Here is a 60948-nt window from a genome sequence, read left to right as displayed (position 1 = left end):
TTAAAAAGATCTCATTGAAATACATAATATCTTTTAAATTCAATGTACCAAATGCCCGATAAATACGAGATTTGAAGATTTTTTTAATCACCTTTTACTCACTATAGTTTTCCAGCACTCTAACTTCTACACAATGCTTCACTTATAATTCATAGTGTTTATTATGTTTATTTGATCAAATATATAATTTTGAAGTATCTTTTTCTTCTATCTATATTTTTGGTCATGCTAGAATTGACAAAAATTTTCGCGTTCAAGTAGTATAAATAAAAACAAAAGCTCAATCCATAGATATAGATTTGTGGTACGAAAACGTCCAGACAACCTTTTTAAGAATTGATTTGTGGGGCCACCATAGGGATTGGAAAATTAGCTCGATCCATCTGGCTCGACTTATCATCACGGGCCCACCTTGATACATCGAACTGGTGATAATATTTTGTGGATATCTCTTCCACAATTGTCTCTCATGTATCTCCTCAATGAAGCCGCTACACTAAATTTGTTAATATCAACTTAAACTTTAATGAAACTTGTAAGGCCAAATTATTCTTGCATATTAATCCTTTTAATTACAATTTTCAAGTTAGTTTAGTTTCTCAACAAAATAAACCAATTGGAAATTATATCTGATAATTAATAATTTTAAGTTTTGGCCCAAAAAATTTCTCATTCTATATAATTATCTCTGCTTTTAGTTTTCAGTCTTATGAAATAAGTGAAACTGCTTTTATAAGCGGTTGTGAAAAGGTGTAATTTACATACTAGCCCTCTCTCACGCATGTCATATGTGCGAGATGACTTTCAAATTATTATGAAAAATTAGTATTTATCCTATTAGCGTTTGATAGAAGTTAAATTTGATATTTTATTTTTTTAAAATTGGTCATTAAATGGAAATTGGATGGTTATTTTGTGAGGAGAGTGAAAGGCTTTTTAAAATAAAAAAATAAAAAAAAAATAAAACTAACCATATTTTTAGGAGATATTTTTTTACAATAACCTTGAGTATAGAAATTTCATGGGGTGCAGTTGAAAAACTGGAGAGATTCCCTTCAATAAAGTCATGTATGGTATGCTAAAATGAAATGGAATTGCTATGGAATAATATATAATAATATTGACACAAAAACGGGTTGGATCCGTTTAAACCGATTATCAAAAACGTCCAATCCAAACCCGTTTTACTATGCATCGCACGTTAATTGACTTTTAAGATTTACGTAAGTCACGACAGCTTTCACATCAGCATTTCATTGTGGTTCCCTCCATGAGACTAACGATAAGACAATTTTGTATAATGGAATAGGGGATGTTAGATAGATTTGATGGCAAAAGAAATATATGGAACTAAAATGGTGGCCCATAAATCATTCATGGACCGAATAGATGGTTTACTCTTTAAATTCAGATAACTGGTTGTTGATGCATTCAATTAGCCAAAAAGTAAAGAACAAGCAATATTAAATAAATAAATATTCCGAGTTTTGACCCTAAAAAAATGAAATTTGGACGAGTTACTGAATAGAAACTAGAGAAATTTGCAAATTGCACTCACTTCTTTAAAGTCAAACTCAGAATATTCAAATATGTGACCTTAAAATAAAATTTGAATACTATTAAATTGATTTAAAAAATTCATTCAATCAAAGTCTACATAGACCTCCATCGCAATTCTATGTCTGAACAAAAATTTATGTTGTTAATTAGCTATAAAATATTTAAATTCATCTAATTATTAAATATGTAAGTTAATTAGTTTTTTTAACCTAAAAATTTAATTGGTTAATATAATAATCTAAACTAGGCAATTTTTAAGATGTATCAACAGGTACCGCAACAAACAATATGTAATATATTCTTTATAAAATTGACAAAACTAGAACTTCAAAATTATCTAAATTATATCCAGTTAGAACTTGATTTTGATCATCTGTGTTGAGGAAATATTCATGAATGCTAAAGGCATCAGTTGCCAGACACCTTGGCTTGCGACGAGAAGGAGAAATAAAGGGACTACCAATAATCAGAGGGCAGCATGGTCATTATACAGCAAATATGCCATCCTCAACCAATTTATATACACATTATGCCTACAATAGCGTTCCTCAGCACGGGAAAGAGAGATTGCACCATAGAATCATTATCAAACCGAATCCAATCCTACGACTAGAGGAGGCAGTTCTTTCTCAAGGCCATCTTTCATAAATATATATCCTGCTAAGTTTCATATGCACTGCCACAGTGAGGTATTTCCCAAGCAATGTACTTCAAAATGGGAGGCGTGACCTCCACTCCTGTATGGCAGAACGCAATGTGTGGTTTGGTATTATGAAAGAATGGGGGAGCCTGCTTTTGGTCACAGGCGATACCTTGTGCCTTTCAAGCCACGCCTTTATCGCTCTGTGCTCATATGTGAAGCCATCAGCAGCAATGTACGGGTCCTCCATTACTTCCTGCATCGCCCAAAACATACATTGGGTAAAGTTCACTTTTAAAAGAACCATATATATAGAATCTTAAAACAAATCTCAACAATCAAAATGCCAGACTGGATTGGTCAGTTCAACCGATCCAATCAAGAAATGAACCGGCTCTTGCAGACAATTGGGTTTGCAATTGAACCCAATGACCTGGCTGAGTCTTGCAGAATCAGCCGCTTTCAGGTCAGTCCCGTCTTAGAATTGGCCAGTTTGTACTTTCAAATGTTTTCCCTTATATCTACGGTCTTTCATCTTATTTCTCTAAATGAGGTTGAATCCACTGAATCACCAGTTGGGATCCCGTTGAACCAGGAAACATAATTCGGCTGGTTCCATGCTCAGTCCGTTCCCAATAGTAAAAGAAAATAAAATTTCCGCATGCTTTTGCTAGAGATGGAAGTCTTCACCTGCAAGATCGGACAAAAGTAGTGACTTGGCACATTAGTCGTCCCAGATCTTTGACTAGAATTTGCAAAATCAGCAAGCCTCTTAAGAGTTGGTAGTACTTCACTTTCAAGATCAGGTCTATCCCTACAACGAAGCTTCAAACAACTAAGTGCAATTTGGGCCAACTCCTCGGTTTCAGGAACTGGCCAGTCTCTCACAGTGTTGTCAAGAATATCACCGAGAAAGCCTTTCGAGACGGCTTCTTCTACCATCAATAAGAGCCCCTTAGGGTGGCGACCCACAAGTAACTGAAGGATAATCATGCCAAATGCATAGAGATCTGATTTGGGTCTAACCGTGCCCGAATGTTGATATTCAGGATCCATATAATAGATTGTACCAGCTAACATGGAATCTCTGTACACTGTGATGCTGTCAGGAACTGCGTCGGACATGAGTTTTGCAAGCCCAACATCCCCAATTTTGCTTACATAGTTCCTATCTAATAGGATATTTCCAGGTTTTAGGTCCCGATGAATGATGGGTTCGGGTTTTGAGTTATGGAGGAATGCCAGTCCACAGGCAACTTCAAAGATTATGTGGAACCTAGCAGACCATGGAAGAGGCGGCCCTCCATTTTGGTGATATATGTACTCCTCCAAGCTTCCATTCTCCATGTACTCATAGATCAGGCAACCACTCTCTGGGCAAGTTCCAAGTAACAAAACCATATGCGGATGTCGTAGTTGGCTCAGAACTTCAACCTGTCAATAGGAAAAGATAATCATGGATAAAAATGTCTACTTTAATGTGACAGGGGAGATATAGAAACAATATCAGCAACAATTATATGGCCAGCCATAAAAAGCAAGCAGAAAGGGGAGATGGAATCAAAAGTCAATCAAATAATGCAATGAAGTTAGAGTGCCACATAATATTTCCAACTCACACCAACCCAATTTTGCTACCCAAAATGTTAGAAATAGCCAAGATATCCGATAACCTATATAGACAGATCAAAGTTAATTTTGTACGTGTTAGAGTAAACAAAAACAGAAAACAAAGGATCTGAATTGGTTTAAATGATACCTCTCTGAGAAATTCCTCTTTCTTTTCATTTGCATCAGGACGAAGAACCTTAACAGCTACAGGAGTATGATCCAGGTTGCATTTGTATACTTTTCCATATGATCCTTCACCAATCACTTTAGCTTTAGAAAAATTATCTGTTGCAATCTCTATTTCGTACTTGGTGTACCTCTTACACCTCCTATCACCTAATAGGAGTGCATTGACAATTTTCTGTTTCTCTGAGGATTCCCGGAGGGCATTCAATTCAGCAATCTGCCGTTTGTACTCCTCATTAGCGAACAAACACTTTCCCTTCACGACATCCTTCAAGGCTTGCAAATGTTTAGCTTTCTGTTCAGCTGCATTTTTCCTCAAAGTTTCTTCTCTTTCCATGGCAGCATTTACTCTTCGAGTTTCTTCAAGGCATTCCGAAGAAAGCAACTGGACCTGCAAGTAAGGCATGGTTGAAGCACCACAGAAGTGAGAGATCTATGTAAGTTAAGGTTCATCAGATCCATCTCCGTTCCAAGACTCGACAACTCTTTGTTAAGATATAAAGATCTGGAGGGAAAGAATTCAGAGACAGAATGCTCCTTCAAGTTTCTCAGGACATAGGAACTTTTTGCCCAAAACAATTATATCTTTTTATATTAGTAATCGAAAAAAGAAGAAAAAATATATTTTCATATCTTATTCAAGAAAGAGGGATTTCCAGAAATAACACTCTCTCTAACTACTTTCTCTCCAAATCCTCCACTTAAACAGAGTGATTTCACATATTTAAGAATGTCGCAATCAGTTGGGCATTCACACAGTAGAACCTGCTCACTGTCATAACTTTAAGCAAAGATTTGAAACTTCACGTCAAAATGGGAATAATTTCTTTCTCTCATATATTTGAAAGTAAAAGTACTATTTGCATGAATATACATCGCTTAGCATGTGCTGGAGCAGTTGCATTGAATTAATAGGTTCCCATAAAGACACAATTCAAGATTTTTAAAGAGGTAGGACTTTGCCAGCCTCACTGACCTTGTTTTGGGTGTGGACTAGCTCTTCACAAACGCGTTCATACATGGAAACAGTAGCTTGAAGCTCCAGCCTCAGCTGCTCTATTTCAGCTTGCACATCTGACTGCAAAGTGCAGTAGAAATTTTTCGGATGAAATTTTGCTTGGAGAAACTTATCCAAACACATTCACTTTTCTAGAAGATCCCAATGCACATCTGCGAAATAATTAACTAGATGTTCAAGTAACAGATACCTGCTCAGATCTCGAGGAAGACGTGGAATCACATGTAATTTGAAGATCTCCTTGCAGGTTACAACGGTTCCTGTTTTCATCTAAAGACTTCCGGTGTGGGTGATCTGTATGTGTGGATGCCCGAGAATTTACATAGCTGAGCTTTGCTAAAGCTGAGGCTTTAGAAGTATCATGTACATAAGACTCTCCAGAAGAAGAAGTCCTAGAAATTTGCTCATCAGACAAAGTAGCAAGGTTTTGAGAGGAAGCTCCATTCCTAGAGCCACCCACTGTAAGCCAAGTAAGACATTATGGCAACTCACTGAATAGACATTATGGCAACTCACTGAATGAAAATGAAATTAATTCTCATATCGTACCTGACTTATTGACAAGGTCATTTCCAGATATTACATACACATCACAAGTTTCTGGAGCGCATCTCAGAACAATTTCAGGTACAGTTGGCACCCTTTGCTTCCTAAAGAGATTTGGTAAAGCAAATAATTTAACACTAGTTGAAGCACATGATAAGTAATTTTGATCTTTACGAGGGGTGAATGCTTTCAAAGCACAATTAGGAAACCCAAACAGTAAAAACGCATATTTGGAAATGCGAATCATGCATATCCCAAGCAACTCATAACATATACTCCTATAAGAGCTACAATACGAACAATTACTCTATAAAAAAAAATTCCAAGAAAGAGCGGCAACCTTTATTTACATGTAAAGGGAGCGGTGTACCGTACCTCGCAAACAAATTCGCAGAGCAGGAGCCCAACACTAAACCTCTCAACCCAGCGTCAGATACATATCTGATTAGTGCACTAGCAGGCTCATCATCTACTAGCACCAGAGTTTCGACCTGCAAAAGTAATATTAACAACAACGTCCCCCTTTGATATTTCTGATGGGTGGCATCACCATCACTATACAACTCTCTTGCAATATTCTCCAACACCTTCTGTGTCATATCTCTATTTACCCTCATCTAAAAAACCATGAGTTGGAGTAAAGCATCATAATCCTAATTCAATTAATATTTACAAGCATTGAGGAGATCCGTTTAGCTTCATAATTTCAGATTTTGTGTCATCACTTTGATTTTGCTTTGAATTCCCAAATAATAAATCTACCATCCCCAAACAAAAAATCGAGATCATCATGTAAAAGTGCAGCCTTATATCACAAGCGACATTCCCACACAACGATTTTGGCCCATACCAAATTAGCACTCACTCATATTATCTCGAAATGAGAGTGTCGGAAAAAAAGATTCACCTTGCTCGATTTGCAGAGCTTCTTAAACGGAACGAACACTTCCTCGTACTTCAGTTTCATCTCTCCCACATACATGGCCACCATACTCTCATCCAATTCCTCCACTGGTATCCTGTCTCCAGCTGCCATGACCACAATTCCACATTATATCCTCCACCCGACTCAAAACCAACAGACAACCTCGTGATGGACGGAATTGCGAGGAAAATTGTATAACAAGAGAAACTGATCGGGATGGACTCAAAAGTAAAAACAACTATCTCGTATAATTCGACCGAAATTAGGAGAAAGCACGAACATGGTGTCGGGATTGATGTGATCTTAGGCATGACGTGGACTAAGACCAAGCGGTCGGCTGCAGGCAAGAGATTCTCGGCGGCCCACCGGACGGCTCGCCTGCTGGCCTTTCCGCCGGCGCTGAATCCGCCCAAGTCGCCCTTGACTGCCACCGCGATGGCGTTCAAAGGTGCCCGGGGAACGCCGACGCCTGAAGTGCTCATCGGGTCTACCGGGGAAGAAGGCGTGGACAGGATGAGAGGGAAGCAGGGATCGTCGAGTTGACTTTTTGACTGGTCAGGATTTTATAGAGTGGGAGACATTGGCGACTCTCGTTAATTACTAGCAGAACCGGATATGGCAGGCTAAGAAAATTCTATCCAGTCACAATAATTATATTATAATAATTATATAATTTAAAAAAAAAGCAAAATATACACCACATTGCACTATGTCAAATTTGGCACCAATTTTAAAAATCGCCTAAAAACACAATTTTTTATTTTCATGTCAAATATTACATGGCGCTAATTTTCCATTAATTTTTTTTATGGTTTGGCTCGCATGGTGTTGAAGTGTGTCTCGTATTCAACGGAGAACTTGGAGGCCCGAAGATCGGAAACTAGGACGAAGAATCGATCGAAGATAAGGAGAAGCGTCCAGCAGTTTGTGCTGCAGTATGGAATAGATTGTGCTATGGCACAAAGTACAGAGTTGAACAAGCAGCTTATTGCTGCATCATAAAAAATGATGCTGCCGCACTGGAGGTCGGGTGCGAGATTTACTCGCAATTCCGTTTTCATTTTGGTCCGATTTTATTGCAACTCAGAATCTATTTAAAAGAGAAATCTTCCTAGGCGGTTTAGGAATTTTAGATATATTCTTGAGGATATTTGGGGTCTTATATCTATAAATACGAGATGAGCCTTGTAAGTTAATAACGTAATTGACATTAGGAAATCATGCATTGAAAAGTTCTCGAGCTATTCTCTTGGAGTCTCTAAGGTTATTAGAGTGAAAGAGTGGTGATAATTGAGAGAACTGTGAGGTTCTTCTCAAGTTGGGTCTTATAACAAAGACTGAGAAACATGAGAGCGATCTTTAGTGTATAATCTCCGATTTATTGATATGGTGGAATCTCCCTACTTTGTTCGTTGATGTTTCCCTTGCGTTGAGGGTTTCACCATGTGTATCCCCGTGTTCATTATTCTTACCTTTCAATTACATTAATCTAATTTGGCATTCTCCATGACAACTGGTATTAAAGCACAGGTCTCGGAGTGGGGGAAGATGTCGAGAGTAAAGTTCGATGTGGAAAAGTTTGTCAGGACGAACGACTTCAAGCTATGGAAAATCAAGGGCTTTACTGGTGCAACACGACCTTAAGGGAGCATTAGAAGGAGAGAAGAAACTGCTCGCGACCCTATCACCAGAAGAGAATAAGGCGGTGATGTCGAAGGCTCTAAGCAACATCCAGTTAAGCCTATCAAATAAAGGCATGCGTATGTCATCAGGGGCATCGTAAGTGTCAGTGAAATTGGAATCATTTTATCAACAGAAGTTCCTAACGAACAGGTTGTACTTGAAGTAATGATTGTACTGGTTGAAAATGCGTCTAAGGACCTTCATAGGTGATCACGTAACATCTTTAATCAAATCATGATGGATTTCGCAAACTTGGGGGTCAGGGTTAAAGACGAGGATCATGCTCTATCAATGCTATGTTCTTTTTTGGAGGCATACGAGAGTTTTTTGAATGCCATGCTATATGGTAGGATGAGCATCACTTTGGAAAATGTCAAGGCATTGTTGAACTCGAACGAATTGTAGAAGAAGGTAATGGAGTACCATTAGGTAGCAAGGGGCATCGGGCGAGAAGGGATATCGTGATAGGAGCAAGTCAAGGAGTAGAAAATTGTTTTGCTAGAATTGCAATGAGGAAGGCCATCTCAAGAGGGACTATCCAATAAGAGACAAGCAAGGTGAGCTCTTGGGAACACGGTGGTAGCGGAAGGAAGTCACATGCATGAGATGTTTTGACAACAACAAGTGACGGGAATGCATGTCTCAAGATTCTCACTACATCTGGCATGTTAGGAATTACATGGATTCTTGGTTCGGAATGCACTTTCTATGTTTGCCATAATAGAGGATTATTTTCTACTTATTGGTCTATCGAAGGTTGAAAAGTTCACATGGCTGACAGTGACACTATGATATTGTTGGAATGGATGAAATGCATATCAAGCTATTTAATGGTGGTGAGATTTTGTTGGCTGATGTTAGGCATGTCCTGGCATTGAAAGAAAAATTGATCTCGTTAGGTACCCTTGATAGTCTTGGCTAGAAGTACAGGTACCAAGGTGGAGTCGTAATAATCTTGAAGGGCGCTCTCATGGTGATGAAGAGATTGTTTTAAAAGGACCTACAACGACAACATTGGAATGTTTAGCTCTTGAAGAAAAGCACTTGGAGTCACTTGAGGATGGCAGTGATTGACTCGGGACTAATAAGGTAGAAAAGCACAGATTGCACGCGTGGGGTACGACCTCAAAATTACTTACCAATACTGTGGCTTTAGATGTACATGTTTTGGTCAAGCGGATTGAGAGCACATGTCGAGGACAAGCAGAGAAGCTTCGGATGAAGGTGGAGCTCGGGCCAAAAGCTCCGGAAGCTCTGCCTGGCATTGAGATTATTCAGAGTCGATGTGAATGGAGGCTAAAAGCTCTATGGTGGAATAGCTTGCAAGCAGGAGACATACATAGTGAGCAGTTGAGATCATGGGAATGCAATGGGCTTGCAGAATTGGTGGTCTCATGTGATGCTGAAGTTGGGAATACGAGTTATCGAAAGGTTAGCTTTGGAGGATACACCATGGTGAAACTGAGGAAGCTAGACACCCGAAGGAGTCTAAGGGCGGCTCGGACTTGCGCATTCACACAGGATGAGGTGGAGCCCGTGAGGGGCTGTGATAAAGCAGGTTGATTCTAGATCGATGCGGACTTAGCAAAATACGAGCCAACATGGAGATTGTTTAAGTGTCTCGTATTCAACAAAGAATCCAAAGACTTGGAAATGTTGATGAATAACCAAAGGCAAGGGGAGCATTCAGCAGTCTGCGCTGCAGCATGGAACAAATTTTTCTACAGTACAAAGTATAGAGTTGAACAAGCAACTTCTTGTTACAACACAAAAAATGGAGCTGCTAGATCGGAGGGCCGAGTGCAAGATTTCCTCATGATTCCATTTCCTTTTTGGTTCAACTTCATTGCAACTCAAAATCTATTTAAAGGAAAAATCTTCATAGGTGATTTAGGGATGTTTTGGATATATTTTAGAAGATATCTAGGGGTCTTGTATCTATAAATACTGGGCCTTGTAAGTTAATAATGTGGGTGAGATAGGAGAATCACGCGTAATCATATTGGAACGTTCTCAAGTTATTCTTTTAGAGTCTCTAGGCTTATTAAAGTAAAAGAGTGGTGAAAATGACAGAATTGTGAGGCACTTCTTTGGTTGGATCTTGTAATGAGGGATGGGAAATACAATTGTCTTCTCGAGGGTGTAATTTTCGATTTATTGACATAGTGAAATCTCTCCGTTTGTCTATGGATGTTTTCCTCGTCTTGAGAGTTTTACCACGTACATCCCAATGCTCATTATTCTTACTTCTTTATTAAATTCCTCTAATCGGCGTAAGAAAAAGTGATGTAGAGAGAATATGATAGTTAATCATATCCATTTACAATTATGAGAACTTAAATGATTAGAACCTCATTTACGAATTTGCTACATTATAATTGATTCTTTTTCATACCACATGACGAAATAAGATTGTCGCAAGAATTCCTCTACAATAGCACTCTTAGTTTGGTGGTTGTCATTAATTAGAAATAATTATCCTTAATGTACTTTGAGAAATTGAAAGTTACACTATTGCAACTTTCTTTTTTATTTTTTTATTTTTTTTTGTCTTTTCCTTACCTAAGGAGTTTGGATTTCATCTTACTAATTCTCGGGCTCACTTTTGGCGGTACACAAAGTGAGTAATCACCCCATAGATGCTTTGGTGGCTCTAGGGATTTTCGAACTTGAGATCAGATGGACACATGGGTTCTTCCTTAATCATTAGGCTAAAACCCTTCGGATTTACTATAATTTTCTCTAACGTAGTAATGACAGATTTTGATTGGCATTAGAAGTAATTGAGCAAGTGCTTTCAAATACTAGTTTATATGAGAAATTATTAGGTGATCCAATCTCGCTGCGTGGCGTAAGGAAGTACCAATCAAATTACATGAAACTAGGGACTTGGTGCTAATTACTCGGATAATTACCATAATTATTATTTATTAAAGAATTTTTATCAATTTTTTCTCACCACGCTATTTGACATATGATCATCTAAAATTTGTCAGTTTATATCAAGTTTTTCCAAATCATGTAATTATCATCAATTCCTCCGCTGTTTTTTTACTGTTATTTGCGCAAACAAAAAAAGTCTACTTTTTAATCATCTGAATCTCGGAGGAGGTGGGTGGATTCTTATTTTTATTTATTTATTTTTAATTTTTTTATAATTTTTGAATTGGTGTTTTTATATATATATATATTTATTTATATTTACATTAGGCTTGATTTAAAATAAAAATGAAAAGTTTAGGCACTATTTACTTTGAGAAAATTTTTCACTTTTCTGGAAAAATTTCTTAAAAAATAGAAAACCATAAAAAACATGTTTACTTAACTAAACTAGAGAACACTTTTTTTAGGAAAAACTTTCCTAATTCTCCAAAACTAAAAGGGATTTGAAGAACCAATTTAAACGATTTTCCAAATAAAATCCCTCCTATTGCTCTTAATTGGAAAAGGCGGTCTTCCAATCATGCAATTTGTTTTTCCATTTTTATTTTTTCCACTTTTTTTTTACTCTTAACTGTATAGTCTGTATATGTATAATTATCTATATATACACCAATATACTGATTCATTCACCATTTCACAGTCTCCCGTAAGTATCAATTCTTTTTAATTGATTTTAATGTCTCTGTACCTTTACGTTAATCTATCATTTTGGTTTTTAATTTGTTTAATGATAGAGTACTATTTCCATATTATTATCATTACCTATGTTCTTTTACTTCAAGTATATACGTAATCCGTTAATGTCTTTTGTATTATGCAATTGTGCTTATACACAAGTGTAATTTTTTTAATTTACTCTGGAAGATCATTATAAATTGTATTGCTAGCCAAATGTGGAATGATTACCAAGCAACCATTCATGGAAGAAGTGTGTGAAAATTTATTATTTGGTAAAATACACTCCCCTTCCCTAAAGTTTTGCTCAATGGTACTCCACCACATTTTAAACCAAAATAGATACTCCACCTCATTAACTTTATTGACTTAAAAAGATAAACTTCTTTTGACTCTCAACCTTTATTTTCTTTTCACTTTCATTCTAACTCTTTGTTCTTTTGAATTATCATCATCTTCAACATTACATAGTTTATTCACTTTGGTTTTACTATTTGAATTTTTGATAAACTTATTAATGTGTAATAGTTTTAAAAATAAAAAATATTTTGAAATAAAAAAGAAAAGAGAAGAACTCGTCAACAACCATTGAAGCTCTCAACGCTCTAAAGCAAGGGTGTCCGACAGCTAAACATCCACTCTTCGAGATCGATATCGAGAACCACTACATTTGATATTGAGAGATCAAGCCCATACCGGATACTCGTGTTTTGCAGTAAATACTACCAACATTCCCACAAAGTTACGGACAACTATTTTTCACGGTATATAAACTTGGTCCAATAATGACACTTTAGATGTCCTAATTTAAGATGTCAATGTTTCAAGTAGAGGGCCAATGACAAATACTCCAACATAGGGTACTGAAAACCTTAATGATCACCAATGATCTCGACCAGAGCAGTTACCAACATTATTTTTCCTTTTTATGTATTTTCTTAGTTTCAAACTTTTTTCATCCACAAAAATTTGCATGTCCACAGATTTAATAATGATTTAAATTATACGACCAAACGTGGACTAACTGTGTCACCTTGAAACAATATTGAGAAACAATATGAATTAGGACAAAATTGAAAAATAAGCTAAAGATTAAGGACCAAAAAAGTTTTTTCAATTAGGTCAATATGGAAAACGGGGTGTAATATCAATTTTACTATTAAGAATGGGGATGGAGTGCTTATTTTGATCAAGATTGGGTTGGAATATCATTAGGCAAAATCTCAATGGAGGGGAGTGTATTTTACCCTTTATTATTTCATATTGGTTGGATGATTTATGAGCCTTTTGTTATTGATTCCCTATTAGACCTTAATTATCGATTTGAATATTAATATTTTAAATCTTTTTTATATGATCATTTTTGGTTCTATGATTGCAATAGATATTCAATTTCTATTGTAGTCTATCTAATTTTTGAAAATTGGCAAATTTTTACATGAATTAACATTTAATATATATGTATCATAAAAAAATAAAAATAATTTCACGTTTTCACTTAGTAAACAAGTTTTTCAAATTTCAAGCTCCACTTGAAAATACACAATTTTATATTTGTAAACATGTTTTCTAAAGTTTATGTGGAGAAATAAATTCAAATTTTGAGAAGAAAAATGGAGTTGAAAATTAGAGAAGACTTTTCTAAAAGTAAAATTGGGAAAATGATGTTGGCTTATATAGTGTAATTTCCCCTTTACGAACATTATCATTAGGTCATCTTCGACCTGCTTATCACATAGGTGTTTAGACATCTATCTCGGCATCTATCTCATATAGTATGAGACTCACTACTCTATCTTCATTAATATCACATACTAAAAATGGAAATAAACAGAGATGAGGCTTTTCCAAAATCATTAGTGGGAAAAATATATGTTATAACACAACCTTTTGCTTTGTGTCAATTTTATCACAACCTTTTGAAATTATACTATATAACATATAGTTTAGGGTGTAGTATCAATCATAACACAACATTTTACTTTTGTGTCAATTTTATCACAATCTTTTAAAATTATACTAAATAGCACATCGTTTAGGGTGTAGTGTCAATTATGTCATGACGTCAAATTTTTTGTAAAAATTAAACCGAAGGCTAATGTGGTGCATCCGTGAATGAATAGTGGGCCCAAACTCTTGTCACATGCAAAATAACCCATATTTCAACCCACCTAGTGCCCTTTTACTCACCCGAGTCCCTCACCATCAATGCACGAATCCCATTCCTGCCTGTTCACACATCTCCCACTTTACTGCAATCCCAAATTTCTCTTCAGCTCAGTACTTTGCCATTTGTCCACCCTTTTCACCCATGAGCTTGCCAGTCTCTCTATTCATATTTCTCACTCTTTTGTTTCCATAGAAGAAAACGAATTAAGATTTGCATTTCATTTGCAAGGTATTAGCTTCCTTTTTCATTCTATTGTTCGTGTATTTGTTTTTAAAAAGAGCAATTTTATATGTGAAGAGGCGGGAATGAGATTCGGGTATTGATGGTGAGAGAGTTGGGTGAGTAAAAGAGCACCTGGTGAGTCGAAATATGAGTTGTTCCACATATGGCAAAAGTCTAGGCTCACTATTCATCAATGTATGCCTCACATCGGCTTTCCGTTTAATTTTCATGGAAAATTAAAGTTATGCTATAATTGACACTACACCCTAAACATTATGTTATATAGTATAATTTTAAAATGTTGTGATAAAATTGACACAAAAACAAAAATTTTTGCTATGACCTATATTTTTCCCATAATAATGCCAAGCTAGGATTCTTATGATCATGAACTATTTTTAGAAACTTTTACTAGATGATTTCATCCCTAATATTCTCAACTCTTGGTAAGGCAGTATCCAACAAGCATCTTACGGACTTAATATAATAAAAATATACAAATGATGATAGAAAGATTAATAAACTGCCATTAACAGAAATTATGCATAATTAGTGAGTACAATATTTAGGTCTCTAGCATGTATGAATTAAGGGTTTTTTTTTTTATGTTTTCTTGTCTTGCCAACTTTCTTGTTCTTGAATTGCGAATATAAAAATGTATCTCCTTTGGAAAGAATTCCAATTACTAAACGCAAAACTAAAATGGGCAAAGCATGTGTGGAGAGCTACTGCTAATTCTATTGTTCGACCACAGTTGGTCTATCGATTGGCGGTTCTTTATATTAAGCATAGATTGTTGTTGAGAACTTTGCCATTTTAGCAACTATTACATAATGACTTAATTAGGTTAACTTGCATTAAATGGTGTTGCACTTAGATAATTTTCCACTGCTTTGATGATCTAAGAATTTGCGCTTTTCTTTTTCTGGGTGAATATAATTTGTGATTTTCTGATGATGTAATAGTTCTCGGTTTTTCGTTTGTCACCTCTCTATGAGCTTGTTCTTGAGGTTAAGTGTGATGGTATTACTAGAGGACAACTTTTTAACGTGCATACAATCTACTAATACGATACACTAAACATGACATAATCACAGCTAATGGTTTTTCAATTTGAATTTCAATGATTTAAACTAACATGCAGGAATTGGACATAAATAGCATAGCTGGCAAAGGTCGATATCATCAGAAGAAATGGTGATTGTGAGGACCTTGCACTCGCAGGTAATTTTTAGAGATTTTGTTTTTGCTAATTTTTGGGTAATAAGCTCCCTAATCCCAATCGTTCGGTTACATTATCGAGCCAGGCTGGGCCATGCAGGAACTCCTTTAGTGAGCATGTTACCAAGGGATATTTCCAAACCCCTCATCAACCTTGAGGATGCATCTCGAAGCAAAGCTGACATCAAGATGGCTCCTGAGGTAGGTGATTGTTTGTTTGGTTCATATTATGTTCTTCACTTCGAATCATTTCATTACTTTTGTTGTTCAGGCTAGAGATCCGCTCTTTTTTTTTTTGTTTCCTTTAATGTTAAGAATTTGAGAGTACCAAACCAAGAGTGTAATTACTTTTGTGAAGCCGCCGCCGACTGCAAAGCCTGCAGGTGCTGCGCCTTCGCTGTTTGTTGAAGCTCAATGCGATCTCACCATGTCTACTTATAGTGAACCCTAGTCTCTCCTTAAGTCTCTGATGGCCCTCCTTTTTTTGCCTCCGTTTTACCATGATCTCTAGTAGCTGCATTCTTCACGGACGGCGGCGTTAAGACCAGGGGATCTGACAGAGGTGTTGAGGTATCAGCTGAATCATGATAGGATTTTTATTATATAAATTTTATTCGAAATACACGGATAATTCTTTTTATCATAATATGCTACTTCTTATAGATCTAGTTTATGTATAAAACAATTTACCTCCCACAGTTTGCGTTAGATTCTTAACCAGGTAACCTTCTGGAACGATTTCGTAAGAATCAGATTTATGCGTGAGGTGCACAGGATGTGATATAAGTACAACAACTCGGATAATGCTTATTTGAACTGACACATATTTTACAAACGAAAATTGAAAACTGAATATGACGTCGACATATATAATTAAAGTGTTGCTGGATTACCAAGAAGAATCACCGTGTGCTAACGGGATAAGCAAGTTGTTTTTTTAGAGAAATTGCATAGAACACTGCGTGAAGCTATCGGTAAGATTTGATATATATGTACGTAATTAGAATTATAATAATAATTATAATTATACTATTTATTATGATAAAATCCTATTTTGTATTCTAATAAGCATTATTTTTATGATTCGTGACACGATTAATATCGTCAGTTGTATGGACATGCATCAATCATTTATTAAAAAATCTCAGATTTGTTTCTCAAAGTGGTGATAGCTACACAAGCTCTCATCCGATCACAATCGTTAGTATTTATTTCGCTTCTTATTTCCTTAAGAGAATATTTTTTAAATCTACTCAGTTATTTCTTGTAGGCACAATGATCATGTAGAAGGCCTATCCAAAGAAAATGAGGTGGTATTAAGTCTCTGGCATGTGACGAATCGATAGTTTTTGATGTTTTGTTGTTTAGCCAACTCTTGATAAATTTGTTCCTGAATTGCAAACATGCAAATGTATCTCCCTAACAAAGAACTTGAACTACCAAATGGAAAAGCAGAATGACCCGTTCATGCAGGGAGAGCCAATACAAATTATATTGTCAGATACCGGTGGTCCGGCGTTTCTTCATATTGAGTATGAATTGTTGTTGGGAATTCCGAAATTTGGGTAGTTATTACTTAAGGATTTAATTAGGCTTGCTTGCATTAAATGATGTTGCTACTTAAACAATTTTTCACTGCTTTAATAAATTAATAATTTGATACTTTTTCGATAATATAATCGTTCTCAATTATTTGTTTGCCACCTCATTATGAGCTTATTTGAAATAAATTTTTTTATTGATAATAAGCTACTTTTTGTGGGTCTAGCTTACTTATAAAACATTATATCTCCCGGCATCTGCATTTGGGATTAAATAATACTATTTCAAAGAAATTAAATCCTACTATATATTTACATGAATTAAATTACAAATAAAGAGTGACGCAATTATAAATATACTTACAATTAATTCAGATATACGCCCAAAAATAAAATAAATAAGTAAATTTATCCTCAAGATTAAATAATTGTATGAGAATTGATAAAATAAATATATTTTGATCTCTCATGAAAATAATTGAATCATTTTGGCTCAAATTAGACAAATTTCAGCTAACTTTATATTATATATATAAACAAACTTGACTGCAATTAATGGATCATAGTGTATATATGTCTTACAGTCAATATATCTCAGTAGAGAGATATTGTTTATATATATGTGCGTGGAGAAATAAATTACGACCAATAATTTTAATTTTAAATTTGATATTAAAAATATAAATTTCCACCTCTCACCTCTAATAAATCGGCTATAAAAAAATAAAGTCCACTGATTGTTTGCATTAAATGCTCTCTCAATAGTATTTTCACCATCAATGCCAATGCCTATTCAGATAAACTTTACCACTAATGTTGTATAATAAATGGAGTATATTAAATAATAGTTGTAAATATCAAAATGAAGAATACATTAATTTTAATCATTATTGTTATTTCAATAGTAAATTAATATACATAATCTTAGGAAAATAAAATAATTAATAATTATATAAATTTAAACTTTTATTGAATAATGCTTTAAAACTATTGCAAATCTTATAAATGCTCAATTAAGTAAATCCCTCGTGGAAATAATTTATTCATTTTAGCTAAAATGATTCAAATTCATGAAATTTAACATATGAGATTTGAGTCAGAATAACACAATAAATAGTGAAATTTATTTTTTAGAAAAATAAAAAATTATCCTCAAAACCTTTTTTTTTTCTCAATCTCTTCAAAAATCTCAATTAAGAGAATATTGTAGAGAGCACAACAAAGAGATCAAGATCTCAAGAGGTTACCCACGATAACAAAAGAAAATAAGAGAGTAAGTGCAATGAAAAAAAGTTATAGTTACCAATTTTTTATCGGAATGGAAAAGCTGATAATTTTGAAAACGTTCCGACTCTGTTTTTCTTCTACTTCTCCAATATATTTGTAATATATGAATTGATCAAAATTCCTAAAGATATTTGGATATAATTAATAGATATTATTATATACGAAAAAAAGGAATTTTTTATGAAAATTTTGAAATTTAATTAAAACAATTAAGTTTGAATTATGTATATAAAAATATATTTGTCGTAAAAGTCTCGTGCAACGTACGAGGAAAAAAACTTAGTAGTAATAATAATAATAATAATAATGTAAGTGGAAGGCATGAAAACATTAGGCATATGAAGAGTTGGTGAATGAGAAGTCTTCATTTTTAAGTTTTAGACAAATGGCGTACAATGTTGAACACTCCAGCAATTATATGTTATATATAGATTCCACTCATTCAGCTACATTCCATTCATTTATACCAAACGTGACATGGGGGATTCCGGGCAGACTCGAAATTGCATTTCATGCCAGAAAATGCACCCACATGAAGGAATAGCAAGTCCAACTGAATTGGGCCGCATTGCAATTTCTATTTGCCCAACTAAACGGGATGTTGGTGTTGGCAAAAGGAGATCCTAATCCTCATGACGGCTTCTTTGATCGTTTTGAGTTCACTTTTATGTTTCAGCGTCCCCCCATGCCATGGTGTTGAGATATATTGTCTCACATGAAAAAAAAATTAGAAAGAAACTACAAGCTTATATGAGATTTGAGTCCAGCAACCTATCAGCTTAAGTTTTTAGATTGTAAATAGGTTCAAGTCCTTGTAGATCCAAGTGGAAATTTTATATAGTATCGGAGCGGGTTACGCTTGTGGCGCAGGTGTGGACTCACACCAAGATAGATTTAGTTTCAAGGCAGTCAATAGTGTGCCTCATGTTAGTTAGGCCCGAGAGTAACCTAGTCCAGTTCCGAGGTGGTAAAAGTGCATCTCTAGTTAAGCTCGAGTGTGGATCTTTGAGGCTAGTTTGGTGTTTATCCCCTTCACCCAAGTACGGAAGAGGATGCTTGACTCGTGGTCAATTGTTGAGGGCGGATGTTTGTTTAAGGGCACGTGACACGTGCTAGATCACACGTTATCACGTAAAGGCGGGTGTTGAGATATGTTGTCTCACAAGAAAAATTGAGAAAGAAACCACAAGTTTATATGAGAATTGGATAAACTTATATGAAACTTGAGTTCAATAACCTATCAGCTTAAATTTTTGAGTTCAAATGGACTCAAGTCCGTGTAGAGACGGATGGATATTTTATAGTTATAATGAAAATGACTACCTATTAATCGATTAGCGGAGAACCAAGAAAAATTATGCAACTTGTGAGTCAACACAAGTCGATGACATGAAAACGATATTCTGCTTGTTCTTTTTTATATATATTATTTCTTCCTCTTTCTACTTTAACGCACACTCAACTACGTTACAGAAGATCACAATGATGATGCGGGTGAACTTTGGTTGGTTCCGCATAGGTATTCGTTCAGTCGGTAGTACGAACTGGAAGGTGAATCTGAACCAGAATGCTAACAATTGCCATGATATATATATTCCAGTCAATTGTCTGAAAAACGGTAATAATATTCCAACTGAAGCCCAAGGATCAAGCGCTCAGCTGCGCATCAGAGAAATTGGATGCCAAGAATTGGGACTGCTATCAGGCAGCCCACCCAGAACACAAATCTATATAATTCGATGCCGTGAACAGAAATGGTTTGATCCTCCCTAGGTTGTAAGCTAAGTCTCCAGATAGTTAATGCGGTCGATACAATAACAGACCACTTTCATAGAGATAACTACCAAAATAACCATCATCCACCCACAAAATCAAAGTGCTAAGTTCTCAATAGAATTTGAAATACAGGGCTCAAGTTGAAATGATACGGCTGTAGTTTGCAAATATATCATCAGCTTCCGACTTTGAAATAGACTTTAAGCTACGTCCAGCGCTCCTCCAAATGCATCGCAGGTGCCTGCTGCAGATAAATCCACCATGGAAATCAAACTCTGACTTATAGTGTAATCTGGAGTCATGTCGATTTTTTTATCCAGCACAAAGTGAGAAGAAAATAAGTACCTGTTCATAGTTTATTTGTCTTTGTTCTCCTGCAGAGTAGACTTGATGAATCTCAGGACGGCTGTCGCCAGCTCAGTTTGATGTGAGGAGTACCCGTGATTGGCTTCTTCAATAGTGTGGAGCTCATGATTTGGTATTATTTTCGAGAATTCTATTGCGTCTCCCACTGGGATGATCTCATCCTTGGTTCCGTGTACAGTCAACACCCTGTATATGAGATTTCAGTGATCAGATACTGGAAGTTACATATGTCAATCAGAGATGTGATCATGCGAGGCCCAGATTGAAATTTAAAGCAAGGAAATGAAAACACTGAGGGAAATGAAAACTTGACAATATAGAGATATTGCGGTCGCAACACAATGTTCAGACTGCATGGAATGCGACACCACATGTTGACAAGAAAACCTGTGTTTGATTTTTATTTCTTCGTTTAGAAACCCAGGAGACATTCTCTTATCACACTAATCAATGGGGCGACATATGGATGTAGAGAAAGCATTCGGCAATTCAGCAAAGCATACTTCGTAGCATTACCTTTAAAACGTGGAAAATAAACAAATATTAAACTGAGGTATGACCCATCTAAAAGAAAAATTACCTGCAATTCTTGTCAATCTGAAGGCATGCTTCATGCATATTTGTGTTCAAGCGATCCATCATGCTTTCCATTGTCACACGATAGAGCACAGTTCCTACAAAATAAAAAAGAGAAGATTTTGATATCATCTTTGGATGATGAGATAACTTAGAAAGGCCATCTGTCTCACTTATTTGTTATTTTTAGTATCACCTTTCTGCATAGATCACGTCGGATTTATTTGTTCCTTTTAACTTCACCGTTTTGCAAAGATATCATGGAACTAAACCCCCCCCCCCCCCAAAAGAAAAGTCACTATCCTTGATTCTTTACTCTTCTTATTCCAATGACTGAATATTTTAATATGGAGAGAAAGACAATCTGTCCCATTAAAAGGGAGAGAAAGGGTTAACATAGAGAGTGATAGACAAGCCACAAGGGTGATAGATCCATGCCTGATCAAGCAAATAATAAAAGAGGCAGAGGCAATTCTTCTTCTACCTCGAACTAAATAAGAGAAGAGAACGAAGGGAGATGAAAAGAACGAGATCTGTCCGTAAACCAAATGTGCACCCACCATCTTCAAGCTCCAATACTTTGATTCTAAATGGGGACAGTATCCAAGAAGAGCTCCAGCTCGATCACAACTAAGACTGCATTTGTTTCATAGAAAAAGCTCTTTTCATCACGTTCCTCCCTTCTCTCCTATATGAGTCCGCCAAACAAAAAGAGCTCAACAAACCTCTCTTTTTTGCTTCTGGATGGTTGTTTACAACCCTCTAAATCATGTGAGACAAAGTTGTCTACTCTCCATTTTTCCTTGGTCTAATCAATTATTCTTTTGAGAATTCTTCTTCTCCATTGAACAAGCAAAAGGAGAGAAAAGAGAGATGAGAAAAATGGAGATTTTTCCATCAATGAAGTGTACGCTGAACTACCTAGCATTAAAGCATTAAACCCGTGTCTCTGGAAAACAGGGACTGTTTCTAAGTTCTTGTTCACTACCTCCATAGAATCCACGATGCAGGTACTCGGAAATCTCATGATACTAATGCTAAGGGAGAACTGAGGAATAACAGACTAGCCAAGATGATATTTAAAAAAAAAATAACAAAAAAAAAAAAAAGATCTTTCTCCCATTCAAACAATACTCTAGCGAGTGTACTTTTAAACCTGCTCAGACCTCCCCATTGATTCTCCAAGCCTTGTGTAGCTCCCTCCTGTTTTCTAGATGCCAGATAATAATACTCAAAACCGAAATGTTCGAGTAAAGCTTCAGCTTGCACAGAAGAACTTAGCCTCTGGAGAAGCTTGATCATAATTTTGCTAATTTCCATTTAGAAACAATTCTGCAGGTATATACTTTTAGACATAGTCCGTTTAGGCCTGGAAACTTTCCCAGCACCTTGTTTGGATACGGTACTCAGCTAACAGTGTAACTATTCAATATCTAGCATGTATTTGTCCCAAATTCATTAGCAATTGCCTGCTAACTTGGCAGCAGAAAAAGTATAAAAGCAGAAAGGTAGAATTACTAGCATGTACTTGGAAGATTACCTGATTTGTTCTTGACATCAATGAAACCATCCTTCTTCAGTCCCTCCATGTAATCTTCTCCTAGACGTTCTTTCACACCTCCTTCCATATTGTACCGCCCCGATATATTCACAACAGCTCCAATATCGTGGTACTTAGAAGCATAGAGTAGTACGACACCACCTCCTACTCAAACATCACCACAGTATGGGTATAATACCACCAACATATGACTAATAGTGTGATTGCTAATTTGGGGATAAAGAGGTTAGAAAGAGAGTGGTTCAATTCCTACAATCTTATTCTTTCCATAAGGAAATTTCACAAAATTTTGAACACAATCAGTCAATTATTTCCTCTTTGCTCTACTTTGCCTTCTATTTTTGTTAGGTGCTCTAGGTGTGCATGAATGAGATGACGAACCTTTACTGTGTCCAACAACTGCAGGTATATCACGATTCTCTGCCTTGAAGTGTTCAACAACCGATCGCAAATCTTCGGCTTCTCTCCAATAATTACCATATTCAAAAGTTCCTTCACTCTCCCTAGCAAGCAAAAGAATCACAAATTGTCGACAAATAAGCATTACTGAACAAAATGTTTGAGAACATTTGATCATTTATCTTGAAATGCACATATGGCTACCCTATCTAAATCAGCACCAAGTAGTTGTCTAGTGCCTCGAGGAGTCAATTAACTCAAATGCAAAGGAATGCGACCTAAAAGTGTTGAAAGAAAAGGAAAGATGGCAACTCAAAAATGAAAACTGATTTCCCCGAGGAGGCTATTACTGAACAAGATATTTAAGAACATTTGAGCTCTGATCATTTGTCTCAAAAAGCACATATAGTACTCTTTCTAAATCAGCACCACCAATTAGACGTCTAATGCCCCCAAGAGTAAATGAACTCAAATACAAGGATATAAGACATAAAAGTGACTAAAGAAAAGGAATGACAGCAACCCATAAAACAAAACCGTACCCATTCCCAGCAAAGTCAAAGCGGAATGCCGTGATTCCTTCCTTTTCCAGCACAACAGCGAGGTTTACCATAGTCGTATCCTCCTGAGCACGGGAAAAGTCGTTAATGCAACTTGATAAAACAATTCGTTTATACAGAATACCGACCAATGCAGACTAACAAGAAGCAGCATGAGGGACAACCAATATTTAAGGAGAGCTATGTAATAGAATCAAGTGAAATCACAAATTCAGAAACCTTGTTAGAGATGAATCCATGGCACAGGATCACGATCTCTTTGGACCCTGTCTCGTGCAGCACGCCCACGAGCCTCTCTCCGTGCTTGTTCGGTATCACAACCTTCTGCTGCTTAGTCACTACAAACGGAGCAAGACCGCCGACCAAGTAAGAACAAAGGCACCAATCAGGCCCGATGATCGGAAACCACGCCCCGACCTTTATCAGAATAATGGGCAACAACTAATTCGATTCAAGCGAAAATCTCAGCAACAATCACATAGCCGGCGGAACCGGACGGTACACGGGGGACTGTGACAAGAAACCTTACCTGGGTTTTGAGCCATTCTCAAAATCGGAGACCTTCCAGCGGGGGTCGTCGTTTTCTTCTTGCTGCTGTTAATGGAGGAGACCAATACGGGCGCCTGGTTAGTAGAAAAGCTGGGTGAATTGTGGGTTTTACGAGTGACTGAAGTTGAGACAAACGGGTGAAGATTATAGACAATGGCTTCCATCTCTCGCTGAAGAATCAACCAATCAACAGTATTTGACAGACCTGTGAGGAAGGCAGGGGATGGGGGGAGACGATGGTTCCGTCCCGGCGAGGCTTTGGCCACTTCCTTGTTGGACTCAGTGCGCCAGACGGAATGGGAACCGGAGAACCTGCCCGGGTATAATATTACCCGACGGAATATCACTGAGACATTGTATAAAATGTCTTTGAAATCTCACTTATCATACCAATCACTAATTATATTTTTTATATCGTATAAGATCGCGGACTTCCATTTTCATCAAAAGTTTAAGCAAAACATGTTTCGTATCGTATCATCCTCATATCCACTACATCCAAGACTCAGAACATTTTCGAGACAAAAACAACAAAAAATCAATTTTTTTCCCTCTATGGCAACCATGTAATGAGCTTTTGATTAATGGCTCCCGATCCACTTGGCCCAAGGCATTAGGTAATAAAGCACCCTCAAATCAAGTACTCGAGTTAACTAATGATTTTTTCAAAATAGTTCTTTCAGTTTTTTTTTTGTTCTCATTTTTTTTCAATCTCAATGGAGACCCATTTCGCGATCTTTCAATCAATGACTCACGAACCAGTTAGTACAGGAATTGGGTGATAAGGCATCCCGTGGAACTAATCGTTCGAGTCACCCATTGAGTTTTATTTTTTTCAATTTTTAAATTTGTCCCATATTTGCCTAAAGTGGAACCTTTTGACAAGAATACCGACATGCCCAATAAAAGTATCCGGTCACTCAGCTCACCCAGGTATTTTTTGGGACATTTTTATTATTTTTCAGCACACCATATAAACGTGACATAACAACGAACATAAATAAACAACTTCTATTTGTTGCCCCTAGATGAAAGTCCCCTTAATGTTCATTTCAAGAAGGAATCCAGAACAAACCCTACTGCACATTACTACACATGTTTTACAAAAAATAAAGACTTGTCTTAACCGAAACATACCAAGACATGAGACCATAAATTTTTGAAAAAAAAAAAGCAAAAAGTTTCAGCTTTGGACAGTTGATAATGACAAAAATCTTGATCATGATATAAGGTTCATAATTCCTCTTTCTCCCAGAAATAAAATGCCAATCACTGTTTATCTTCCTAGATAAAAAAATCAATCCAAACTAACTTTATATTATATATATAAACAAACTTGACTGCAATTAACGGATCATAGTGTACATATGCTTTACGGTCAATATATCTTAGTAGAGAGATATTATTGATATATATATGTGTGGAGAGAAATAAATTACGGCCAATAATTTAAATTGTTAAATTCGATATTAAAAATATTAATTTCCACTTCTCACCACTAATAAATCGGCTATAAAAAATAAAGTCTACTGATTGTTTGCATTAAATGGTCTCTCAATAGTATTTTCACCATCAATGCCAATGCCAATTCAAATAAACTTTACCACTAATGTTATATAATAAATGGGGTATATTAAAAAATGCTGTAAATATGAAAATTAAGAATACACTAATTTGAATCATTATTATTTTTCAATAGTAAATTAATATTCATAATCTTAGGAAAATAAAAAAATTAATAATTATATAAATTTAAACTTTTATTGAATAATACTTTAAAACTATTGCAAATCTTATAAAAACTCAATAAAGTAAATCCCTTGTGGAAATAATTGATTCATTTTAGCTAAAATTATTCAAGTTTATGAAATTTAATGTATGAGATTAGAGTAAGAATAGCACAACAAATAGTGAAATTTATTTTTCTGAAAAAATAAAAAATTATCCTCAAAACTGTTTTTTTGGTCAGTCTCATTAGAAATCTCAATTAAGAGAATATTGTAGAGAGCACAACAAAGAGATCAAGATCTCAAGAGGTTACCCACGACAACAAATAAAAATAAGAGAGCAAGTGAAATGAAAAAAAATACAGTTACAAATTTTTTATCGGATTGAAAAAAATGATAATTTTGAAAATGTTACAACACTATATTTCTTATGCTTCTTCAATATATTTGTAATATATGAATTGATCAAAATTCCTACAGATATTTGGATATAATTAATAGATATTATTATATACTTAAGAAAAAGGAATTTTTTTATGAAAATTTTGAAATTTAACTAAAACAATTAAGTTTGAATTATGTATATAAAAATATATTTGTGGTAGAAATCCCGTGCAACGTACGGGCAAAAAAACCTAGTAATAATAATAATAATGAAGGAATAAGGAATTCCTTATTTTATATGGTGTCAGAACGAGTTGCGTTTTCGTGCGCAAGTGTGAGCTCACACCACGCCAGATTCGGTTTGGAGGCACCAAGAGTGCGCCTCATGTTAGTGAGCCTCGAGGGGGACCTGGTCCAGTTCCAAGGTAGCAAAAATACACCTCTAGTTAAGCCATGTTAGTTAGGCCAAAGAGTGACTTAGACTAGTTTCGAGATAGCAAAAAAGCACACCAATAGTTAAGCCTAAGCGTGAAGCTCCGAGACTAGTTTGGTGTTTGTTCCTCCTCGCCTGAGCGCAGAAGACAATGCTTGGCTCCAAGGTTGTCAGAATCGCGATTCTACCTAGAATTAATTGAGGGTCGTGGAATCGTGAATTGTATAATCGAATCATGAATAGTAAGATTCAACCTATAATTAAAAAATGTATATATATATATATATACACACACCAAATCTCATGTCCGAAATAGTAAAAGTAAATATCAAATGATAAATCTTACTACTTCCTATTTCGTTTATCAAAATCAGATGGTGTTTAATCTTCACAAGAGAGTGCTCCCACTATAACAATCTCAAATGAAAATTGATATAGTACCGTGGTCATGGATCCTGTAGGCGAAGTTGCTTTTCCTCTCTAAATTCTTCTTGGCCTGTCCCTTCTTGAAATCATCTTTGCACCTAAAAAAGTCGAAAAAATTCCAACCTAAATCATCTCAAACTATACGGCAATCAAGAATCAGCCGGAACCCATTTCAAAGCAGTTCCAGAAACTTTCCAAGTCCCTATCACTTACAACCAAGAGACAAGTTTCAAACTTTTCATAAAGTAAGAAAACCGATGAGCAATACTGTTGCATAATGAGAGAAATTAGGAGGGAAAGAGATGGGGCATATGACTTTGGGTTGAAACTAGAATCGTAGAACCAGTCCGATTCTACGATTTTGCGATTTGAATCGCGATTCAACCACGATTCTACCTTCCCGATTCATGCCATGGAATCGGAATTGGTAGCCACCCCTTGAATCGATTCTATGATTTGAATCGCGATTGTAATAACCATGCCTAGCTCGTGGTCAGTTATTGAGGGCAGGTGTTTGTCTGAAGGCACATGGCACGTGCTGGATCACACGTTGCCATATGAGGAAGAGTGTTAAGATATGTTGTCCCACACGGAAAAAAAAAAGAGAGAGAAAGAAACTACAAGTTTATATGAGGTTTGGGTCCAAGCAACTTACCTATAGCTTTTTGATTGCAAATGGACTCAAGTTCGTATATGCCCAAATGAAAATTTTACAGTTATAATAAAAATGACTGCCTATTAATTGATTAGTGGAGAGCCAAGAAAAATTATGCTCATTGTGACTCAAGTTCGTATAGGTCCAAATGAAAATTTTACAGTTATAATAAAATGATTGCCTATTAATTGATTAGTGGAGAGCCAAGAAAAATTATGCTCATTGTGACTCAAGTTCGTATAGGCCCAAATGATAATTTTACAGTTATAATGAAAATGACTACCTATTAATCGATTCGCGGAGAACCAAGAAAAATTATGCTCCTTGTGAGCCAACACAAGTAAATGACATAAAAACGATATTTTGCTTTATTATTATTATTATTATTATTATTATTATTTTAAATTGTTTTTGGAAATTTCTTCATCCTTCTACTTTAAGGCTTACTCAACTGGCTTACAGATGATCATAACGATGATGCGGGTGAACTTTGTTTGGTTCCCACATAGGTATTCGCTCAGTCGGTAGTACGAACAGGAAGGGGAATCTGAACCAGAATGCTAACAATTTCCATGATATATATTCCAGTCAATTGTCTGAAAAACGGTAATAATATTCCAACTGAAGCCCAAGGATCAAGCGCTCAGTTGTGCATCAGAGAAATCAGATGCCAAGAATCGGGACTGCTATGAGGCAGCCCAACCAGAACAGAAATCTTATATTTCAATGCCGTGAACAGAAACGGTTTAATCCTCCGCAGGTTGTAAGCTAAGTCTCCAGACAGTTAATGCGGTTCGGTACAATAACCGACCACTTTCATAGAGATAACTACCAAAATAACCATCATCTACCCACAAAATCAAAGTGCTAAGTTCTCAATAGAATTTGAAATACAGGACTCAAGTTGAAATAATATGGCTGTCATTTGCAAATATATCATCGGCTTCCGACTTTGAAATGGACTTTAAGCTATGTCCAGCGCTCTTCCAAATTCATCGCAGGTGCCTGCAGCAGATAAATCCACCATGGAAATCAAACTCTGACTTATAGTGTAATCTGGAGTCATGTCAATTTTTTTATCCAGCACAAAGTGAGAAGAAAATAAGTACCTGTTCATAGTTTATTTGTCTTTGTTATCCTGAAGAGTGGACTTGATGAATCTTAGGACGGCCGTGGCCAGCTCAGTTTGAAGTGAGGAGTACACGTGATTGGCTCCTTCAATTGTGTGGAGCTCATGATTTGGTATTATTTTCGAGAACTCTATTGCGTCTCCCACTGGATTGATCTCATCCTTGGTTCCGTGAACAGTCAAGACCCTGTAAATGAGATTTCAGTGATCAGATACTGGAAGTTACTATGTTAATCAGAGATGCGAGGCCCAGATTGAAATTTAAAGCAAGCCCCCTACAATCTTCAAGAGAAAACACTAAGGGAAATGAAAACTTGACAATATAGAGATATTGCGGTTGCAACACAATGTTCAGACTGCATGGAATGCAACACCACATGTTGACAAGAAGACCTGTATTTGATTTTTATTTTTTCCTTTAGAAATACAGGAGACATTCTCTTATCACACTAATCAATGGGGCGACATATGGATGTAGAGAAAGCATTCAGCAATTCAGCAAACCATACTCGGTAGCATTACCATTAAAACGTGGAAAATAAACAAATATTAAACGGAGGTATGACCCATCTAAAAAAAAAATTACCTGCAATTCTTGTCGATCTGAAGGCACGCTTCATGCATATTTGTGTTCAAGCGATCCATCACGCTTTCCATTGTCACACGATAGAGCACAGTTCCTAGAAAATAAAAAAGAGAAGATTTTGATATCATCTTTGGAAGATAAGATAACTTGGAAAGGCCATCTGTCTCGCTTATTTGTTATTTTAAGTATCGCCTTTCTGCATAGATCACGTCCGACTTATTTGTTTCATTTAACTTCACCCTTTTGCAAAGATATCATGGAACTTCTCTCTTTTTATTTATTTATTTATAGAAAAGTCACTCTCCTTGATTCTTTTCTCTTCTTATTCCAATGACTGAATATTTTAATATGGAGAGAGAGACAATCTGTCCCATTAAAAGGGAGAGAAAGGGGTAACATAGAGAGTGAGAGACAAGCCACAAGGGTGATAGATCCATGCCTGATCAAGCATATAATAAAAGAGGCAATTCTTCTTCTACCTCGAACTCAATAAGAGAAGAGAACGGAGGGAGATGAAAAGAATGAGATCTTTCCATAAACCAAATGTGCACCCACCATCTTTAAGCTCCAATACAGTATCCAAGGCAAGCTCCAGCTCGATCACAACTAAGAATGCACTTGTTTCACAGAAAAAGCTCTTTTCATCATGTTCCTCCCATCTCTCCTATATTGAGTCCGCCAAACAAAAAGAGCTCAACAAACCTCTCTTTTTTGCTTCTGGATGGTTGTTTACAACTCTCTAAATCATGTGAGACAAAGTTGTCTACTCTCCATTTCTCCATCAATTATTCTTTTGAGAATTCTCCTTCTCCATTGAACAAGCAAAAGGAGAGAGAAGAGAGATGAGAAAAATGGAGATTTTTCCATCAATGAAGTGTACGCTGAACTACCTAGCATTAAAGCATTAAACCAGTGTCTCTGGAATACAGGGACTGTTTCTAAGTTCTTGCTCACTACCTCCATAGAATCCACGATGCAAGTACTCGGGAATCCCATGATACTAATGATAAGGGAGAATTGAGGAATAACAGACTAGCCAAGATGATTTAAAAAAAAAAAAAAAGATCTTTGTCCCACTCAAACAATACTCTAGCGAGTGTACTTTTAAAACTGCTCAGACCTCCCAATTGATTCCCCAAGCCTCGTGTAGCTCCCTCCTGTTTTCTAGATGCCAGATAATAATACTCAAAACCGAAATGTTCGAGTAAAGCTTCAGCTTGCACAGAAGAACTTAGCCTCTGGAGAAGCTTGATCATAATTTTGCTAATTTCCATTTAGAAATAATTCTGCAGGTATATACTTTTAGACATAGTCCGTTTAGGCCTGGAAACTTTCCTAGTACCTTGTTTGGATACGGTACTCAGCTTACAGTGTAACTATTCAATATATAGCATGTACTTGTCCCAAATTCATTAGCAATTCCCTGCTAACTTGGCAGCAGAAAAAGAATAAAAGCAGAAAGGTAAAATTACTAGCATGTACTTGGAAGATTACCTGATTTGTTCTTGACATCAATGAAACCATCCTTCTTCAGTCCCTCCATGTAATCTTCTCCTAGACGTTCTTTCACACCTCCTTCGATATTGTACCGCCCCGATATATTCACAACAGCTCCAATATCGTGGTACTTAGAAGCATAGAGTAGTACGACACTACCTCCTACTCAAACATCACCACAGTATGGGTATAATACCACCAACATATGACTAATAGTGTGATTGCTAATTTGGGGATAAAGAGGTTAGAAAGAGAGTGGTCCATTTCCTACAATCTTATTCTTTCCATAAGGAAATTTCACAAAATTTTGAACACAATCGGTCAATTATTTCCTCTTTGCTCTACTTTGCTTTCTATTTTTGTTAGGCGCTCTAGGCGTGCATGAATGAGATGACGAACCTTTACTGTGTCCGAGAACTGCAGGTATAACACGATTCTCTGCCTTAAAGTGTTCAACAACCGATCGCAAATCTTCGGCTTCTCTCCAATAATTACCAAATTCAAAAGTTCCTTCACTCTCCCTAGCAAGCAAAAGAATAACCAATTGTCGACAAATAAGCATTACTGAACAAAATGTTTGAGAACATTTGATCATTTATCTTGAAATGCACATATGGCTACCCTATCTAAATCAGCACCAAGTAGTTGTCTAGTGCCCCGAGGAGTCAATTAACTCAAATGCAAAGGAATGCGACCTAAAAGTGATTAAAGGAAAGGAAAGATGGCACTCATAAAAGAAAACTGATTTCCCCAAAGAGGCTATTACTGAACAAGATATTTAAGAACATTCGAGCTCTGATCATTTGTCTCAAAAAGCACATATAGTACTCTTTCTAAAGCATCACCACCGATTAGTCGTCTAATGCCCCCAAGAGAAAATGAACTCAAATACAAGCATAAGTGACTAAAGAAAAGGAATGACAGCAACCCATAAAACAAAAACGTACCCATTCCCAGCAAAGTCAAAGCGGAATGCCGTGACTCCTTCCTTCTCCAGCGCAACAGCGAGGTTTACCATAGTTCCATTATCCTGAGCATGGGGAAAGTCGTTAATGCAACTTGATAAAACAATTCGTTTATACAGAATACAGACCAACGCAGACTAACCAGAAGTAGCATGAGGGACAACCAATATTTAAGGAGAGCTATATAATAGAATCAAGTGAAATCACAAATTCAGAAACCTTGTTAGAGGTGAATCCATGGCACTGGATCACGATCTCTTTGGACCCCGTCTCGTGCAGCACGCCCACGAGCTTCTCTCCGTGCTTGTTCGGTATCACAACCTTCTGCTGCTTAGTCACTACAGACGGAGCAAGACCGTCGACCGAGTAAGAACAAAGGCACTAATCACCTCCCGACCTTTCTCAGAATAATGGGCAACAACTAACTCGATTCACGCGAAAATCTCAGCAACAATCACATAGCCGGCGGAACTGGACGATACACGGGGGACTGACAAGAAATCTTACCTGGGTTTTGAGCCATTCTCAGAATCGGAGACCTTCCAGCAGGGGTCGTCGTTTTCTTCTTGCTGCTGTTAATGGAGGAGACCAATATGGGCGCCTGGTTAATAGAAAAGCGGGGTGAATTGTGGGTTTTACGAGGGACTGAAGTTGAGACAAACAGGTGAAGATTATACAATGGCTTCCATCTCCCGCTGAAGAATCAACCAATCAACAGTATTTGACAGACCTGTGAGGAAGGCAGGGGATGGTGGGAGACGATGGTTCCGTCCCGGCGAGGCTTTGGCCGCTTCTTTGTTGAACTCGTTGAGCCAGACGGAATGGGAACCGGAGAACCTGCCCGTGTATAATATTACTGGACGGAATATTACTGAGCCTCTGTTTTCCAAGAAGTGCTCATGCTCACATTGGATAAAATGTCTTTGAAATCTCGCTTATTTCCCTGTTCATAATCATACCAATCACTAGTTATATTTTTTATATCGTATATCGTATCATCCTCATATCCACTACATCCAAGACTCAGAACATTTTCGAGACAAAAACAACAAAAACCAATTTTTTTCCCTCTATGGCAACCATGTAATGAGCTTTTGATTAATGGCTCCCGATCCACTTGGCCCAAAGCATTAGGTGATAAAGCACCCCTAAGATCAAGTACTCGAGTTAACTAATGATTTTTTCAAAATAGTTCTTTCGGTTTTCTTTTATTCTCATTTTTTTTCAATCCCAATGGAGACCCATTTCGCGAACTTTCAATCAATGACTCACGAACTAGTTAGTACAGACATTGGGTGATAAGGCATCCCGTGAAACTAATCGTTCGACTCACCCATTGAGTTTTATTTTTTTTCAATTTTTAAATTTGTCCTATATTTGCCTAAAGCGGAACCTTTTGACAAGAATACCGACATGCCCAATAAAAGTATTCGGTCACTCAGCTCACCCAGGTATTTTTTTGGACATTTTTATTATTTTTCAGCACACCATATAAACGTGACATAATAACGAACATAAATTAACAACTTCTATTTGTTGCCCCTAGATGAAAGTCTCCTTAATGTTCATTTCAAGAAGGAATCCAGAACAAACCCTACTGCACATTACTACACACGTTTTACAAAAAATAAAGACTTGTCTTAACCGGAACATACCAAGACATGCGACCATAAATTTTTGAAAAAACAAAAAGCAAAATGTTTCAGCTTTGGACAGTTGATAATGAAAAAAATCTTGATCATGATATAAGGTTCATAATTCCTCTTTCTCCCAGAAATAAAATGCCAATCACTGTTTATCTTCCTAGATAAAAAAAATCAATCCAAACTAACTTTATATTATATATATAAACAAACTTGACTGCAATTAATGGATCATAGTGTATATATGCTTTACGGTCAATATATCTTAGTCGAGAGATATTATTTATAATTATATATGTGTGGAGAGAAATAAATTACGGCAAATAATTTTAATTGTTAAATTCGATATTAAAAATATTAATTTCCCCTTCTCGCCACTAATAAATCGGCTATAAAAAATAAAGTCTACTGATTGTTTGCATTAAATGGTCTCTCAATAGTATTTTCACCATCAATGCCAATGCCTATTCAAATAAACTTTACCACTAATGTTATATAATAAATGAGGTATATTAAAAAATGTCATAAATATGAAAATTAAGAATACACTAATTTGAATCATTACTGTTTTTCAATAGTAAATTAATATTCATAATCTTAGGAAAATAAAAAAATTAATAATTATATAAATTTAAACTTTTATTGAATAATGCTTTAAAACTATTGCAAATCTTATAAAAACTCAATAAAGTAAATCCCTCGTGGAAATAATTGATTAATTTTAGCTAAAATTATTCAAGTTTATGAAATTTAATGTATGAGATTTGAGTAAGAATTGCACAAAAAATAGTGAAATTTATTTTTCTGAAAAAATAAAAAATTATCCTCAAAACTGTGTTTTTGGTCAGTCTCATTAGAAATCTCAATTAAGAGATTATTGTAGATAGCACAACAAAGAGATCAAGATCTCAAGAGGTTACCCACGACAACAAATAAAAATTAGAGAGCAAGTGAAATGAAAAAAAATACAGTTACAAATTTTTTATCGGATTGAAAAAAATGATAATTTTGAAAATGTTACAACACTATTTTTCTTCTGCCTCTTCAATATATTTGTAATATATGAATTGACCAAAATTCCTAAAGATATTTGGATATAATTAATAGATATTATTATATACTTAAGAAAAAGGAATTTTTTTATGAAAATTTTGAAATTTAACGAAAACAATTAAGTTCGAATTATGTATATAAAAATATATTTGTGGTAGAAATCCCGTGCAATGTACGGGCAAAAAAACCTAGTAATAATAATAATAATGAAGTAATAAGGAATTCCTTATTTTACATGGTGTCAGAACAAGTTGCGCTTTCGTGCGCAAGTGTGGGCTCACACCACGCCAGATTCGGTTTGGAGGCACCAAGAGTGCGCCTCATGTTAGTGAGGCCCGAGAGTGACCTGGTTCAGTTCCGAGGTAGCAAAAGTGCACCTCTAGTTAAGCCATATTAGTTAGGCCCAAGAGTGACTTGGACTAGTTTCGAGATAGCAAAAAAGCACACCGATAGTTAAGCTTGAGCGTGAAGCTCCGAGACTAGTTTGGTGTTTGTCCCCCCTCGCCCGAGCGCAGAAGAGGATGCTTGGCTCCAAGGTTGTCAGAATCGCGATTCTACCTAGAATTGGTCGAGGGTCGTGGAATCGTGAATTGTATAATCGAATCATGAATCGTAAGATTCTACCTATAATTAAAAAATGCATATATATATTTATATACACACACCAAATTCCATGTCCGAAATAGTAGAAGTAAACATCAAATGATAAATCTTGATACTTCCTACTTCGTTTATCAAAATCAGATGGTGTTTAATTTTCACAAGAGAGCGCTCCCACTATAACAACCTCAAATGAAAATTGATATAGTACCGTGGTCATGGATCCTGTAGGCGAAACTGCTTTTCTTCCCTAAATTCTTCTCGGTCTGTCCCTTCTTGGAATCATCTTTGCACCTAAAAAATTCGAAAAAATTCCAGCCTAAATCATCTAAAACCAGACGGCAATCATGAATCAGCCGAAACCCAATTCGAAGTAGTTTCATAAACTTTTCAAGTCTCTATCACTTACAGCCAGGAGACAAGTTTCAAACTTTTCATAAAGTAAGAGAACCGATGAGCAATACTGTTGCATAATAAGATGAGGACGAAAAGAGATGGGGCATATGACATTGGGTTGAAACTATAATTGTAGAATCGGTTCGATTCTATAATTCTACGATTTGAATCGCGATTCAACCACGATTCTACCTTCCCGATTCATGCCATGGAATCGGAAACGGTAGCCACCCCTTGAATCGATTCTACGATTCGAATCGCGATTCTAATAATCATGCCTGGCTTATGGTCAGTTATTGAGGGCAGGTGTTTGTCTGAAAGCACGTGGCACGTGTTGGACTACATGTTGTCATATGAGAGTGGGTGTTAAGATATGTTGTCCCACACGGAAAAAAGAGAGAAAGAAACTACAAGCTTATATGAGATTTGGGTCCAAGCAACTTACCAATAACTTTTAGATTGCAGATGAACTCAAGTTCGTATAGGCCCAAATGAAAATTTTACGGTTATAATAAAAATGACTGCCCATTAATTGATTAGTGGAGAGCCAAGAAAAATTATGCTCCTTGTGACTTAGGTTTGTATAGGCCTAAATGAAAATTTTACAGTTATAATGAAAATGACTACCTATTAATCGATTCACGGAGAACCAGGAAAAATTATGCTCCTTGTGAGCCAACACAAGTCGATGACATGAAAACTATATTCTGCTTTATTATTATTATTATTATTATTTTATTTTGGGAATTTCTTCATCCTTCTACTTTAACGCTTACTCAACAGGCTTACAGATGATCATAACGATGATGCGGGTGAACTTTGTTTGGTTCCCGCATAGGTATTCGCTCAGTCGGTAGTACGAACAGGAAGGGGAATCTGAACCAGAATGCTAACAATTTCCATGATATATATTCCAGTCAATTGTCTGAAAAACGGTAATAATATTCCAACTGAAGCCCAAGGATCAAGCGCTCAGTTGTGCATCAGAGAAATCGGATGCCAAGAATCGGGACTGCCATGAGGCAGCCCAACCAGAACAGAAATCTTATATTTCAATGCCGTGAACAGAAACAGTTTAATCCTCCCTAGGTTGTAAGCTAAGTCTCCAGACAGTTAATGCGGTTCGGTACAATAACCGACCACTTTCATAGAGATAACTACCAAAATAACCATCATCTACCCACAAAATCAAAGTGCTAAGTTCTCAATAGAATTCGAAATCCAGGACTCAAGTTGAAATAATACGGCTGTCATTTGCAAATATATCATCGGCTTCCGACTTTGAAATGGACTTTAAGCTATGTCCAGCGCTCCTCCAAATGCATCGCAGGTGCCTGCTGCAGATAAATCCACCATGGAAATCAAACTGACCTATAGTGTAATCTGGAGTCATGTCAATTTTTTTATCCAGCACAAAGTGAGAAGAAAATAAGTACCTGTTCATAGTTTATTTGTCTTTGTTCTCCTGAAGAGTGGACTTGATGAATCTTAGGACGGCCGTGGCCAGCTCAGTTTGATGTGAGGAGTACACGTGAGTGGCTCCTTCAATAGTGTGGAGCTCATGATTTGGTATTATTTTCGAGAACTCTATTGCGTGTCCCACTGGAAGGATCTCATCCTTGGTTCCGTGAACAGTCAAGACCCTGTAAATGAGATTTCAGTGATCAGATACTGGAAGTTACATATGTTAATCAGAGATGCAAGGCCAGATTGAAATTTAAAGCAAGCCCCCTACAATCTTCAAGAGAAAACACTAAGGGAAATGAAAACTCGACAATATAGAGATATTGCGGTTGCAACACAATGTTCAGACTGCATGGAATGCAACACCACATGTTGACAGGAAGACCTGTGTTTGATTTTTATTTTTTCCTTTAAAAATACAGGAGACATTCTCTTATCACACTAATCAATGGGGCGACATGTGGATGTAGAGAAAGCATTCAGCAATTCAGCAAACCATGCTCGGTAGCATTACCTTTAAAACGTGGAAAATAAACAAATATTAAATGGAGGTATGACCCATTTAAAAAAAAAAAACCCTGCAATTCTTGTCGATCTGAAGGCATGCTTCATGCATATTTGTGTTCAAGAGATCCATCATGCCTTCCATTGTCACACGATAGAGCACAGTTCCTAGAAAATAAAAAAAGAGAAGATTTTGATTTCATCTTTGGAAGATAAGATAACTTGGAAAGGCCATCTGTCTCGCTTATTTGTAATTTTAAGTATCGCTTTTCTGCATAGATCACGTCGGATTTATTTGTTTCATTTAACTTCACCCTTTTGCAAAGATATCATGGACCTTCTCTCTCTTTTATTTATTTATTTATTTACAGAGAAGTCACTCTCCTTGATTCTTTTCTCTTCTTATTCCAATGACTGAATATTTTAATAAGGAGAGAGAGACAATCTGTCCCATTAAAAGGGAGAGAAAGGGGTAACATAGAGAGTGAGAGACAAGCCACAAGGGTGATAGATCCATGCCTGATCAAGCAAATAATAAAAGAGGCAATTCTTCTTCTACCACGAACTCAATAAGAGAAGAGAATGGAGGGAGATGAAAAGAATGAGATCTTTCCATAAACCAAATTTGCACCCACCATCTTTAATCTCCAATACTTTGATTATAAATGGGGGCAGTATCCAAGGCAAGATCCAGCTCGATCACAACTAAGACTGCACTTGTTTCATAGAAAAAGCTCTTTTCATCACGTTCCTCCCTTCTCTCCTATATTGAGTCCGCCAAACAAAAAGAGCTCAACAAACCTCTCTTTTTCGCTTCTGGATGGTTGTTTACAACTCTCTAAATCATGTGAGACAAAGTTGTCTACTCTCCATTTCTCCTTGGTCTAATCAATTATTCTTTTGAGAATTCTTCTTCTCCATTGAACAAGCAAAAGGAGAGAGAAGAGAGATGAGAAAAATGGAGATTTTTCCATCAATGAGTGTACGCTGAACTACCTAGCATTAAAGCATTAAACCCGTGTCTCTGGAATACAGGGACTGTTTCTAAGTTCTTGTTCACTACCTCCATAGAATCCACGATGCAGGTACTCGGAAATCTCATGATACTAATGCTAAGGGAGAATTGAGGAATAACAGACTAGCCAAGCTGATATTTTTTTTAAAAAAAAAAAATTAAAAAAAAAAAGATCTTTCTCCCACTCAAACAATACTCTAGCGAGTGTAGTTTTAAAACTGCTCAGACCTCCCCATTGATTCTCCAAGCCTTGTGTAGCTGCCTCCTGTTTTCTAGATGCCAGATAATAATACGCAAAACCGAAATGCTCGATAAAGCTTCAGCTTGCACAGAAGAACTTAGCCTCTGGAGAAGCTTGATCATAATTTTGCTAATTTCCATTTAGAAACAATTCTGCGGGTATATACTTTTAGACATAGTCCGTTTAGGCCTGGAAACTTTCCTAGTACCTTGTTTGGATACGGTACTCAGCTAACAGTGTAACTACTCATATCTAGCATGTATTTGTCCCAAATTCATTAGCAATTGCCTGCTAACTTGGCAGCAGAAAAAGAATAAAAGCAGAAAGGTAGAATTACTAGCATGTACTTGGAAGATTACCTGATTTGTTCTCGACATCAATGAAACCATCCTTCTTCAGAACCTCCATGTAATCTTCTCCTAGACGTTCTTTCACACCTCCTTCCATATTGTACCGCCCCGATATATTCACAACAGCTCCAATATCGTAGTACTTAGAAGCATAGAGTAGTACGACACGACCTCCTACTCAAACATCACCACAGTATGGGTATAATACCACCAACATATGACTAATAGTGTGATTACTAATTTGGGGATAAAGAGGTTAGAAAGAGAGTGGTTCATTTCCTACAATCTTATTCTTTCCATAAGGAAATTTCACAAAATTTTGAACACAATCAGTCAATTATTTCCTCTTTGCTCTACTTTGCTTTCTATTTTTGTTAGGTGCTCTAGGTGTGCATGAATGAGATGACGAACCTTTACTGTGTCCGAGAACTGCAGGTATAACACGATTCTCTGCCTTGAAGTGTTCAACAACCGATCGCAAATCTTCGGCTTCTCTCCAATAACTACCATATTCAAAAGTTCCTTCACTCTCCCTAGCAAGCAAAAGAATAACCAATTGTCGACAAATAAGCATTACTGAACAAAATGTTTGAGAACATTTGATCATTTATCTTGAAATGCACATATGGCTGCCCTATCTAAATCAGCACTAAGTAGTTGTCTAGTGCCCCAAGGAGTCAATTAACTCAAATACAAAGGAATGCGACCTAAAAGTGATTGAAGGAAAGGAAAGATGGCACTCATAAAAGAAAACTGATTTCCCCAAGGAGGCTATTACTGAACAAGATATTTAAGAACATTCGAGCTCTGATCATTTGTCTCAAAAAGCACATATAGTACTCTTTCTAAAGCAGCACCACTGATTAGTCGTCTAATGCCCCCAAGAGTAAATGAACTCAAATACAAGCATAAGTGACTAAAGAAAAGGAATGACAGCAACCCATAAAACAAAACCGTACCCATTCCCAGCAAAGTCAAAGCGGAATGCTGTGATTCCTTCCTTCTCCAGCGCAACAGCGAGGTTTACCATAATTATATTCTCCTGAGCATGGGGAAAGTCGTTAATGCAACTTGATAAAACAATTCGTTTATACAGAATACAGACCAACGCAGACTAACAGGAAGTAGCATCAGGGACAACCAATATTTAAGGAGAGCTATATTAGAATCGAGTGAAATCACAAATTCAGAAACCTTGTTACAGGTGAATCCATGGCACAGGATCACGATCTCTTTGGACCCCGTCTCGTGCAGCACGCCCACGAGCTTCTCTCCGTGCTTGTTCGGTATCACAACCTTCTGCTGCTTAGTCACTACAGACGGAGCAAGACCGTCGACCGAGTAAAAACAAAGGCACTAATCAGGCCCCGATGATCGGAAACCACCTCCCGACCTTTCTCAGAATAATGGGCAACAACTAACTCGATTCACGCGAAAGTCTCAGCAACAATCACATAGCCGGCGAAACTGGACGATACACGGGGGACTGACAAGAAATCTTACCTGGGTTTTGAGCCATTCTCAGAATCGGAGACTTTCTGAGACCTTCCAGCAGGGGTCGTCGTCTTCTTCTTGCTGCTGTTAATGGAGGAGACCAATACGGGCGCCTGGTTAGTAGAAAAGCTGGGTGAATTGTGGGTTTTACGAGTGACTGAAGTTGAGACAAACGGGTGAAGATTATAGACAATGGCTTCCATCTCTCGCTGAAGAATCAACCAATCAACAGTATTTGACAGACCTGTGAGGAAGGCAGGGGATGGTGGGAGACGATGGTTCCGTCCCGGCGAGGCTTTGGCTGCTTCTTTGTTGGACTCAGTGCGCTAGACGGAATGGGAACCGGAGAACCTGCGCGTGTATAATATTACTGGACGGAATATTACTGAGCCTCTGTTTTCCAAAAAGTGTTCATGCTCACATTGTATAAAATGTCTTTGAAATCTCTCTTTTTTCCCTTTTCATAATCATGCCAATCACTAATTATATTTTTTATATAGTATAAGATCGCGGAGTTCAGTTTTAATCAAAAGTTTAAGCAAAACATGTTTCGTAATGTATCACCCTCATATCCACTACACCAATTTTTTTCCCTCTATGGCAACCATGTAATGAGCTTTTGATTAATGGCTCCTAACCTAGTTGGTCCAAGGCATTAGGTAATAAAGCACCCCTTAGATCAAGTACTCGAGTTAACTAATGATTTTTTCAAAGGGATTTTTACCTGGCCCATAATTTAACCATTTTATCAAATTTATTATATGTTTTTTTTGTCAAATCTATCATATGATTTACGTTTTGCATCAAATCTATCCCGATGTCATTTTTTCCGTCGACATCTAACGGCCGTGCTGTCGTGACAAGTGGAGGGACAGTGTGGCCACACTTGCCACGTGAGCGCCACGTCAGCACGGCCGTTAGATGTCGACGGAAAAGATAACGCCGTGATAGATTTGATGCAAAAAGTAAACTATGGGATGGATTTGACAAAAAAAACATGGGATGGATTTGACAAAACGGTTAAACTATTGGTCATTTTAGGTAAATTTTCCTTTTTCAAAATAGTTCTTTCGGTTTTTTTTTGTTCTCATTTTTATTTTTCAGTCCCAATGGAGACCCATTTAACGAACTTTCAATCAATGACTCTCGAACCAATTAGTACAGGCATTGGGTGATAAGGCATCCCGTGGATCTAATCGCTCGAGTCACCCATTGAGTTTTATTATTTTTCAATTTTTAAATTTGCCCCATATTTGCCTAAAGTGGAACCTTTTGACAAGAATATCGACATGCCCAATGAAATTATCCAATCACTCAGCCCATCCAGGTATTTTTTGGGACATTTTTATTATTTTTCAGCCCACCATATAAACATGACATAAATAAACAACGAACATAAATAAACAACTTCTATTTGGTGCCCCTAGATGAAAATCCCCTTAATGTTCATTTCAAGAAGGAATCCAAAACAAACCCTACTGCACATTACTACACATGTTTTACAAAAAATAAAGACTTGTCTTAACCGGAACATACCAAGACATGAGACCATAAATTTTTGAAAAAACAAAAGGCAAAAAGTTTTAGCTTTGGACAGTTGATAATGACAAAAATCTTGATCATGATATAAGGTTCAAAATTCCTCTTTCTACCAGAAATAAAATGTCAACCACTGTTTATCTTCCTAGATAAAAAATCAATGCAAACTAATCTCATCCAATCAAGTTGAGGAAAAAAATCTTGGCTCAAACTTAAGCATAAATAAAAGAAAAAAATAAAAACAGAAGCCTAAAAACAGACCTAATAGCAAGGAAAAAAAATTGGCAGCTCTCATCAAAGTCAACATTTATAGCACAACTACCCCATTCAAGCACACAAAAGCAAGGTAAAGCACCCCCAAACCGAAACTAAACATTGTTCTCAATGTTTAAGTGTTCCCGGACAAATAAGATTTCAACAGATGAAGAGAAAAGGTTCGAAATAACTCCCCATATTTTAGACATAGTCGTGCTCGTTGCTTTGTGTAACTCTCTCCTCCTCAATCTTCATCATCCTTTTCCTCGACCTTATTCAACATCTCTTTTGGTAGTGTCAAGTCTTTCTCTCTTATTTTCCACCAACCCCTCTACCTTAACTACTGTATTGTTGCTTCGAGTGCGATGGAAGTAGAGAATTTTGGTGGAAGAAGTGTAGCTGTTGTCCTTGATCAGCAACTTCAAGGGTTATAAGGGCCAGAAACACTGCCACCAGTGGTCAAAGTGCTCAATCGGTGCTTTTGCCTATGGGTGCTTCCTGTGGAGACGAGAGAGTCGTAAGTGGAGATAGACCAAATAAGAAGAAAAATGAAATTGGTGATTTTTACGAATTTTCATTTTATCTTAATCCCTTTTTAAATGTCGTAGCATCGTGCTACAGCATCGGGAACTCTTCAGAATAACAATCAGTTGGTGCTGTGGTGCCTTTTTGAATCATGTAGCATCACTAGATTAATGAATTTTCTTGCTTCTGTCGGTGTTGTAACTTCCATACTGACGTCGTAGTACTGACTTATCTGCGATGGCATGAAAACAAGGCACGTCATCTTCGAAAATCTACCTACCAAAAACAACAAAATATAAATAAAATAAAATAAAAAGACACTAAAATGAAATACGACACCTGTATCTAATCTTAAAATCAAACATTATCCTAAATAATAGAATAATGAGACTCAAATAGAAAAGAACCATAGAAATCTCCCCTGAATTGATGTAGGTGTTGCCCTTGAATTGCACAACACCAACACCCATTCGTTTTCCACTTTAGGTCATTCCTTAACTTGCGAACCCTTTCTTTCAACTCTTGATAGAGTGTCTGCCATAAAATTCCATGCAAATAAATCCAATCATTAAATTGTCGCTTCCTTGGTAAAGGCATGAAATTTCTAATCAATTTAGGTAATTGAAGAAAATTAAAAGCCCCATCTCGATTTGTCACTCTTAAAAAACATGGTATAGGTTCTAGGCACTTCAAGATTCCAATAAAATCCACATCTTCAAATTCTTTTCCATGTAGTAATAAATCCTCGGGTGGATTGTTCGGATCGTGTGCATCGTTAGGTGGCATTATGTCGTGTCCTTCTCAAACTTCTTCCTCCTTCGTCGATGAGGTGTCATCATCGGGTTCAACAGTGTTGACACCTGTGATCTCGCCTTCCTCAAATTATTGATCGCTTTGCGTTGTCATCATCATGGCTTCTTCGGTACTTCCTTCCTTCAAGTCGAAATCGGTGTTGCTCGGTAACTCTTCATATGTTTGGTTGCGAAGGATGGAAGCAATCAGCTCCCCTTGTCTCTCGATTCTCCCACCTGTAGCTTCAATTTCTTTTGCTAGAACCTCTTGTGACGGTAAGCGTGTATATAAGAGAGTTGACTGTGACCGTAGGTACTACATAAAAACATTCTTCCATACTTGGCTCTTCTTGTAATGGGAACCATTGTTGTGGTTTATATCTGTATGAATTCGACTTTGTTGCTTGTTGTTCTTGCCATGAGAAGTTGGATGGAGTCCTCCAATCCGTGTAATCCTTGGCTATATGTCTTGCCATCAAGCTCTCCATCGACGGTTCATCATCACCGGACCACATTTGTAAGTGTACCTATAAAAATTCAAGAACTAAAACTAGATTACACTCGAAAAAAATAAAATAAAACTTGATTGCCAACTAAGTTGCTTAGTATCAAAAGTAATAGAATTGTTAGAAAGAAAATCCTATCAATGGCGTCAAAAACTTGTTTGATGGTTTTTAAACCCCGCAAGCGCACGGGCAGTGACAAGTAATAAAGTGATGAATAGAGAGTGTCGTTTCCACGAGGATTTGACCTAAAGCTCTACTAGCGAACAAAATTCACAGCTTAATCGAATGCAAGCAAATTAAAGATCGATTGATTTGAATAAAATAAAATAAAACAAATCAAGAATAATCAACTATCAATTGGTGGAGACGCCCTAGAATTACAACTTCCCCAATATATAGCTAACTCGAGTTACTCCCTCTCTCTCTAATTCATTTAAAATCCATTTTATAAACTAGGTTTGTGCGCACCCGAATTTCGTCTAGTCAGGGCACGCATGCGCGCGCCTAAATGCAACGCGGCTTGGGAGTGTCCACCTTCCCGGGGACGCGCGACGGACGCACGTGAGAAGGAGTCGCCACTTGCCATTTTACGACCCGAAGGTCGAGGGCTGGCAAGTTACCCGGGTCTAGGGGTACGGGGTACACCTAAGATGCTAAGGCAATGGTCTGTACGGAACCGAACATTCCGAATTCGGGGGTTCTATTACGTGTGGGCCTATATCCCACACGCCCTTTCGGTACTCTAGCTTGTCTAGGCTTGCCATTTTAATTTAATTACCGGTTTATTAAGTTTCGCTCATCTTATGCGTTTTGACACCGTAAATTCGAAGAAACACTCTGATCGTCCACTCTCCGACCGGGATTTTACATGAATAAATGTATAATGCAAAACCTTACATTGTTCTCTCAAATAAATAAAAGACAAACTACGATGACTAAATCCCGGTCGGTTCGCATTCGGCCATGATTTCACTCATGCTCACTGTATAGTTTGGAAAAGACCGAAAATTAAATTAAATGCGCACTCGGTGTATGGGGGTATTGGATCCCGTGATCGACGGTTATGGGTGTTGGACCCAGTGTGAATCGAGTCCTAAGGGATCAGGCTCGATCCGCATGGCAATCAAGTGCAAAAGATGTAACAAGCAAGCTCAAATAAACAATCAATGGGGTTTTGTTATCGCCGAATTTACGTGAATTAACTGATTATTACCCGAGGTATCTTGGCATACAAATCCTACCTTAAAACAAGCAAAAAGGGGTGATGGATAGGGTATGTAGCATTCGGCATTATTTTAACGGACTCGACAGACGTGATGTCCATAGTCAAGTCTCGAATGTGTGGGTTGTTTTTAGATTATTCTGTATCGTGACAATATGGTTTTTACCAATTAAGAGTGTTTTTTACCTAAAAACCCAAAACCTAACCCTCTATTTGACTATTTGACCATGTTTGATTAAGCCGAGTTTGAGATTAATCCGTTTTCCCATGTTTTAACCCGTTCTAAACACAAACCTACACTAGAGTGACGGCAGGACAAGAACCGGTAATCATGCCCTTAAATCGATAAATATGTGTGTGCATGAAAATCAAGATTACGTTGTACGTATCTCGGTGCTTTTGAAATTGTGAATTTTGAAAAGGGCATGATTAACAGTTCTTGAACTGTCGATGCGATTACATGTCGTGCAATTCATTTAAAAGTGTCAAGTGATTTAATTTAGCCAAATTTAACGTCCCGATTATCCCGTATGTAGAATTTTAGGTTAGTTAGAAATTTGCCGAATACTTTAGTCTACGGATTTCGAGCCGTCGAGATAGTCATTAATTGACCGCCCGATAAACTCTAATTTCCGACATGGTCACATAATTACAAAAATGAAATATTTAAATGGGGCACATGCATTGTCGGTGGGTGATCCAAATAGAAAAGGGTCGGATATTTTAGAAAATGTCCAGGGGGCTGAATTGAACAATTTTAAAAGAGCAGGGATTGATTTGAAATTCTGAAAAAATTGGGGAGTGATCTGAAAATTCTAAAAGATTGGGGACTGATTTGAAAATTCTAAAAAATGGGGACTGTGTAAAAAAAATTACTGAAAGTGTCCTAGGGCTTATTAGAAATGAATTTGAAAATCGGGACTGATCTGAAAAATAAAAAATGGCCCCAGGACTAAACTGAAACAACTCGAAAAGTTCCTTGGGATGCTTGAAAAATTTTGGGAATTTCAGGACTGATTGAAAAATAATAAAATGACCGGGACTTGATTGAAAATAATTTTGAAATTCGGGGCAGATCTTAAAAAAATAAAATACGTCCTCTGGACTGAAATGTGACAAAATAGAAAGTTCGTAAAATTGATTTCGGGACAAATCCGATCACCCACGCGACCCAAGAACACTCATTTCACATTATATCCATCAAGCAAACAATATTATTCAGGAAAGGAACCCTAATCATGCCACTAAGTCGAAAATTTACCTAGTTCGGAAAGTTGGAGGGCTTCTCTGTAAAAAATAAAAAAAGTCGCTGGATGAATCGGGCCAGATCGGATCGGACCGGACCGCCCGAAGGAAAACTGCCCGGAAGAGCGCTGGGCCGGACTGAGGAACCTTGGGCCTGAATGGGTCGAGCCTGCAAAGGAAGAGAAATGGGCCGAGGTCCGTTTGCCGAAGAGCGGCCGGGATCGGGAGGAAGGCGACGGCGACGGGGCTGGGACCGGCGGTTCTTGCCCCCTGGACGCCGCGACGACGGCCGGAATGGACGCGGGAGGTAGCTCTGGGCGCCGCCGGTACTTCGCCGTGGTCGATCGGGATCTCACCGGCGCTTAATCAGTCGGAATCGGGGGGAAAGGTTGCGGCTTTCCGGCGAAAGCCCCAAGTTCTCCGATTTCAAAATTTGCTAAATCGAGAGCCAATTTTTCGATTTCGTTTGCTGGGTCGTGTTCCTCTCTAGCCGAATTCCATTTCTGTTTATTTAATTGCAATTTCTTCCCCGTTTCAGTTGAGATTTCAGTCGATTTGGAGAAAATCGCGGAAAATCGCGATTTGGGGGCAGTTCCGGGCCGGCGGGGATCGCGGGCAGCCGGTGAGCGTTGCCTGGCCTGCCCGATTTTTTTTTTTTAAATGCCGGCGGTCCCGAGCAGCCGGTCAATGCTGCCCGGCCTGCCCGGCATTGCCCGAATCTTTTCTCTTTCTTTTTTTTTGATACATATATAATTTAATTTAATTAAAATTAATTTAATTTAATTTTTTTTTAAGAAAATGTGATAAATTAGGAAATGACAATTTTGCCCCCCTCGGAGCCGATGGACCGAAATTAGGTGCTGACAGCTTGCCCCTATTTGGTTGCGTGCTCGAATAGAGGATGCAGCTAAAGAATATAAGAAGCACCTTGTTTGGTCCTGTCGACCGTTTGGCAATTCTCCTCGTTTTTGCTAATATGTAGGCCTGTTGCAAAAATAGTAAAAACCATAAATTAGTAAATGTGGACGCATACTTGAAAGACATTAAGTGAGGACACGAAGTTCAAAAAGTAGTAAATGCAGACACGAAGTCCGGAATGCAATGAATGTGGGCACGAAGTCCAAAATGCAATTGATGCGGACGCGAAGTCCAAAATGCTGTGAATGCGGACACGAAGTTTGGAAAGCAGTAAATGAGGACACGAAGTCCGGAATGCAGTAGACTCGGACACGAAGTCCGGAATGCAATGAATGTGGACACGAAGTCCAAAATGCAGTAAAGATGCGGATGCGAAGTCCGAAAAACTGTAAAGATGGACACGAAGTCCTGGACGCGAAGTCCGAAAAGTGATAAAGATGGACACGAAGTCCGAAAAGCGGTAAAGATGGACACGAAGTCCTGAACACGAAGTCCGAAAAGCGGTAAAGATGGACACGAAGTCCTGAACACGAAGTCCGAAAAGCAGTAAAAATGGACACGAAGTCCTGGACGCGAAGTCCGAAAAGCGGTAAAGATGGACACGAAGTCCTGGAGGCGAAGTCCGAAAAGCGGTAAAGATGGACACGAAGTCCTGGACGCGAAGTCCGAAAAGCGGTAAATGTGGACACGAAATCCTGGACGCGAAGTCCGAAAAGCAGTAAAGCTGGACACGAAGTCCTGGACGCGAAGTCCGAAAAGCGGTAAAGATGGACACGAAGTCCTGGACGCGAAGTCCGAAAAGCGGTAAAGATGGACACGAAGTCCTGGACGCGAAGTCCGAAAAGCGGTAAAGATGGACACGAAGTCCTGGACACGAAGTCCTGGACGCGAAGTCCGAAAAGCGGTAAAGATGGACACGAAGTCCTGGACGCGAAGTCCGAAAAGCAGTAAATGTGGACACGAAGTCCTAGACGCGAAGTCCGAAAAGCGATAAAGATGGACACGAAGTCCTGGACGCGAAGTCCGAAAAGCAGTAAATGTGGACACGAAGTCCTGGACGCGAAGTCCGAAAAGCGATAAAGATGGACACGAAGTCCGAAAAGCGTTAAAGATGGACACGAAGTCCTGGACGCAAAGTCCGAAAAGCAGTAAATGTGGACACGAAGTCCAGAATGCAGTAGATGCGGACACGAAGTCCGGAAAACAGTAAATAAGGACACGAAGTCCAAAGAACGGTGAATGCGAGAGTAAGAATCACTGTTATGGGGTAGCGTAGGGCTATCTGTTCGGTGTTAAGCCGGTATTGTGCTGAAATAATGCAGTGATAACTGCGCCCTGTCGCTGGTCGTGCGCCCATGGGTTTGTTTGGCGAAATTGACGTGTGCTCCTTTTTGGGTCATTCACCCGAATAAGGACTGCGACCTGTCGAACGAGACAGACATACGCCCGCTCGGGGGGACGCCTCCCGGGATCTGTACACTCAGACCTGTATGTAGGAAAACGATAACCAATGATCGTTGTCAGTCGGGCAGAACTTGCTGAAATTGCGATATGTAAAGAAATCTATGTAATGATATTCCGGGAATTTAGATTCAGTGGCCGTTTGAGGGGTGACCGCGTCCCCGAGTATGACATGTATTTGACTTGAAGGAATGGCCTTTGCAAGACGGGCATGACCCGCAGAGTTTTTGCATGAAGGTAAAAGGAAGGATCTTTAGGAATCCTCTAAATCAAGGATACGACGATTCGAACTCATTTCGAGGCATGTCTTGAACCCGTAGAGTCGAAGAGAGTTTGCTTGCGTTGAAAACCGCTAAACCACTACTTGTCATAGCTCCACACGAGGTGTCGCAGCTCTTTCGTGGTTGAACCGACAATTTCCCCTAATTTTTGCCCAGGCCGCAAAACGCGCGACGACCTGACGGGGTATTTTATTTTGACTTTTCTCTCATGAATGCTCTCCTTTTGCTACGACTGCCCAAGATAGGGTCCGATCGCACCTCTCGGTTCCTTTAACTTTTGCCTAGACCGCCTTTTGTGGGTTTTCAGCCTAGCAAGGATATAATTCATGCTCTCCTTTTGCCACGGCTCCCCTTTGCGGGATTTTAAGTCGTGCCCCTCATTCCCTAATTTTTGCCTAGGTCGCCTCGGGGAGGTTTTCAACCTAGCGGGAAAATTATTCTTTTTCTCTCAGAGATGTTCTTATATGGAAGGATTGGATGGAGATGGCAAAAATGCTGATAATAGAAAATGTGCTGAAGTAAAGCGGGCGCGAAGCCTGAAGAATACGGAAGAATACAAGTGTTGGAAGTGCGAGTTATAGCTGCGGGGACATGCAACGGCTGTAGAACGACGAAGCACCCAATCAGGGATAGTACTTCTTAAGGGCATCGGCGTTGACTGGGAGCGCATTTTCGGTCCCGTCCATGTCGCTTAAGATAATTGCCCCTCCGGAGAAGACTTCCTTGACGACAAAAGGCCCGTCGTACTTGTATGCGAACTTGCCCCGAGAATCAGGTGTAATATGTAGGACTTTCCGCAGGACGAGGTCACCGGGTTTGAACTCGCGGTGGCGGACTCTCGCATTGAACGCTCGGGCCATTCTCTGTTGGTAGCATTGGTCGTGACATAGTGCTGTTAGCCGTTTCTCATCGATGAGATTGAGCTGTTCACAACGTTGCTTCGCCCACTCTACTTCTTCAAGTTCGGTCTCGGCGAGGACCCTCATGGAAGGAATCTCCACTTCGATCGGGAGGACGGCCTCCATGCCGTAGACCAAAGAATACGGGGTTGCCCCGGTTGAAGAGCGGATAGATGTTCGGTATGCCAAGACCGCGGAAGGAAGCATCTCGTGCCAATCTTTGTAAGTCACCGTCATTTTCTCGATGATCTTCTTGATATTTTTGTTTGCAGCCTCTACTGCACCGTTCATTTGGGGACGGTATGGAGTGGAGTTGCGGTGATGCACTTTGAATCGCTCACAAAACTCGTCAATGATCGTGTTGTTCAGGTTCTTGGCATTGTCAGTGATGATCGTCTCGGGGACTCCGTATCGGGCGATGATGTCACGCTTGAGAAAACGTGCCACAGCATTTGCAGTGACTGCAGCAAGCGTTACGGCCTCGATCCACTTGGTAAACTAGTCTATCGCCACCAAAATGAATTGGTGTCCATTGGATGCTTTAGGGTTGATAGGATCGATCACGTCGATACCCCACATTGAAAAAGGCCATGGGGCTGCCATCGGGCGCAACTCGTTAGGCGGTGCTTTGATCTGGTCGGCGTACACCTGGCACAAGTGGCAATGCTTGACGTGTTTGACGCAATCGGCTTCCATGGTGGACCAAAAGTAACCCAAACACATGAGTTTCTTGGCAAGCATAAGCCCGCTCATGTGGGGTCCGCAGCTCCCTTCGTGTATCTCTCCCATGAGACGTTGTGCCTCGACTTCGTCGACACACCGGAGTAGTGTGGCGTCGAAAGAACGGCGATAGAGAGTTTCTCCACTCAGGAAATAATGTGCTGCGAGTCGTCGAAGTGTTTTTCGATCACGACGGTTAGCGAATGTAGGGTATTGACCAGTTTGCAAGAAATGCTTAATGTCTTCGTACCATGGCTGCTCATCGGTCGCTTCAATTGCGTCGCAGTGAGCAGGGCCTTTGGCGATCTCGATCTCGAGTGGTTCAATGAGGTTTTCTTTCGTGATGCTCACCATGGAAGCGAGCGTCGCAAGTGCATCTGCAAATTGGTTCTTGATGCGAGGCGTGTATGTGAATAAGATTTTCTCGAAGTTCTCCGCTAACTCCTCAAGATACTCGTGATATGGCACTAGCTTTTCGTCCTTCGTCTTCCATTGCCCCAGAGTCTGGAAGATTGTAAGCATAGAATCTCCGAACACTTCTAGCTCCTTCACCTTGAAGTCGATCGCCGCTTGCAGGCCAAGGATGCATGCCTCGTATTCAGCCACGTTGTTGGTGCAGGGAAAGTCGACTTTTGCTGCAATCGGATAATAACGTCCGTCGGGGGATATCAGCACTGCGCCGATACCAGAACCGGTGGAATTCACTGCGCCGTCGAAATACATCTTCCATGCGAATTTGTTCTCCTCACTATCCACTTGGAGAATCCCCTCGTCCGGAAAATTAGAGTTGATTGGCGTATCGTCTTCGATTGGGAACTTCGCAAAGTGATCTGCAATTGCCTGCCCCTTAACTGATGTGCGGGGCACATATTCAATGTCGTATTTCGTCAGCTGACAACGCCACTTTGAAATGTTCTTCATGGAAGATGGACTATCGAGCAAGTACTTCAGGGGATCCGCTTTTGACAATAAGCGGATAGTGTGGTAGAGCGTGTATTGTCGAAGTCTTTGCATAACCCATACTATCGCGCAGCATATCTTCTCAATCTCCGGGTAGTTAGACTCCCCTTCGGTAAACTTCTTGCTCAAATAATAAATGGCGTGTTCTGTGCGCGTGGACTCGTCTTCCTGCCCTAACATGCATCCTAGGGATTGCCGGCGCATTGTCAAGTAAAGGATTAGCGGACGATCTAGTGTCGGCGGAACTAGCACTGGTGGCTGAGCCAAATATGCCTTGATAGTATCGAAGGCCTTCTGACATTCCTCGTCCCGCTCAATTGCTGCATTTTTATGAAGCAGACGAAATAGTGGTTGACATTTGTCTGTCAGGTTTGCGATAAATCTTGCAATGTAGTTCAACCGTCCCAAGAAACCTCGTACTTCGAGGGCCGTCGATGGCGGACGTAGCTCCCTGATTGCCTTCACCTAGTCCGAGTCAACCTCAATGCCTCGCTCACTGACCACAAATCCTAACAGTTTCCCTGACTTAGCGTCGAATGTGCACTTCGTCGGGTTGAGTCTGAGCTTGTACTTCTTGAGGCGGTCAAAAAGGCGCTTTAAATTAACCAGGTGGTCCTCTCCTTCTCTGGATTTGGCAATCATGTCGTCAATGTAGACCTCGATCTCTTTGTGCATCATGTCGTGGAATAGCGTGACCATCGCTCTTTGATATGTTGCCCCGGCATTTTTGAGGCCGAAGGGCATGACTCGGTAACAGAAAGTGCCCCACATTGTGATGAACGTCGTCTTGATCTTGTCCTCTTCGGCCATCCGAATCTGGTTATACCCGGAGAAGCCATCCATGAAGGAAAACAACGTGTGGCGTGTTGTGTTGTCGACTAAGACGTCAATGTGAGGCAGGGGGAAGTTATCTTTGGGGCTGGCTTTGTTGAGATCTCGGTAGTCGACGCAGACTCTAACTCTTCCATCCTTCTTCTTTACGGGCACGATATTCGCTACCCATTCAGAATAATTGCAAACCTCTAGGAATCCTGCGTTGATCTGTTTGATAATCTCCTCTTTGATGCGAAGGAGAAGGCCAGCACGTTGCCGCCGTAAGTGCTGTTGCTTGGGTGGAAACCTCTCTATATCAAGCGGTAGGAAGTGCTTGACTATCGACGGATCTAAGCCCGGCATGTCGGCGTAGGACCAAGCCAAGACCTCTTGGTAGTCTTTTAGAAATTCGATCATCCTGGCTCGTTGTGTAGGGTCGAGACTCGTCCCAATCTTCAGGATGTGAGGTTCTTCTTCGGTACCCACATTGATCTCCTCTGTCGGCTCCACGGAAGTGAGTTGACGGTTCTCAAGGCAGCGCAAACTCTCTTCTATCTCGGGCACTCGACCATCCTCGTCGAGTCCTTCCCCGAAGTATATGGGTCGGGACTCTTCAAGGAGTTCCTCGGATGGGTTCGAATCGACGCGTCGAAGACTCAGATTCGAGTGGAGCCTGGCGATTTAAATAAATTGTCTTAGAAAATTTAAAGTGCTGCGAATAAGTGAGAGAGAAAGAGAAAGTAGAAGCGAGAATTCTGAAAAATGCATGTAGGGATTTTATTAATGATGAGGGCGCAATGCCATAACAAGAATCCCTCTTCCGTCGTGTGGCTTATGGCTATGCCGACACGCGGGGAATATCAAAACATAGATGGCCTTACACATCGGCGATTACAACCGAGTAACGCGAGACTGAGGTCCAGTTGTTGAGTTCCTCATTTTCCTGCGCGAGGCGGATGTAAGCCCCTGGAGTAGTTACCTCGGTGACGGCGCATATGTTTGGCAGGTCAACAGGCTCGCTGTCTGAATCCGAGGAGGGACCGTCAAGAATTTCTCCGACGATGTGTGGAGGCCCAGGAAAGAAGTAGGAGAGCGGCTGAGCCAGGATGCCCCTGTTGATCTTCCCATAGCGTGCAGCGAGACGGTGAAGGTGCTTGCCCCTACGGGCCTCAATAATCTCGTGACAGGAAGGGCGAAAACCGAGTCCCCTCCTGTTCTTGTACTCCTCAACCTCGATGGGGCGGTTGATCCCCTGCCCATGTGCTCCGAGTTCGGTGCCGGGGATATAATTGTGGCGCAGCAAAACCTTCCCCACTATGCGGTCAGCGCGGGTTGGACCGATCTCTCCGTAGTCTTGAATGACGGAGATTGTTTCAAATGAATGGAATGGGAGGTTTTGATCGTCCCCGATACTGATGTAGGGGACAGCTGTCTCCTTGTAAATGGCGTAGTCCTCCTCACCCTTGACCGTGATAAGTCGATCTTCTGCGATGAATTTGATCCTTTGGTGTAGGGACGAAGGAACGGCGCCAGCTGCATGGATCCACGGTCTCCCGAGCAACAAGCTGAAAGCATTCGGAATGTCTAGGACTTGGAACGTAACAGCGAATGAGCAGGGACCCACCTCGATCACCAGGTCGATCTCTCCATTTACTTCCCTTCGCGAGCCATCGAAGGCTCGAACTGCAGTCTTGCTCGGACGAATGCCGTTAAAGTCCATGTTCATTTGCTTCAGCGTGGAAACCGGGCAAACATTGAGTGCCGAGCCATTGTCGATCATGACCCGACCGATGATAAAGTTATTGCACTTGCAGACAATGTGTAGTGCCCGCGAGTGTGCCCACCCTTCTGAGGGAAGTTCATCATCTGAGAATGAAATGTCGTTGGAGAAGATCGAACTGATAGTCTCCTCAATCCGCTCCAGAGCCGTTTCTTTGGGGATCTGCGCTGCTGTCAGGACCTTCAGAAGCGCTTCACGATGTGGCTCTGAACCCAAGAGGAAGGCGAGTAGTGAAATGTGGGCTGGAGATTTGCCCATTTGTTCAACGACCTTGTACTCGCTTGCCTTGATAATCTTCATGAAGGCCTCAGCTTCTTCTTCAGTCACCTTCTTCTGGGGAGTGGACAAGGCTTCCGGGGCGACTTCGGGCATTGCCAGGGCTTTCCCTTTGTTTGCGGCCTTCGGATTTTCATAGACTCGACCTGAGCGCGTCACGCCCATGACGCTAAATTGACTCTCGAGGTTCCCAACACTTCCTTCGTAGGTCCACGGGACCTTGCTGTTTTGATATGGCTCTCGTGCGGGGACTTCTATCACGAATGGGGCGGGCGTGGCATCGAACCCTGCGTACCCTACACCAGTTTCTGCAGGAACATATTCGATCACAAACGGGGCCGGTGCCTCCTGTCCGGTCTCGTACTCCCCTATAGCGCAAACACCGATCATGTTAATGCTGGGTCCCGAGCTCGACCCGTGATCGGGAAGAGGATTTGATTGCACGTTCGGGGGTTTGACGGCGTTGAACGTGAGTTGCTTATCATCAATCATCTGTTGGATCCTCTCCCGTAGCTTCCAACAATTGTCAGTGGTGTGACCGGGTGCGCCCTGATGGTACTCGCAGCGCCGACTCTGATCTTGGATGGTTGGGTCGAAATCAGGGTTAGGTGCTATCGATCGGATCTTGTTACCCGCGAGGAGTTGCCGGTATATGTGGGAGAGCGGAGCCGGCAGAGGTGTGAACTGTTTACGCCGCATTTGTGTTGCGATGCCCTGTTGGTCTTGCGGAGCCGGAAACCCGTTGCACCGGCTGAGGAGTTCTCGAAGCCGGGGGCCTACTTTGTTGAATCGGAGAAGGAGCAGGGGCATAATTATGGGCGTATTGCTGCGGGACCAGCGACGGAAAGGAAGCCGGCGGAGCGGAATAGTAAGCTTGTTGTGTTGGGGGTTGTTGTTGATAATGCACCGAAGTGGGGCATACGCTTGAGTGGCCGGTGGTGCGGGCGTGTAGCTTATGGAATATTGTTGGGGGGCCTGGGGCCCTGAGTTGACAGCATTGACGGACGTGTCTTTCCCTCTTCTGTTTCCTGCTGTCCTAGTGGCGGCCCTCTTCGAGGACTCTCATTCCTTTTTCTCGGCCGGACCTTCTATCTTGCCGAGCTTAATGCCGATGTCGAGCTTCTTTCCGGCGTCGATAAGGTTGGAGAATGAAAACGTGTGGGCCAACAAGTGCAAGTAGTAGGCCCCTTTAAGAGTGGAGTGGAATAATTGGATCTGCTGTGCCTCACTGATCGGAGGGACGTGCTTCGCCGCTCTAGCCCGCCACTTCACTGCATAAGCCTCGAAGCCCTGGTCATCGGTCATCTCCATCGTGCTGAGCTCCAGCAGAGTCGGGGGTGTCTCCGCACAGTACCTGTACTGGTCGATGAATTTGCTTGAGAGGTCTGCCCACGTGGGGATATCCGCAGCTTTCAGTGATATGTACCAATCCAGAGCCGCTCCTGCCAAACTATCCTGGAACGTATGGATGACAAACTCTTCGTAGTCCCAGTACTGCAACATTTTTCCCCTATAGTGACGGAGATGGTGACGAGGGTCGGTCGTGCCGTAGTACCTCTGGAATTTAGGCACCTTAATCTTTGGGGGTAGCTGCATGCTTGGGAAAAGACTCCAATCGCCGTCGCCGGCATCGAGGCGGGAGCCGCCTGATTGTAGGGCTCGGATATTCTCTTCCAACTTCTTCAATCTCTGTTCCTGTTCAGTCCCCGTTTCCGGGAGAAAATTTGTGGGTGGAGCTCTAGGGGCTGCGTGGTTCGGCGTGTCCGGTTCAGAGTAGGCTATATTTATGGGAGGTGGAGCTTGGTAAGAAAGGCCGATATGGGGTTGTGGAGCTTGGTACGGGGGAGGTTCAGCAGTGTGAGCAGGAGCCTGGGCAGTTGTAGGCAGGAATATGATCGGCGGTGGGACAGCAGAAGTCAGAGCTGGGACCGACGCAGAGACCGGAACCGGGACTGATGTGGAGATCGGTGGAGGTACGAGCGTAAGTGGTTCCAACATTGTCGCTGAAGCAGGTGGTGCTGGAAGATTGTTAACCGGATGGTCCGCCGGTGCGTTCACTATCGTTGGGGCAGACGTATCTCCATTATCGGGAATCAAGGTCGGCTGGGCCCATGGGCTTGGATCGACCGCTGGCCCGTACCCAGGAGGTGGGGTGAAGCTCGAAGAAGCGCGATTTGGGCCTTTGAGTAGGGCCATGAGCTCGGCCATATTGGTGGCCATGGTGGCAGCCAGTTGATTGACCGTGCTCTCAAGTACTGCAATACGTGCACGATCATCAGCTGCGGAAGATGGCTACCCTCCTGAATATGCCGGGTGTGGGCCCGAAGATACAGGTGGCGGAAGATGAGTCGGGGAAGCTCCCCAATGTGCTGGTGGCACGCCTGCAGGAGACACGTGTGGTGGTGGTGCATGCATAGTCGGTGCTTGAGAATGAATTGGGGTGAAAGGCGTATCTTCCTCAAAGACAGCTAATTGATTTTCTTCTGCCATTCTTCGCTGGAAACGAGTGGGATATCGGTGAGGTGCCGCCAGTTGCTAACACGTAAATTCCATAAGTGCGTGAGTTTAATGCAAGAAAATTATCTTTAAAATAAATGAACAAAGCAATGAATAAAAGAAGAAATGCATGAGATGCATGAATTTTGAAAACTAATGCTGTCATTTGTATTAACTCCGAATGGTTCAAAGTGCAATACAAATTTTGAAAAGATAGTCCTAAGTCGATTTTCCACTACGCCCGGGGAGCAAGTGTCCATCGCTATAGAAAGCCCTAATTCGAGGGCCCAGCGGAGGTGTCTATCCTAGGGTGTATATGGACCCCGCGAGCCCTTTTCCTGGACCTCTCCAAAGCGGCGTTCGCTCGCACCAATTCCTGATCGCGCCTCTGTAGCTCGGCACGGGTCTGGGCAAGCTCTCTTTGTAGTTGGCGCTGATCAACAAGCTGCTCGTCCTTCTCTGCAACTTCCCGACGAAGACGATCTCTTTCTGCTCTGAGATGAGTGAGTTCGGCTTGGATGGCCATATACGGAGTGGGAGTTGCGACGGGTGACCCGCCATCTTCAACTTGCGGAGAGTTGACGAGATCCTCGTGTGCTGCTGGACCCCATCGGTAGAAGCGAATGATGTATTCTTCTGTAGCTTGGAAATCACGCTCATCAAGGGTCGGATGCTCGGGGAAGTATGGACGCTCGGTAATCACGGTTCGCCACGCATCCAGGACCTGTTTGACGTTACTTTGGCGATCTGCGGGTGTCTGATCCTCCCGCCAAGTATGTTCAAATCTAGTTCGCGCCGTATCCTCGAGGACCGTCTGTAAGCCACCGAGCTGCCTCACTACTCGCGCCGAAAAATAAGTGGTGGACCCCGCATGACTCATGAGTGGGACTCCATAAAAATCAGGACACCTAAGGGCTATGGGTTCGGGTGGCATCCACGCGGCACGCCACTTGAAGCCCCTAGGTGCTATTTCACGAAAAAATTCGATCCACTCAGAGACCTTGCGTTCTTCCACACGCAGGAGGGGTTGCAATCGAGAAATAATTGACTCCGGACCATTAAAATAGATAATCGAGTGCAACAGACGCAGAGGGTTTGCGTGACTTTGGAGCCAAATTTGTAAAAGCAGAGGGGATCCTCTTATCCTTCGGTCGCATGTTCTCAAGACGCGGTCGAGGGACCAGATGGTCTCAGCCACGAGGGCTACCTCATAACCACGCCCTCCGACCACTTGGAGGACAACGCTGGCCAAGGCAGCATCGATGAGACTATGCGAGCGAGGAATAAGAGGGTCCCAAAGATTAGCAATAGAACAGCATGACATAAATCCTTTCGAAGAAAATCCCCTGGACCCTATGCGCTCGTGACTCAATAAAAAATAGGAGTTTCTCGATTGCAATCTCCGTGCTGCCGGAGTATGCGAGTTCAGCATTCAAACGAGTCGTGGGAACCCCGAGTAGGCGTGAGACTAGGGTTGGTCGGGCGGTGTGGAAGTTGGGTTCTACAATGCCGTGGACAACTGCGGTTCGACCGATGAGTGTCCGGTACTCCTCAATGGTTGGTGTGAGCTCGATACCCTGTATGTCGAAGACGGCACGACTTGGGTTCCAGAATGCGATGGCGGCTTCGAGGAAATTCCAATCAACTTGCCGAGTAGCCAGCAAAGGGATATCCCCTATGAACATAGAGATGTAACGGCGGTCGACTGGGCGTAATGCTCCCCATATACGGGTAATCTCTTCGAGCGGCGGTGTGACTCTGTTAAGGCTCGGGCAGGAGACCGGGCGCGACATCCCTTACTAAGATGGAAGGAAAATCGATTTAAGACTAGTCAATACAAATGACACCCTAATTTTGAAATTGGATGATGTATGCATGTAGAAAATAAAAATGCCCACGGCTTAATGAATAGTATACATCGCACATCTCTCTCAAGAACAGAAAAATTCAGATTGGCGCGCAGGCCGACTCAAGGACTGTTGTTGGAGTTGGGTTAGAGGATGGCGTGGAGCTCCTGCAGAATGCATGGTTTTAGTACTACAAGGACCGTGCTACGTAAGGATGGGGGGCTCCCGACTCAAGGGTGTCAATTCCTTGAAATTGAGCGGGGATCTTTGGGGGCCTAATCGACGGTCCAACCGTGCGACGTACCCTTACTCGGAACCCCTATCTAACCTGTGTTTCCTAAAATCGGTCGTGGGACGCGACCCGTAGGTACCTGAATCTAGTATGATATGCAATGCGAATGCATAAATGAAAGTGCGTAAAGTAGATAAGCGGGAAATTACGGAAAGCGGTAAATAAACAAGCAAACAAAGCAAGCGAGAACGAGCCCGAACCCTCTAAGTGTCCCCAGTGGAGTCGCCAAGCTGTGCGCACCCGAATTTCGTCTCGTCGGGGCACGCATGCGCGCGCCTAAATGCAACGCGGCTTGGGAGTGTCCACCTTCCCGGGGACGCGCGACTGACGCACGTGAGAAGGAGTCGTCACTTGCCATTTTACGACCCGAAGGTCGAGGACCAGTAAGTTACCCGGGTCTAGGGGTACGGGGTACACCTAAGATGCTAAGGCAATGGTCTGTACGGAACCGAACATTCCGAATTCGGGGGTTCTATTACGTGTGGGCCTATATCCCACACGCCCTTTCGGTACTCTAGCTTGTCTAGGCTTGCCATTTTAATTTAATTACCGCTTTATTAAGTTTCGCTCATCTTATGCGTTTTGACACCGTAAATTCGAAGAAACACTCTGATCGTCCACTCTCCGACCGGGATTTTACATGAATAAATGTATAATGCAAAACCTTACATTGTTCTCTCAAATAAATAAAAGACAAACTACAATAACTAAATCCCGGTCGGTTCGCATTCGGCCATGATTTCACTCATGCTCACCATATAGTTTGGAAAAGACCGAAAATTAAATTAAATGCGCACTCGGTGTATAGGGGTATTGGATCCCGTGATCGACGGTTATGGGTGTTGGACCCAGTGTGAATCGAGTCCTAAGGGATCAGGCTCGATCCGCATAACAATCAAGTGCAAAAGATGTAACAAGCAAGCACAAATAAACAATCAATGGGGTTTTGTTATCGCCGAATTTACGTGAATTAACTGATTATTACCCGAGGTATCTTGGCATACAAATCCTACCTTAAAACAAGCAAAAAGGGGTGATGGATAGGGTATGTAGCATTCGGCATTATTTTAACGGACTCGACAGACGTGATATCCATAGTCAAGTCTCGAATGTGTGGGTTGTTTTTAGATTATTATGTATCGTGACAATATGACTTTTACCAATTAAGAGTGTTTTTCACCTAAAAACCCAAAACCTAACCCTCTATTTGACTATTTGACCATGTTTGATTAAGCCGAGTTTGAGATTAATCCGTTTTCCCATGTTTTAACCCGTTCTAAACACAAACCTACACTAGTGTGACGGCAGGACAAGAACCGGTAATCATGCCCTTAAATCGGTAAATATGTGTGTGCATGAAAATCAAGATTACGTTGTACGTATCTCAGTACTTTTGAAATTGTGAATTTTGAAAATGGCATGATTAACAGTTCTTGAACTGTCGATGCGATTACAGGTTATTAAATCGGTTTGTGCAATTCATTTAAAAGTGTCAAGTGATTTAATTTAGCCAAATTTAACGTCCTGATTATCCCGTATGTAGAA

The 60948-nt window shown here is 39.9% G+C and overlaps 6 protein-coding genes across 16 annotated transcripts; all 6 read right to left on the bottom strand.

The window, feature by feature from the left end:
- Window positions 1–1997: 1997 nt before the first annotated feature.
- On the bottom strand, window positions 1998–7082 carry LOC116196512 (U-box domain-containing protein 34). Its single transcript, XM_031526258.1, has 9 exons — window positions 6767–7082; window positions 6469–6590; window positions 5937–6052; window positions 5565–5665; window positions 5206–5474; window positions 4974–5075; window positions 3960–4388; window positions 2891–3634; window positions 1998–2456 (listed from the first exon to the last, which is right to left on the bottom strand). The coding sequence occupies exons 1-9, from the start codon at window positions 6966–6968 to the stop codon at window positions 2271–2273; spliced, it is 2271 nt and encodes a 756-aa protein (XP_031382118.1). The 5' UTR covers window positions 6969–7082; the 3' UTR covers window positions 1998–2270.
- Window positions 7083–19832: 12750 nt separating this feature from the next.
- Window positions 19833–24496, bottom strand: LOC116197373. 5 transcript variants are annotated; one of them, XM_031527510.1, is made up of 9 exons: window positions 24221–24481; window positions 23996–24060; window positions 23686–23804; window positions 23449–23531; window positions 22889–23010; window positions 22487–22651; window positions 20951–21044; window positions 20350–20556; window positions 19833–20248 (listed from the first exon to the last, which is right to left on the bottom strand). In XM_031527510.1, the coding sequence occupies exons 2-8, from the start codon at window positions 24009–24011 to the stop codon at window positions 20361–20363; spliced, it is 795 nt and encodes a 264-aa protein (XP_031383370.1). In that variant the 5' UTR covers window positions 24012–24060; window positions 24221–24481; the 3' UTR covers window positions 19833–20248; window positions 20350–20360. The 5 variants fall into 5 exon arrangements, with proteins under 5 accessions (XP_031383370.1, XP_031383369.1, XP_031383368.1 ...); XM_031527509.1 differs by having other exon boundaries at window positions 23996–24133; window positions 24221–24480; XM_031527508.1 differs by having other exon boundaries at window positions 23996–24089; window positions 24221–24479.
- Window positions 24497–28232: 3736 nt separating this feature from the next.
- On the bottom strand, window positions 28233–32735 carry LOC116197372. Its single transcript, XM_031527504.1, has 9 exons — window positions 32548–32735; window positions 32325–32418; window positions 32037–32155; window positions 31800–31882; window positions 31252–31373; window positions 30850–31014; window positions 29356–29449; window positions 28750–28956; window positions 28233–28645 (listed from the first exon to the last, which is right to left on the bottom strand). The coding sequence occupies exons 2-8, from the start codon at window positions 32338–32340 to the stop codon at window positions 28761–28763; spliced, it is 795 nt and encodes a 264-aa protein (XP_031383364.1). The 5' UTR covers window positions 32341–32418; window positions 32548–32735; the 3' UTR covers window positions 28233–28645; window positions 28750–28760.
- A 3661-nt stretch (window positions 32736–36396) lies between these two features.
- On the bottom strand, window positions 36397–41002 carry LOC116197371. Of its 7 annotated transcripts, none has more exons than XM_031527501.1 (9): window positions 40822–41002; window positions 40587–40661; window positions 40278–40396; window positions 40043–40125; window positions 39495–39616; window positions 39093–39257; window positions 37488–37645; window positions 36946–37152; window positions 36397–36843 (listed from the first exon to the last, which is right to left on the bottom strand). In XM_031527501.1, exons 2-7 carry the CDS (start codon window positions 40600–40602, stop codon window positions 37536–37538), a joined length of 615 nt encoding a protein of 204 aa, XP_031383361.1. In that variant the 5' UTR covers window positions 40603–40661; window positions 40822–41002; the 3' UTR covers window positions 36397–36843; window positions 36946–37152; window positions 37488–37535. The 7 variants fall into 7 exon arrangements, with proteins under 7 accessions (XP_031383361.1, XP_031383359.1, XP_031383360.1 ...); XM_031527499.1 differs by having other exon boundaries at window positions 40587–40690; window positions 40822–41000; XM_031527500.1 differs by having other exon boundaries at window positions 36397–36880; window positions 40587–41001.
- Window positions 41003–53589: 12587 nt separating this feature from the next.
- LOC116193702 lies at window positions 53590–55467 on the bottom strand. The gene is made up of 2 exons (XM_031522451.1): window positions 54529–55467; window positions 53590–54441 (listed from the first exon to the last, which is right to left on the bottom strand). Exons 1-2 carry the CDS (start codon window positions 55465–55467, stop codon window positions 53590–53592), a joined length of 1791 nt encoding a protein of 596 aa, XP_031378311.1.
- Window positions 55468–55830: 363 nt separating this feature from the next.
- LOC116193701 lies at window positions 55831–57790 on the bottom strand. The gene is made up of 2 exons (XM_031522450.1): window positions 57635–57790; window positions 55831–56463 (listed from the first exon to the last, which is right to left on the bottom strand). Exons 1-2 carry the CDS (start codon window positions 57788–57790, stop codon window positions 55831–55833), a joined length of 789 nt encoding a protein of 262 aa, XP_031378310.1.
- Window positions 57791–60948: the final 3158 nt, after the last annotated feature.

This window comes from Punica granatum, chromosome 2, assembly GCF_007655135.1.
Source record: "Punica granatum isolate Tunisia-2019 chromosome 2, ASM765513v2, whole genome shotgun sequence".
Taxonomy (NCBI): domain Eukaryota; kingdom Viridiplantae; phylum Streptophyta; class Magnoliopsida; order Myrtales; family Lythraceae; genus Punica; species Punica granatum.
Note: the sequence above shows the minus strand (reverse complement) of the source record. Positions and strands in the feature narration are given on the sequence as shown.

Coding starts and splice junctions, on each gene's coding strand:
- LOC116197373 (XM_031527507.1), bottom strand. CDS start 24,179: ATGGAAGCCATTGTCTATAATCTTCACCCGTTTGTCTCAACTTCAGTC. Junction 22,652..22,888: donor AGTTGTTGGACACAGTAAAG/GTTCGTCATCTC, acceptor ATGTTTGAGTAG/GAGGTGGTGTCGTACTACTC. Junction 21,045..22,486: donor TGATGTCAAGAACAAATCAG/GTAATCTTCCAA, acceptor TTTATTTTGTAG/GAACTGTGCTCTATCGTGTG.
- LOC116193701 (XM_031522450.1), bottom strand. CDS start 57,790: ATGGCCATCCAAGCCGAACTCACTCATCTCAGAGCAGAAAGAGATCGT. Junction 56,464..57,634: donor AGAGGCGCGATCAGGAATTG/GTGCGAGCGAAC, acceptor GGGACTGAACAG/GAACAGAGATTGAAGAAGTT.
- LOC116197372 (XM_031527504.1), bottom strand. Junction 31,015..31,251: donor AGTTCTCGGACACAGTAAAG/GTTCGTCATCTC, acceptor ATGTTTGAGTAG/GAGGTAGTGTCGTACTACTC. Junction 29,450..30,849: donor TGATGTCAAGAACAAATCAG/GTAATCTTCCAA, acceptor TTTATTTTCTAG/GAACTGTGCTCTATCGTGTG.
- LOC116196512 (XM_031526258.1), bottom strand. CDS start 6,968: ATGAGCACTTCAGGCGTCGGCGTTCCCCGGGCACCTTTGAACGCCATC. Junction 6,053..6,468: donor AGCTCTGCAAATCGAGCAAG/GTGAATCTTTTT, acceptor TTACTTTTGCAG/GTCGAAACTCTGGTGCTAGT. Junction 5,076..5,205: donor CTTCCTCGAGATCTGAGCAG/GTATCTGTTACT, acceptor TGCACTTTGCAG/TCAGATGTGCAAGCTGAAAT.
- LOC116193702 (XM_031522451.1), bottom strand. CDS start 55,467: ATGCGGCGTAAACAGTTCACACCTCTGCCGGCTCCGCTCTCCCACATA. Junction 54,442..54,528: donor ACTCGCGGGCACTACACATT/GTCTGCAAGTGC, acceptor TCCACGCTGAAG/CAAATGAACATGGACTTTAA.
- LOC116197371 (XM_031527501.1), bottom strand. Junction 40,126..40,277: donor ATGGATTCACCTGTAACAAG/GTTTCTGAATTT, acceptor CCCCATGCTCAG/GAGAATATAATTATGGTAAA. Junction 37,646..39,092: donor TGATGTCGAGAACAAATCAG/GTAATCTTCCAA, acceptor TTTATTTTCTAG/GAACTGTGCTCTATCGTGTG.